Source organism: Juglans regia, chromosome 7 (genome assembly GCF_001411555.2).
Source record: "Juglans regia cultivar Chandler chromosome 7, Walnut 2.0, whole genome shotgun sequence".
Lineage (NCBI taxonomy): Eukaryota > Viridiplantae > Streptophyta > Magnoliopsida > Fagales > Juglandaceae > Juglans > Juglans regia.
In genome coordinates, this window is record NC_049907.1 from 50638772 (window position 1) to 50710837 (window position 72066).

The 72066-nt window shown below is 36.6% G+C and overlaps 7 protein-coding genes across 9 annotated transcripts; 1 reads left to right on the top strand and 6 right to left on the bottom strand.

Annotated features, from left to right (window-relative positions):
- Positions 1-644: 644 nt before the first annotated feature.
- On the bottom strand, positions 645-3238 carry LOC108986380 (L-type lectin-domain containing receptor kinase S.4-like). Its single transcript, XM_018958997.2, has one exon. The coding sequence runs from the start codon at positions 2878-2880 to the stop codon at positions 817-819; it is 2064 nt and encodes a 687-aa protein (XP_018814542.1). The 5' UTR covers positions 2881-3238; the 3' UTR covers positions 645-816.
- A 7250-nt stretch (positions 3239-10488) lies between these two features.
- Positions 10489-13075, bottom strand: LOC108986307 (L-type lectin-domain containing receptor kinase S.4-like). The gene has a single exon (XM_018958886.2). It carries the CDS (start codon positions 12940-12942, stop codon positions 10867-10869), a length of 2076 nt encoding a protein of 691 aa, XP_018814431.1. The 5' UTR covers positions 12943-13075; the 3' UTR covers positions 10489-10866.
- An 11746-nt stretch (positions 13076-24821) lies between these two features.
- LOC108986376 (L-type lectin-domain containing receptor kinase S.4-like) lies at positions 24822-27506 on the bottom strand. 2 transcript variants are annotated; one of them, XM_035692003.1, is made up of 2 exons: positions 25143-27506; positions 24822-25032 (listed from the first exon to the last, which is right to left on the bottom strand). In XM_035692003.1, the coding sequence occupies exons 1-2, from the start codon at positions 27227-27229 to the stop codon at positions 25020-25022; spliced, it is 2100 nt and encodes a 699-aa protein (XP_035547896.1). In that variant the 5' UTR covers positions 27230-27506; the 3' UTR covers positions 24822-25019. The 2 variants fall into 2 exon arrangements, with proteins under 2 accessions (XP_035547896.1, XP_018814538.2); XM_018958993.2 differs by having other exon boundaries at positions 24822-25035; positions 25146-27505.
- A 7005-nt stretch (positions 27507-34511) lies between these two features.
- Positions 34512-38086, bottom strand: LOC108986327 (ribulose bisphosphate carboxylase/oxygenase activase, chloroplastic-like). Of its 2 annotated transcripts, none has more exons than XM_018958903.2 (7): positions 37515-38086; positions 36421-36734; positions 36207-36312; positions 36025-36110; positions 35457-35929; positions 35024-35339; positions 34512-34827 (listed from the first exon to the last, which is right to left on the bottom strand). In XM_018958903.2, exons 1-6 carry the CDS (start codon positions 37557-37559, stop codon positions 35053-35055), a joined length of 1311 nt encoding a protein of 436 aa, XP_018814448.1. In that variant the 5' UTR covers positions 37560-38086; the 3' UTR covers positions 34512-34827; positions 35024-35052. The 2 variants fall into 2 exon arrangements, with proteins under 2 accessions (XP_018814448.1, XP_018814447.1); XM_018958902.2 differs by having other exon boundaries at positions 35058-35339; positions 37515-37985.
- A 2387-nt stretch (positions 38087-40473) lies between these two features.
- On the top strand, positions 40474-42274 carry LOC108986322 (LOB domain-containing protein 33-like). Its single transcript, XM_018958895.2, has 2 exons — positions 40474-41055; positions 41162-42274. The coding sequence occupies exons 1-2, from the start codon at positions 40777-40779 to the stop codon at positions 41546-41548; spliced, it is 666 nt and encodes a 221-aa protein (XP_018814440.1). The 5' UTR covers positions 40474-40776; the 3' UTR covers positions 41549-42274.
- Positions 42275-42453: 179 nt separating this feature from the next.
- LOC108986326 (probable phosphoribosylformylglycinamidine synthase, chloroplastic/mitochondrial) lies at positions 42454-47593 on the bottom strand. Its single transcript, XM_018958900.2, has 4 exons — positions 47493-47593; positions 47221-47272; positions 42753-46950; positions 42454-42632 (listed from the first exon to the last, which is right to left on the bottom strand). Exons 2-3 carry the CDS (start codon positions 47260-47262, stop codon positions 42757-42759), a joined length of 4236 nt encoding a protein of 1411 aa, XP_018814445.1. The 5' UTR covers positions 47263-47272; positions 47493-47593; the 3' UTR covers positions 42454-42632; positions 42753-42756.
- Positions 47594-51875: 4282 nt separating this feature from the next.
- Positions 51876-54192, bottom strand: LOC108986305 (AT-hook motif nuclear-localized protein 20-like). Its single transcript, XM_018958883.2, has one exon. The coding sequence runs from the start codon at positions 53062-53064 to the stop codon at positions 52075-52077; it is 990 nt and encodes a 329-aa protein (XP_018814428.1). The 5' UTR covers positions 53065-54192; the 3' UTR covers positions 51876-52074.
- Positions 54193-72066: the final 17874 nt, after the last annotated feature.

Here is a 72066-nt window from a genome sequence, read left to right on the forward strand (position 1 = left end):
GCTCTCATGTTTCTCTTGGTCAATAGATATTGCACCATATATATGAAGTAGTGCAGGAATACCCAAAAAGGACATGAAATAAATAATCATTGACTTGAGGATTCAGGCGGAACATTCCCGAGGTTGAGATGCTGAATAGGTTCTTGAACTACTTCTCGTCTCTCTCTGATTCTCCTCCCCTTGAAGAGCCCCTCTGGCCTCCTCCCTAAGCGTTCCCTCACCATCCCTCTTTATTTCTCGGCATATTCTTTTATTCCCCCTCTTTTTTGGCTTCAAAGAGTATATCTGGTTCCACCTCTCCCGATCTTGCACCTCTGTTTTTATTCCCGCTTTCCACTTACACGGTTTGCCACTATCATCATCCTTCTGCCTAACATCTCCTAAGGACAGCGGCCTACTCCAACAATACTTGGATCCAAATACTAGGTATAGCATCACGTGGTTCTTGTTCTCTGCATCAAGATCGTCTCCTACAATCTCATCGCTTGTTCATACAAAAGCCTTAACCGAACAATTTAGACAGCTTTTATGTATTTTTTATTGTTGTTTTGTATGCGGGAATCTTTCCCATATTAATTATATTCACAATTTAATATACTTTTATGATATTATCGAGAAGATTAAAAAAGAAAAGATTCTTGAATTACAAAACAAATTCTACTAATCTATTTTCAACCAGAGGGAAAAAAAAAGGGCGACTACTATTTACATAAGAACAAAAATTTACTAACCGTATAATTGAAAGTCCCCCCACCCAAAAAAAAAAAAAAAAAAAAAAAGATAAAACGAAAAAGAAGACTTGAAGCTATGTCATGGCTATCTAGCATCACCTCTACTGGGTAATGAAAGAGGTGAGGTTGAACGACCAGCTTCAAGATCAGCGTCTTTATCATCGCCGACCGATGACTGCATGCTCACTTTCTCATAATTGGACGATGTTGGATAAGAATGCAAATAATCCTCTAACTCACTACCACCAGCACCAACCTTTTTTTCATCATACGCATCTGGTGCTTCCACAGCCTCAGGCAGGGGCACTTCCCCTTCCAAGTACCTCACAACCTGCCTCATGGTGGGGCGTGCTTTCGGTGAATTGTAGGAACACATCAAGCCTAGTTTGAGCACAACAACAGCCTCGTGCTCATTGAACTCACCCCCAAACCTTGGATCTACAACCTCGAGAATTGCTCCTGCTCTCCACTTCTCCCACACCCAGTCCACCAGGAACAGCTCTTCAGGCAACGCTTTAGGCTCAATGGGTCTTCTTCCACAGGCCACTTCAAGCAACAAAGCGCCAAACGCATACACGTCTGAGCTGGTTGTCGGTTTGCCTGTGCGTGTTAGCTCCGGGGCTAGATAACCCAACGTGCCCACCACCGTGGTAGTGCTTGGATTGGAGCCGTGCTCATATAGTTTAGCAAGACCAAAGTCTCCAAGTCGTCCATTTAACTCAGAATCTACCAAAACATTCCCTGCCTTGATGTCTCTGTGAATTACAGTTTGTTCCCACTCTTCATGTAAATATAAAAGCCCTGCAGCCGCACCTTTGATGATTTTGAACCTTTGCTCCCAGCTCAGAATTGTTTCAGGATCATCAAAGAGGCACTTGTCCAAGCTTCCGTTGGGCATAAAATCATAGACAAGCAACAGATCGCCTCGCCGCCGGCACCATCCTAACAATTGAACTAAATTCCTATGACGAAGACGACCAATACTGGCAATCTCCGACATGAATTCTCGCAAACCCTGCTTTGATTCATGCGAAATTCTCTTAACAGCGACTTGGGTGTTCGAATTTGACAGAGTTCCTTTATAAACTCGACCGAACCCACCAAACCCAAGTAGCTCTTTGTCTCTGAAACCCCTTGTTGCTTTCTTGAGCTCCTGGTACGAAAATCTGTGTGGACCAACATCAAGCTCCCAGACTTCAACTCCATCAGCGTTCTTGATTTTTCTAACGAGGTAAACAGACAAACCAATACCCAGAATCATCAACAAAGAACCTGAAACAGAAACACCAATGATCGGGCCCAAATGATTCTCTTTAGGCCCTGGGAGTGCAGGGAGCTTATCTAAATTGAGGCTTTTAGCCTCTCCATTCATTTGAAAGCTCCAGCCCATGATATAATGCGAGCTGGCGAGCAAACCAGTTGAAGAAGAAAATCCTACATACATGGACTCTTGAAGAATTGATGAGAGGTCCACTTCAAAGGACAGAAGTGTATACCTTGGTTTCACAGATGAAGGTGAAAGCTTTACATCTAATCGATTATTTTGCGCATCATATTTAATCCATGCCTGAATTACCTGACCGCTCTGCAAATTAAGATCTTGCTTTGAGTTATTACCATCAAAATAAGCCGCCGGAACAGACTTGTTTGATACTAAGCTGTCGATGTCGATGCCAACATGGTTATCTTTGATGTCTCCGAACTCGAAGTCCTGTACAGTGTCAAACTCCACCGCGAGTATGTGGTTAGAGAAGTTGCCAACGTCGCTGGCGTTGAGTAGGCCAAGATAATTGCTTGGAAGGGCCCCCGGAAACTCTTTCGTGGGAGAGATTGTGAAGGCGAGGCCATGGCCGCCAAGAGTCGCATACTGGGGGACTATGGCGAAAGCAAAGGCGGTGGAGAAGGAGAAAGCTTTACCATTCGTGGAGTTCTTGAATTGGATTCGACGTGGGTAAAACGCGTGGCCAAGCACTCGCTGCGATTCGTTTGTTAGCCGTAGTATGCCATTGTCTTGGATCTCTGAGGCGCCATTCAAGCTCATGTTGCTGTCTGCACCTTTGAACCCGTTAAAGAAGAATTCGTCGAGCTGAGACCTTGCGGGGGTTGAGAGAACAAAGAAAATCCAGAAAAGTAGGAGTCTTTCTGCCATGGCTGAAATCAGAAATGAGCTGCGTGAACTTGAGGATGTGCAGGTGTGTTATGTTATATGGTGGGCGAGTTCTTGTGAAAAATATTTGAACTGTTTTGTTCACATTTTCCTTCGATTGGTTGGAGAGTAAGGAAAGGGAAGAGGGAAAGATAGCCGTATGTAGGGGGGGCGTGAGAAGAAAATCTGATTTCACCAAAGGGTTTGAGATTGTGATGGAAGGCAGCCCACCCCACCACCCTTCAGTCCACCGAACACTTGAGTAATTGAAACTCGGAAAATGCTATAGCCACCGTTATTAAACACCAATTTTGAATCCCTGGCATTTTTTCACTTTTTTTATTTTTCACTTGCTTGTGCATCCGCGTTTGACTTTCTCCTTCACACTTTCATTTTTCACCTCTACTTTCACTTCTTTTTTTTTTTTCCTTTTAATCCTCTGGACCTCTACACTCTCACTTTCATCCATTTCATTTTCCCCAAACCAATGCTGCTGCACTCGAACCCCGACACACAAGAGACAAACCAGTGCCCCCGATTGACTGCACCCAAACTCCGACGCACAAGATACCCATCTCCAACCGGCACAAGAGACACATTTCTAACGCCATTTGCTTTTCATTCGACCTCAAATTCGGGAAACAAAACCTCTGCATTTTATCTCCTTCACAATAGATTTCTCAATTTCCATATTTCATTTGGATTTTTTAATTTGAATTTTTTCTGAATCTATTATTTCGGTGGACCACTCTTGTTTATCACTGGTCTAGGTTTATCACAGTAGATTTCTTGATTAATGATTGTAATATTGTTCCCAACGACCTTGCATGCTGATCTCTGCTTGCGGCTAATTTTCTCAACGCAAAAAGAGGAACGTCTGGCAATTACCTTTTCTGTAATTGTTCATCAAGTTTCTCGACTAATCTATAATTTATTTGAATATTCATACAAAAGTGATGAAACTGCATAGGATTAGAAAAAATAATAATAATAAAGAAGAAGAAAGTGGAAGTGAAGGGAGAAAGTCAAATGCGGGAAGCAAGTGAAAAATTAAAAAAGTTAAAGAAATGCCATAGTGGAGTGCGACGTGTAGCGGGACTCAAAATTGGTATCTAATAACGGTGGTATAACATTTTTCTTGAAACTCACCCACCGGGTTTGAACCTTTGATTGAACCCAGGAAAAAATTTATTTAGAAGTATTTATAAATAAAAAATTTTAGAGATAAACTTCATACTTTTATACATTATTTAAAAATATATAATTTTATTATTTTATTTTTATATTTTATGAAATATAATAAAAAAAAATTATATATTTTTAAAATAATGTGTAAAATATAAGACTTTTATGTAGCACAATTCTTTGTAAATTTATAATGATTTCCCGGTACTTTATTTTCTATTATTGATCGATATTAATTTCCATTCTTATTTTAATCTTTCTTGACATTTTAACTACTGTTGCTTCAGAAAAAAGCTGCTTAATATAATTTTGTAATATTTTAAAATTATTTTTATTATAAAATAGATATAATATATTATATAAAATTATATTAATTTATAAATTTTTTTTTATAATTGCAACACTTCTTCTAAAAATATAATATTAGTAAGTGGTAAGTTGATATATACACCCTGTTCTTAAACAAAACAAGACAAAAAAAAAAAATCTTAAGCGTCACAAGTTTACCCACGATTACAACATGTCATATGTCCCCTTCACCGTCCGACCTTAAATAAAAAAAGATCACGTGTTAGTAATTTTTATAGTATTTACTTGCATAGAATGAAACACGTTTTTTGTTCTTCCGAATTGATTTTTACTGGCCAAACTTCAAAGAACAGTCGTCCCCCTATTTTTTTTTTTTTTGTTCATAGATGGTATATATAATACTAAGAGGAGGGGGGAGGGGAGGCGGAATATGTTAATTATTTTTAGAGTAATGTTATATATAATTGTGGAGTACGCAAGTGTCGTACAATTATTTAAAAAAAAAGTTAAGTTCACTATTAAAAAATTATTATATGTGGGTTTCGTATTTATTTATTTTTTTCAAAGTGATTGTATAGTACTTGTGCACTTACGACTGCAACTATCATTGTGCGTTTGTGTACTCACTACTGTAACTATTATTTCTCTTATTTTTATTAGTAATTCTACCTACAATCGTAAAATACGTAATCATTTTAAAAAAGAGTAGGGTCTACTATTAAAAAATTAATTTTTTTCATATAGGTCCCATATTTTATTTATTTTTTTTAAAACGATTACGCAATAGTTGTACAATTCACAGTTATAAATATCTTGTTTTCTATTTTTATAAGCAGGAAATGTTAAAATCTGATACTTCTGGAATACCTATAATCTAATCTCCATCTATTAAGGTTAATGACTTATGATCATGCATTTTGGATTCTTTGCCATCTGCTTCAAGAACTGAAACAGGGGAAAATGGAGTACGTACCATACATACAACAAAAATATTGCAAATATAATAAGCCGAGAGATACATACGGTTCAAATTGGTTTTTGTAGAATAAAAAATAAACGATGAAATGGTTATAATTAAAAATAAATAAAAATTGATGAACTCGAATTAAAAGCGATGTATCCTTTCTCTCCTTTAATCCGAGTATTTGATTTGGAGCAATGGATATCCAGATTCCGACTGGAGGCAAATCTTGATGTCCCCGAACCCAAACCGCTTAGATGAGGATCAAATGGTCGAATTTTTCTCCTTTCGAGCGTTGCATTAATTGCCACTGTTTGTAGTTGCTTTATAATTAATTTCCATATTCACCATTTTGCTTCTTCTTTTCTTTTTTTCTGATAAGTTAACTGTTTCCTGAATGATGTGATGGGCCTAATTATAATAAAAAAAATAGTAATGGGACGGCTTCAAAACCTTAGCTTTGCAGGCCCAAACCCAATCAACAACTAGAATTAATTTCTTGTCGATCTCAAGCTGATCTCAGCATCATAGTCAAACTCGGTCTTATGAATTCTGCAAGTTCGTTCATAGATGCTGATTGATATATATCGACGGGCACTGCTATGGGTCCCGAATTCGGGACCCATTTTGTGTCCCGAATAGGCTTTTTATTTTTTTTATTTTTTTGTTTTTTTGTTTTTATGTATTTTTTTAATCATCATAAATATTTTAAAAAAAATAAAAAAAATTACAACATCATTAAAAAATATTTTTTTAATCATTCAGTAAATAAAAAATAAAAAAAAAACAAAAAAAACATTCGGGACACATTTTGGGTCCTGAATTCGGGACCCAAAGCATTTCCCTATATCGACATATCACTTCCACAAATTAAGCAATTTTGTCTTCCACATCACTTCCACAAATTCTTACACAAATTAGGCCACTTTGTCTTCCACAATAACCTATCACTTCCACAAATCCTTCACAATTCAAGCATCAACTAATTCTTTGTATCTATTTATTTCATCATTTGTGGAATGTAAATGAAGTGTAATAGAAATATCATTTTCTCAATTCTTAACATGGTATCAGAGCAAACTAGTCCTCTACCTCAGGTTCCCATGATCTTTTTCTCAAACCCTTCTTCCTCTATATACCTCCTCCATCCCTCCGACTCTCCTAGCCTCATCCTTGTTTCTGGTCTTCTCACTAGCGACAATTTCTCCAAATGAGAAAAAGTCATGACTCGTGCAATTAATGCCAAAAACAAACTCGTTTTTTATGGCATTCTTACTCCACTCGAATCCACCTCTACCGATTATACCCAATGGAACCAAACAAAAGATATAGTTCTTATCTGGCTCCTTAATTCCATTAGCCCTTCCATAGTCAACTCCCTTGAATTCCATACTGATCCTCGAGCAGTGTGGTTTGATCTTCAATCACGTTTTTGTCATGACAATAATGCTAGAATTTACCATCTCAAGTGTGAGTTATCCTCCCTGCAGTAACGCAATCACTATGTCCATGAATATAACAACCAAATCAAGCAACTTTGGGATGAACTCGATCACTTACAAATAACCAATGACCTCAAAAAATTGAAACAACAAGCTGAAGATGAGAGAGTTTACCAGTTTTACTTGGCCTCAATGACTCTTTTTCCCAACTTAGAACACAAATTCTACCTATGGAGTCCCTTCCACCTATTACCAAAATATTTTCCATTCTTTTTCAGAAAGAACATCAGCGCCTCCTCCATGTTAGGCCACCATCGTCGGAAACCCACATATTTGTCGTTCACTCCGGTGAACCCATGAAAGGTCCCACCGAATGCGGCAAAAATGGTCACTCCTGTGACCGTTGCTGGCGCATTATCAGATACCCAGTAAGACACGAACCTCGCGGCAGACAGCGGTCATCCCTTGTCAACAAACCACACACTAGTTTGTTGCCGATGGCTCACCAAGCCTCCACTTCCTCCCCAATCCCTAGTTTGGCGCTAGACCTCTATCAAAAGCTTCTTGATTTGCTCAAACCGACCAGTGCCAACTTCGTGGGTAATGTCTCATCTTCCTCTCTCTTTGATAGTTGCTGTGACTAGGTGGTGGATAGTGGTGCCACTAATCACCTATGCCATGACTGAAGTCTCTTCTTCTCATGACCAAATGGTCACTTTACCTAATGGCCACATGATTAAAATCGAGGGTATCGACACATGTACAATAGCCGAACACCTCACTTTACACAATGTTCTTTTTGTCCCTAAATTTCTTTTTAATCTCCTTTTTGTCCCTAAGCTCACCAATACTACTTCTTGCATTGTTCTTTTTCCTATTCTACTGTTTTTTTTTAGGACCCGCACTCGACAAGGCTGATTGAGGCAGGTGAACTTTGCAATGGACTTTATATGTACACCCACCATGGCTCTTTCTACACAGACCACTGCTAATAAGATTTTATGGCACCAACGCCTAGGTCATCTTCCCGCTTAGTTATTCCTAACCTTTTCAATAATCTCCATGTTATCTCTGATTGTGATATTTGTGATCGTTCTAAACACACTAGGCTACATTTTCCCTTTCATGCTAATAAAAGTGTTATGGCTTTAAATAGAATTTTTTGCGATATATAGGGTGGTTATCATATTTCTTCTATTTGTGGTGCACATTATTTTCTTACCTTTTTTTACGATTTGTCTCGCACCACTTGGATCTATCTCATACGCTATAAATTCGAAGCATACACTAACCTCATGCATGTTTTTGCTCTTATCCCAAATCAGTTCAACACCACGGTTAAAATTATTCGAACTGACAATGGCCAATAATTTCTTTCTCACAAATTTCAACATTATCTCCACAATAACGACATCATTCATGAACGTACCTGTATTGAAACTCCACAATGAAACGGTGTTGTGGAACGTAAACATCAGCATCTCTTAAATGTTGCTCGTAGTCTACAATTTCAAGCTCACTTACCTTTAAAATTTTGGGGTGAGTATGTCATCATCGCTACTTATCTCTTAATAAATCTCCTTTTAAACTTCTCTTTGATATCCCACCAAATTATGACCACCTACGAGTGTTTGGTTGTCTTTGTTATGCCCAAACTCTCCATGCTTCCCGTGACAAATTTTCTCCCCGTGCATCTATGTGTTTTTTTCTCGGTTATCCTAACACTTATAAAGCATACAAAGTCTACAATCTAGACACTCAAATCGTTTTTTATTCCCGTGATATCACATTTCATGAACATCAGTTTCCTTTCTAGGACATTCATCATCCTTCACCCACATCTCTACCTATCATTCCTCTCCCCATTCTTGAACTCGTCTTACCATCACCTCCTTCTACTACTATTTCCGAATATTTTCCCTCCCCTCCTCCTTTTCCTCATACTCGTCCTTGTCGCACCACTACTCGACCCTCATATCTTCAGGACTATATATGCTCGATCATACATATCGAGCCCACTGCATCTTCACTCATTACATCAACCTTAGGTACTGCTCACATTTTATCTACTTTTCTTTCTTATTCTCGTTTCTCATCCTTTCATCTTATTTTTTTAAATGCTCTCATTGTTTCTGTTAACCCTTCTTGTTATTTCGCTGCTATTCGTCAGGCCCATTGGTGAGACACTATGTCTATTGAACTTCATGCTCTTGAAAATAATTCCACTTGGACGCTTGAGCCTCTCCCTCCTGACAAGAAACCCATTGGTTGAAAATGGATGTTCAAAACTAAACTCAATACGAATGGCTCTATCGAAAGATACAAAACTCGGCTCGTCGCCAAAGGCTATTCTCAAGTTGAAGGCATTGACTATCATGAGACTTTTGCTTTCGTTGCCAAGATGACTATTGTTCGGTGTTTATTGGTTGTCATTGCTTCTCGACAATGGATCATCCACCAACTTGATGTTAATAACGCCTTCTTATATGGCGACCTTGATGAGGAAGTCTACATGACCCCCCTTCCTGGTTATTGTTTGAAAGAAGACACTCGTGTTTATCACCTACGCAAATCCCTCTACGGCCTTAAACAAGCTTTCAGCAACTAATTTTTTAAACTAACTATTGTGCTTCTTGATGCAGGTTTTTCTCAATCTCGGGCAGATTATTTTTTATTTACCTTGGTTACTTCTTCCAGTATCACTCTTGTTCTTATTTATGTTGACGATATTTTGGTCGCTGGCAATGATCACTCACAAATTGAGAACTTCAAAAGTGTTCTCTCCACACACTTTAAAACGAAAGATCTCTGTCCTTTCAAATATTTTCTTGGTCTAGAAGTTGATCGCTCACCCCAAGACATATTTCTCAACCAACGCAAATATGCGCTTGACATCTTATCTAATAGTGGTCAACTTGGTGCTCAAACTGCATCATTTCTCATGGAACAAAACCTGAAGCTCACCAATCACGACGACACTCTCCTTCCCGATCCTTGTACTTATCAACGACTTGTTGGCCGTCTCATATATCTTACTATCACCCGTCTTGATATTATCTTTGCTGTGAACATTCTCAGTCAATTCATGCACGCTCCTCGTGCCCCTCACATGTAGGCTGCCACTCGAGTTTTTCGCTACATCAAAGGCAATCCTGGGCAAGACATTTTTTCCCTTCCTCCAACACTCTCCATGTTACTGCCTACACTGATTCCGATTGGACCAGTTGCCCCACTACTCGTCAATCCACATCCAGCTACTTTGTTCAGATTGACACCTGTCCTATTTCTTGGCACACAAAAAAACAAACCACAGTAGCCCATTCATCCGTTAAAGCTGAATACCGCGCCATGACTGTTACCACTTGCGAACTTACTTGGTTGAAACAGCTCATCACTGATCTTGGTGTCTCTCACTTTGAACATATCAGCCTATATTATGATAATCAATCTGCTCTACACATCGCTCACAATCACGTGTTTCATGAGTAAACTAAACATATTGAAATTGATTGTCATATCGTTCGTGATAAAATTCGGTCTGGACTTCTTACCGCTATTCATACTTCCTTTCATGAGCTAGTTGCTAACATCTTGACCAAAGCATTAGGCCAGGATCTCTTTCACCATTTTCTCTGCAAGTTGGGCATTACGAATCTCGATGCGCCAACTTGAGGGGGAGTATCGACATATAACTTGCATAAATCCTTCCACAAATCAAGCCACTTTGTCTTCCACATCATCTCCACAAATCCTTCCACAAATTAATCAACTTTGTCTTCCACATCACTTCCACAAATCCTTGTACAAATTAAGCCACTTTGTCTTCCACAATACCATATCACTTTCACAAATTAAGCCACTTTGTCTTCTACAATACCATATCACTTCCACAAATCCTTCCACAATTCAAGCATCCACTAATTCTTTACATCTATTTATTTCATCATTTGTGAAATGTAAATGAAGTGTAATAAAAATATCATTCTCTCAATTCTTAACAGTATATTTACATTCGAACAAAGAAATACGAAACCAAAGAAAGGGAAGTATTGTCACTGCTTCCAACCCCCTCGTTTCTACATACCATCATCTCTACTGTGAACTCAAATTTGTGGGGGTTAAACCAGATTCAATATCAGCATCACCATCACTACCGTCCGAAGTCCACGTGCTGCCCTTTCGAGAATTCGAAAAAGACGTGGTCGGAAAAGATCGCACATAATCCTCAAACTCAACACCACGACCAGAAGTACTACCATTTCTCCCATAAGGAACTGCCACCTCCTCCTGCAGCGCCAACTCCCCCTCCAGGTACCTAACCAACAACCGCATCGTGGGGCGTGCCTCGGGCGTATCATTCGAACACATTAATCCCAGTTTGAGCACCAAAACTGCCTCAACCTCATCGAACTTACCCTCCAACCTTGAATCTACAACATCAAGTATTGCTCCTTCCCTCCACTTCTCCCACACCCATTCCACCAACACGAGCTCCTCTGGGGATGCTTTGGAATCTATGGGCCTTCTACCACATACCACTTCTAGCATCAAAGCACCGAAGGCAAACACATCCGAGCTGGTTGTAGGCTTGCCTATGCGCGTCAGCTCAGGTGCCAAATAACCCAGCGTGCCCACCACCCTTGTAGTGATTGGGTTGGAACCGTGCTCGTATAGTTTTGCAAGACCGAAATCACTCAGCTTTCCGTTAAAGTCAGAATCCAGTAAAACATTTCCCGCCTTGATGTCTCTGTGAACCACAGCCTGTTCCCACTCATCATGTAAGTATTGAAGCCCTGAAGCCACTCCTTTGATGATCTGGAACCTTTGATCCCAACTGAGGATTGTTTTAGGCACATCAAAGAGATGCTTATCCAAGCTTCCGTTAGGCATAAAATCATAAACAAGCAGTAGATCGCCTTCCCGACGACACCAACCCAATAATTGAACCAGGTTTCTATGGCGAAGACGACCAATACTACCAACTTCGGACACGAATTCTTGCAAGCCCTGTCTTGAATCGTGGGAAATACGCTTAACAGCAACTTGGGTGTTTGAGTTTGGCAGAGTTCCTTTATAAACTCGACCGAACCCACCGAACCCAAGTAGCTCTGTGTCGCTGAAACTCCTCGTTGCTTTCTTCAGCTCCTTGTAAGAAAATCTATGCGGACCAACATCATGCTCCCAGGCTTCTACCGCGTCAGACTTCTTGATTTTCTTGAATATGTAAAAGGCCAAAGCGGTCCCCAGAATCACAGCCAAGGCACCTGAAACTGAGACAGCAATTATTATTTTTGTGTGATTATTTTTGGTCCCAGGAAACGTGGGAAGCTTAGGGAGTTTATCCAAATAGAGACTTTTAGCCTCGTCATTCACGTTGAAGCTCCAACCCAAAATATAATGCTGGCTAGCGGATGAACCAGTTGAAGCAGAAAAACCGACATACATAGATTCTTGAAGAATTTCTGAGAGGTTCTTTTTAATGGATAGAAGTATTGACTTGGGTTTAGCAGACTCCAGCGAAACCTTTACATCTAGTTGATTTATTCGCGAGTTGTATTCGATCCATGCTTGAATTACCTGACCCCTCTTCAAGTTGATGGAAACATTGTTGGTATCACTACCCTTAAATTGCACGACGGGAACAGACGTGATCGATGCTACGCTATTGATGTCGATCCCAACATGATTGTCGTCGACGTCTCTGGACTCCAAGTCCTTGACAGTGTCAAATTCTACCGCAACCACGTGGTTTGCGAAGTTCCCATCATTGGTGGCGTTGAATAGGCCAAGATAAGGCCCTGGAAGAGTCCCAGGAAGATCTTTTGTTGGAGAGATTGTGAAAGCGAGGCCACTGCCGCCTTGTTTCCCACTCTGGTCGATTATAGCAAAAGCGAACGAGGTGGAGAAGGAATTTACTTGGCCGCTGGAGTTCTTGAATTGGATTGGATAAGAATAAAACGCATGGCCGACAGCATGGAGAGAGTCGTTTGTCAGCCTAAGCAAGCCGTTTCTCTCAATTGCAGCAACGCCGTGTAAGCTCACGTTGTTGCTTGCAGCATTGAACCCATCGCTAAACCCTCTCAACAAGGGTGCACCATTGTCTAAATCAGGCTTTACTGGGTAAAGAAGTAGATGGAAAACCAAGAGAGAGATTAGTTTTTCTGCCATGTGTGAGGGAAAAGAGAACTGAGTTTTGAGAAGCAGAGGAATTACAGGGTATTAAATTGATACTAAAACCGTGTGGGTAGGTGTGGGAGCGTTGGAAGAAGAGGAACTGAGTTTTGTTTTTGTTGTTGTTGGGCGAACATGAAGGGGTGGAAGAAAGTAAAGGATTTTCTGTACTCGGTGTTGTGTTGCTATTCAAGCAGTAATTTTTCCGAGGACTCGCACGGGAAATTCAGCTTATGGTTAAAATTTAAAAGCACTTTTATCGTAATTCTTACATCAATCACCATATTTATTTTTATTTTTTTTAAATATTTTATTAAATTAAAAGAATTTTCATCATTCATACAATATATATATATATATAATAAGTGAAAAAAAAATATATGTATGATATATGATATTAAAATATGAGAAATTTTATTTACAGTCTTCAAGTGGGGACTGCATGTGCAGGCATATTATTAAATAAGAAAAAATATTATTTTAGGAGGGATAATTTTATAATTTTAAAAAATTTTAAAATTAAAATAATTTAGACCTGTACATACAATCTCTAAGTAGAGACTGTACCTATCATTGCTCTTAAAATAATGAGTAAAAATTTTCAATTTAAACAGGAAGCCACAACTGCAAAACAAACAAGGAAAACTTGTGCTTTTTACGAAGCTGAGTAAATGCAGAGCAACTGCTCGCTGGAATGTACTCTTTAACACTTTTAACAGAAAGAAATCATATACATAAATCAGATTCAGATGGTGGACTACAGCTTGCAGTTACATTATGTCATTATGTTCTCCAACAACCTTAAGTCACCCACTCTTTTAATTTTTTCCTTAGCCAAACACGTTTTCCTTTACTAATTAAGTAGCAAGAACAGGACCCTTCATAAATAATTGTTTTTCGGAAAACACTTTTATGCCCATTTTGTTTGACACTTTTATTTAACTGTTGGTCAATTTTTTTTTTAATAATTAAAAAAATAATTTTAAATATATTAATATATATTTTTATTTTTTAAATATATTTAAATATATTTAAAAAATATAAAAAAAAAAATTTACTACCCAGCGGTCAGGGCGGTATAGTAGCCGCACCCTTTGTTTTCCTTTTCTATATATTTAGTAACAAAAAATCTACTCAACCTCTTACTATTCATACAACCTCCACACTCCACATTATTTTTAATTTTTATTTTTTTTCTTTTATTAAATATTTATTATATAAATAATGAATAAAAAATTTAAAATAATTTAAAAAGAATAAACTCAAAAAAAAATTTTAAAAAAAATATTAAAAATTTAAAAAATTTAAAAAAGTGTAGAGTGTGGTGGAGGTTGTGTAGCAAAGCTCATTTAGTAATTATAGTCTGTATACTATCGATTTGACAGAACACGTTTTTTTCTTTTGCCAAAAAAAAAAAAAAAAGGATAATGTTGGAGCTCCCGTTGGAGCTCTAGTGTATTTTTTTATGTGTATTTTTTAATTTTTTTTTATATAGATGTTTTTAATAATTTTAAATATTTTTAAAAAATAAAAAAATTTATCATATTATTAAATAATACTTGCTTAATCACGAAATAAAATATAAAATATTTTTTTATGATTTTTTATTTTACTTCGTGATTAAGGAAGTATTTTTAATAACTTTTTTTTTACTTCTTGATTAAGAAAATGTTTTTAATGATGTTCTAAATTTATTTTATTTTTTAAAAAATATTAAAAAATATTATATAAAAAATAACTTAAAAAAAACACATACAATATATGTCTACAGCCCCAGCGAGAGCCCCCAGCGGGGGCTGTAGCACGATCAAAAAAAAAAGAGAACACATTTTCCAACATAATTGAATAAAAGTTTCCATATATAGCAGACACGTTTTCACCTTGTGTCCATCACTTCTACCGCTGGGTACCACCTCTCTTATCTTATTTTTTAATTTTTTTATTTACATTTTTTAATATATTTTAATATTCAAAAAAAATTTTAATATACTTAAAATTATTTCTTTAATAATTAAGTAAAAGTAAAACTGCATGGCAGCCCTTTCTTTTTTATTTTTTTCAAATGAAAAACCTCTGATGACCGTAAGAAGAATGTCTCCTTCCCGAAATCGTGTAAACTCTCTATTTTATTTACTATTTTGCTCAATAAGGAAAATTCTTATTGCAGTCCCCGAATGGGGACTGCAATACAGTCCTTTAATAAAACGCAGCGTTTCATTAAAGAAAATGAAACACTGCGTTTCATTACAGGGAACAAATCAGGTCCGAACCTGATGAAATCAAAAGAATGAGGACATAGCCCTCTTGCGCCCAGTGAAGTCAATACCAGTCCCCCCTTGCGCCGAGATGAAATCGTATCCCATACCCAGATGAAATCGCCATCGCCATCGTCGTCGCCCAGTGAAGTCAAAATCGCAGTCAAGTTTTGATGGATGGACTAATCATTTTCACAAAAATAACAAAATAAATTTGGAGATGAAGGAAGCCAAGAAGGAAGAAAGACGATGATGAAATGTGACAGTGGACTAGGAAATGAAGTTGTTCAATAGAACAATGGAGCTGTGATTTACGTCAATGGCGACAGTGGACTAGGAAAGAGGCTTTGTAGATTGCTCATTTCGATCAATCCTCTTTCTTATTCTTATTATTTTCTCTATTCCTAATTTGATTCTCCGGAGTAATGATGTTCGGTTCCTTAAGGTATGGAATAGTTTGGTTCTGAAGGTGGTTTATTTTTCCATTGCCTTGTGTTCTTCTTCCTCTTGTTCCTCTTCTTCTTCTGCTGGCTCTTCCTTCACAAACCCATCTTCATTAGACAAGTCCAGGAGCTCATCCACAAAAAAATCGTCGCAACCCACGCCATTTTGCCCATTTCCAGGCGACAAATCCTGGAAAACCAACTGTGGGGTCGATTTCACCGTCATTTCCTTCCTAGAACTGGTCTTCAACGCAGCTTCCACGCATTCCATTTCCGTTTCTGCCTACAAACCACACACACACAGAAAATCCAAATCATTTATAAAAACCAAAAAAGAAACGACTTTACCAGAAAAAACCCAAAACTTTCTTCCAGTTTCCCATCCTAGAAACCGTACCTGAATACAAGGATACTTTGAGAAAGGAACAGAGGTGATGGTACTGGTTGCAGAGGTGGGAGGGATGGAGCAACTGAATGTATGGTGGAATTGCGAGAAAAGGGGGTGGGGAGAAGAAAGATGGGGTAATGTAGTCAATTCAAGATTAAAAATGGGGACAATTTAGTCCTTTCATATACTGGGTCTGCAATACAGTCCTCTAAAGAGGACTGTATATAGCACGGCTCTTTTATTAATAAAGATACAGCACAGGATTCTCTCCAAAACTAGGGCTGTCCTGGCTAGCATTTAATTTGAGTTTCTAAAGTTTTGCTGCATTATTATACAAATAAAAAGAAAATATTTTTAAAAAAAACTCGCTCCATATTAGCGTGACAAGCTGGCGATGCTGGTTCTAAATAAAACAAACTCAAGTAGTGTTAATATATAAAAAATAAATAATAAAATCTATACTTTTTTATCGGTTTAAATTTTTAACGATTTTACACAATATTAAAATAGAGGACTTGAGTTTAAATTTTAACTTTATACTCTATTTTATTTAATTAAATAATTTACGTATTGAGTCATCTATTAAAAGAGAGTCTAGCCTATATATAAAAATGAATGTTTAAAATATAAAAAATAAATAAGAAAATTTGTATTTTCTCATCAATTTAAGTTTTTAGATAACTGTCAAGATCTTTAGATCAATTAACAACACTTCTAATTTTTCATTAAGAGAATTAATGATCAAATTTCTCTCTTCTATATATAAAATAAAATAAAATGTTGAAAGAAGTGATAATTTAACAAATAGATTCATATTATGTATCGAAGCATTTAAAGGTGTAATGAATAGTGGGCAAGTTTGGCACGCTGCTCATAATGTTGAAAGATATGTTAATGGGCGGCTCATAAGTTTGCTAAGAAAGTTTTGAACTTAGTGGAGGATAAAATCATATAAAAGTACTTACTTTTTCATGTATTTCAATTTGAGAAATGCTACACCTTTAACAGTCTGAATATTAATCGATGTTTGTTGTGTTTGATCTCAAAACAAAATGAAAAAAAAAAACTCACTCCGATATCTTTAGTTTTGATCTTAAATTGAAATGAGTTAAATTGAGTTGAGATGATAAAATATTATTAGAATATTATTTTTTAATATTATTATTATTTTAAGATTTAAAAAAGTTAAATTATTTATTATATTTTATGTTAAAATTTGAAAAAATTTAAATGATAAATTTAAATAAATTAAGGTAAATTTGATAACTAAACGTATTTTATTTATAAAATAATATTTATAAATTTTTTTAAAAAAATGAGTAAATATAAAATTTTTATAAAAATATTAATTTTTATTTATAATAAATTCATTTTTTTTTAAATGCGTCATCGTTTGAACATTGTGCAACCTATGGGATCCTTATCCTTTTATAATAAAAAAAAGGCAAGAAACGATTAATGGGATCCTCATCCTTCGTTACAATGGCGACCAAATTCCATGAAACGAGTGCGATGCGTCCGATGACGTTTTACAGCTCACCTCATCTCCATCCTATTCTGAAGCAATTTCGGATCGGTTGTTAGAATTTCTATTCCAACGGATGAATAAAGATAAAAGAAAAAAAATAAAAGATTTTATTTACAGTCTGTATTTAAAGATTGTATGTGTAAATTTTTTATTAAATAAAAAAAAGTATTATTTTAATAAATATATTATTATAATTATAAAAAAAATTTAAAAATAAAATTAATTAAACTTGTAATGTAATCTCTAAATAAAGATTGTATATAAGATTGTTCGAATAATAAATAACTCGAGCGAGCATGCATAATATTGCATCCGTTACGGTGCTTTCCAAACCACTAAAGGCAAAGTGAATACAAGAAAATAGAAATGGACAGTCTGTCTCTCTCTATCATAAGGCCAAAATCCAAACTTATAAATGTTTTTATACTAACATGATCAGTTTATAAAACAGGCCGGAGACAACACCAAACATGTTGTCTCCACACCCTTCAAGATGTACGTACGTTTGATGATCAATTGAGAAATAAATAGGAAAAACATAAACCAAAACAAGAAAGTACAATGCATTTTGGGAAATATGTTTCCTTTTTAAGTACCACTTGGAATTACTTTTAGCCCTCCAAAATTGACTGAAATTCGAAACTTATAATAAAGTGTAGAAGGATAATTAAGACTTCAACTATTCATGATCTCCTTCCTTATAAAATGGTGCCGGTCACAACTACTATACGGTCGGTGGAATTATATATAAAAGTTTAATTATTACTTAATCTTTAAATATTTATAATTATGTAATTTTTCTTCCGATGTCATATTATTAAAGTTGGTTACATAATCATTAATTTGGGTTAGGTAGAAGCTGTGTCGTGTATCCGTCGATGATCGAAACAATATATATATATATATATATATATATATATATATAGCGGTTATATAACGTGCAAAGCACGTTTGTTCATTTATCTAATTAAAAATAATATGTTTAAAAAAAGAATATGATGTATAAAAATAATATTTTTTAAAAAAAATTAATTAGTTAATAATTTAATATATAAGAGCAGAAAAATAAATTTTAACAAATATTATAATGATAACAAAACGTTACAGTAATATGAACAATATGAAAATTAAAAGATTTTAAATATTTTAATAATAATTTTCTTAACAAAATATATAAATTGTGTAGAATTCAACCACAATACTCAATGATCCAAGGACAACTAAAAAAATATAAAAGCTTTTATTTTTATATTGCTCTCATATTTTTTCATTATTAAAGTAAGTTTTTTCTATTTTAGAAATTACAAAAATATTATAATGATAAAAAATTATTTTATCTAAATAATTTTAGTTAATTCAGAATATTATGAGATTTAAATTATATTAAAAACTCTAATTATTTATATAATTTTACTCTCTTAAAATTATTTAACAAAACTCTATCATTTATTTTACTGTTTAATACTGTTAATTACTGTTCATGATAACTATTCATCACTGTAGCACATTACTGTAATATTGTTCGGTACTGTTTATTACAGTAGCATATTTCATACTGTTAATACTGTTTAACACTGTTCATTACTTTATTACTATTAATCTTGTTTATAATCACTTTTTAAGTTAAAGTAGATATGTATTCAATTGCACTAAATATTTAATGGAGGTACTTTTTTGCTGTCTAGTCCTTTATTAGTATTTTTCTTTTTTCTTTTTATAACATTCTGAAGATTAGTTTTTCTTGCAAGGTTGGCCATAGACCTAACACACTATATATTTTCTTTTCATAAAAAATGAGACACATTCTTGTTAAAGTTGTCTTATTCAGTTCTCGTGTTACAGATGTCTTATTCATATAGAAACAATATGAAAGCTTGTGAGTTCTTGTTTTTAATATATGAAATATATCTTTTTCCTGGCTATTAACTGTCTTGACTATCGATTGAGCATCTCCTTCAAATATCACTCCTTCAAAGACGTTGTGAGGTTATAATTACTAAGATATTGGCATATTGCTTTCCTTGTCCCTAAGCAAATGGTCGTCCCTCCTATGAGAACATGAGAACATGTTCCATGGACCATAGGGTATGCTGGGCCATTAATGATGACCATGGTGTTAGAGTATTAGCTGGCATAACAATCACCGAAAGTTTAGGAGAGGATTTCAAAGATTCTAAAGCAACTACCAGCCTGCAGAATTGCTAGTCTAGCTAATTTGAATTTCAAATAACTTGTAATCTCCATTTTATTCTCCTTACTCAATTAGTTTTATGTAAATCTATGTAAAATCTCCTATATATACTAGTGAATATAAGTAAACAACATCAAGCCATTCTCTTCAAAAGAGTATCTAAAGAATTTTATTTACTCTGTTTTTATAGTCTAACATGGTATTAGCCACAAAATAGGCAAACGCTTGATCTTTTCCAATAGCTTCCGCACAAACATCTTCCTCATCCTCTCCATTTCTACTATGGCTTCCTCTGATTCCATAAATTTTTGCTTTCCATCTACTCAACGGATCCAATCCATTTCACAACTTATTAGTCAAAAACTTGAATGACACAATTACCTGACATTGAGTGTTCAGTTTCAAGCTTTTCATCAAAGTCTTGATTTGAATGGTATGATTGATGGTTCTGAAGAAGTACCATCCAAGCTTTTTTCAGATGACTCCCCAAATCCAGCTTATGCAATTTGGTTCAAGAAAGATAATTGTGTTTTAAGCTAGTTACAAGCCTCTATTTCTGAGAAGCTAGTACCTACTGTCTTTAATCTGAAAACTTCCAAACAAGCTTGGGATTCTCTTTAGACTAGATTTTCAGTTACCTCAAGGTCCCGTATTGCTCTTCTTAAGAGACAGCTTCAAACTATCGTTCAAGGCAATCTGTCATGCTCTACATTCCTTGAAGATGCTAAGCAATTGGCTGATCATTGGTTAAAGTGCTCTACATTTCTTGATGATTTTCAATATGAAATTTTAAGTTTTGAAACATTGGTTGAAGTGCCTACTTCGGTATTTGCTGCAAAGAATTCTAATTATCAAAAAAGGAAGCCTGCAGGTACTGCTCCAAAATTTCAACAAGTTGCTACATCAGCACAGCCTCGTGGCCCTCCAAGATTTCACTCCGACAACAATCGTGCAGCTCCACATGATAGACCACATTGTCAAATTTGTGAAAAGCATGGTCACATTGCTTTGGATTGTTTCCAGCACTTTAATTTTTCTTTCCAAGGCAGGAGGCCACCTTCTAAATTGGTAGCAATGGCTACTAAAGCTAACAACACCTTGACTTGGTATGCAGATAATGGGGCTAATGCTCACATTACTGCCAATGCAACAAATTTAACAACTCTTTAGCCCTATGATGGTCTTGAAACTATCCAAGTAGGCAATGGTTCATTTTTGGTAATCCAAAACACTGGCTTTTGATCTATAAATACAACTCATAATTCCTTTCAATTGAATAAAGTCTTTCACTGTCCTCAGGCTGCAACCAATCTTTTATCTATTAAACAATTTTGCCTCGGTAATGACTATTATTTCAGTCTTATTGGAATTGATTTTTGTGTTAAGGAGAACAAGACTGGTCGACTGCTCTCCACGGGCTAGTTAGTTGAGGATGGACTTTATCCAATCAATGGGAATAAGAGCTACACCAATAATTTCTAATGTTTAACTTCCAAGTTATAGACAAAGGCCACCAGGGATCAATGGCATGATCGCCTTGGTCATTTTTCCAAGCCCACTCTAGATTATTTATCTTCTTTCCTTCAAATAAAAGAGTAAGCCAACAAGTCTAGTGTCTGTTGTTCTTGCCAGTTAGGAAAAGCTAAAAGATTACCTTTTAAATACTCCCGTAGACAATCCACAAGACCTTTAGCTTTGATCGACACTGATGTCTGGGTATCTCTTATCAATTCGATTGGAGGTTGTCGCTATTATGTTTTATTTATGAGAAATGATACTTGCAATCGTGAGTATATAAGCGCCGTGCAGTTGCTTTGAAAAAATGAATAAATATGTGACTCACATGAAAATAAATTATTTTTTTAATAGTGGACCTCACTCTATTTCAAAGCGACTGCACGACGCTTGCGCACTCCACGACTGTACATAGCATTACTCTTTATTTATTGATGATTTTAGTCATTTTACATGGATGTATCCCATGCATTTCAAAAGTGATGTTCTTTCAATTTTACAAAAATATAAAGCTCTTGTTGAAAATTTATTTTATTGTTCAATTCAACAATTGCAACCTGATAATGGCAGAGAATATTTATCTAAAGATTTTCAAAGATTTTTAATAACAATGGCATTTTTCATCGATTAACATGCCCTTATACATCTCCACAAAATGGTATAGCTAAACGCAAACATAGACATATCCAAGAGATGAGATTAACTCTTTTAGCAAAAGCTGGTCTTCCTATTTGTTACTGGGTAGATGCTTTCTTGAGATCAATATACTTGATCAATCGCTTACCAACCAAGGTTCTTAAGAATCTACCACCATACTTTGTCCTCTATAAAACGATGCTTAGTTATTCTGAATTCCGAACCTTTGGCTGCACCTGGTACCCTTATCTCAGACCATATGAAGATCAAAAAATAGCTTTCAGAAGTAAACAATGTATTTTCATAGGATATTCAAATCAACAAAAGGGGTATCGTTGCTTAGATTATAACACAGACAAAGTTTTTATTTTGAGACATGTGGTTTTTGATGAAGACACGTTACCTCGCTTGGACATATGTCAATCATCTACCAACAACACGAGCAATCAGTTTTTCAGTATGTCATATATACTTCTTCAATTTCCTTTACTTTCAAATGCTCAAAACTTAAGGGGTTTGATCAACTTTCTCGTATTGATTACTATGACACTTTTTCTCCAGTAGTGAAGCCTACTACCATTCGATTAGTTTTGGCTCTTGTTGTCTGTTTAAAAGGGAATATTAAGTAGTTGGATGTTTCCAATGCCTTTCTCCATTGCATTTTGGATGAAGAGATGTATATGGAACAATCAAAGGGCTATGTACATATACAAGTGAATACAAAGTAAACGGCATCAAGCCATTTTCTTCAAACGAGTATATGTAGAATTCTATTTACTCTGCTTTTATAGTCTTACACAGGACATGTATTGGTCCTGAGATGGGCTTTGATTGATCATGTTTAATGAAAGTGTGCGTGTCTTAATTGCGGCCGAGGGCATTCATTCGACAAGTACCTGTTAATATCCTCTCAATTTGGGTTGTTTTAGTATTTTAAATGAAAAAATCTATTCAATATTTTAGTTTTTATTATCTTTCTTATTATTTCATGATGTGATATTAGATGATAGATTTATAAATAAAATATAATAAATAATTTCTAATGATATATTATAAAATAATAATAAAATAATAAAAATTCTTTCTCATTTTAAATTCGCATTTTGGTTCACTAATGTTGTTCCATCCGAGGTTTTTAAAGTAGGTAAAATTAATTACTTGGAAGGAGTAAGTGTGGTTGATGGTTTCAAGGTACGTAATGGGGATTTGTGTATAAACTTGCAGGTAGACGCGTATAAAAATCAGTTAATTGTAGGGTACCGTTTATTAACCGAGTAGCTCTTTGCTACACAACTTCCATCAGATTTTACGCTTCATATTTTTTTAATTTTTTTAAATTTTTAATATTTTTTTTTTGAGTTTATTATTTTTAAATTATTTCAAAATTTTTATTCATTATTCATATAATAAATATTTAATAAAATAAAAAAAATAAAAAATAAAAATAATATAGAATGTAGAGTGTTAGAAGATTGTGAAAATTTTTTGTTATTAACCCTCCTACGGCTTATTTATTATTATTTTTAATTATTTATTTATTTTTACTTCATAGTTAAAAAAATGAATATTAATAAATTTATATTTTTTTAATTTTTTCTTAATAATTAATGATGTTAAAAAATAGTTAAAAATATTTAAAAAATAAAAATTTTAAATACACCAAAAAATAATAAAAATGTGATAAGAAGGTAGCAAACCTATCATTATTCATTATAACCTTTATTGTTGCACATTATTTCTGGGTATTGAAAACCATAGCCAACCTTCTTAGGGTATTGGAGATTAATATACAATTAATTGCCAGTATTTTCCATCCCAAGTGATGGGTTCTCCAGGCCACTTGTCACATGAAATAAGAAAAATTTAAACTTCGGTTGGCTCTCATTCATGTGGCCCTGAGGAATAATAAAATAGCTCTATTAATTCGAAATCCTGGAAGAAAGTTGTGCGCGCAGGTTATATGTGGGTCAACTTGGGTCTAAAGATTTGTGTTCTGAGTGATACATTTGTCATATGGGTGAATGCCTAAATTGGGTTCGAACTGAGGATGCTCTCATTTTTACTGTAAATAACCGGAAAGCTGTGCAATGGATTCCAAAAGATGGGAAAGTTGTAATTAAAAAATAAAATTAATTAATCATCATCATTTCATTATCTTTTAACGGGATGACATTAAAAATAATGAAACGACCATGGTTTAAACCGGAAATCTTAAAAACAAAGATGGATGTAAAGCTCGACAAAGATGATGAGATTGGTGCACATACTTTCAAACGTTAAATAGCATAGTCCAGCCCAATTTGTTGAATCTCGATGTTGGATGCAATGTAAATAAACTAGATTCAAAAGTGTAGCATAAACCAGACCCTCGGATCTCATCTCGGTTCCATAACATCAGGAACTGTGTCCCTAAAGTCCACTTCTCCCAATCCACACCCACAACAGCAGCACAAGCTCCTTCGATCGCCTATGCGTTGGAATCCGTGGGTCTTCTCAAACAAATCATGAATAGAAGCAAATTAACATATCCGAGCTGGTTCTAGGCTCGCCTAACCATGTGACATGTGAGCTCAGGTCCCAAAACAACCCTGGGCGCCCTGGTGGTGCTAGGGTATGAGCTAAGCGTGCTCGTGTGGCGCCTTATAAGCAAGACCAAAATTGCTAAGCCTTTTATCAAACTCAGAACCCCCAACAAAACATTTCGTGGCTTTATGTCTCTGTGATGCATATATAAGATACTCTTAAATGTATAAGTACTGCATATTGATAATTTAAGATCTGAGTATATTGAATTAGATTAAAAATGGAAAATGATATTAGCCGTGTCAGATATCAAAGCTACTTTTACATTTTAAATGCCCATTTCCACTTACTTGGAGTCGTAATTGATTAGCACAAAAGACATTTACAAAAGACCATATGACATATATAATCGAAGTAAGTATTATTGATGATGTCATATCTCAGAGCAAGCGCTTGTACTTCCACCCATAATTACCTAGAATTAAAAGCCCATGGAACATATATAGGCCACTTCATCATAATTTCCAGCTAGCTGTTGGGTCTTTGGTTCCTTCTAAATCAGCAAAACCTTCGGAGACAGGATCGAAGATTCTTCTTATATGCTGCTTTGCCTGCACAAAATTGTTAATATTGTAAACATATATGAACAAAAAATAAACAGAGAAAGAAAGTGTGGACAAAAAAAAAAAAATTGGACTAGAAGAGCTTCGAAATCTCATGCCTAACTACCGGTCTCTCCCTGCTGAGAACTGAAAATGGCGGGGTCAAACCAGTTTCAGCATCACCACTCCCACCGTTACCGACGGAAGTCCACGTGCTGCCCATCTGAGAATACGACGACGTAGTCGGAAGGGATTGCAAGAAATTTTCAAACGAATCGGTAGCAGTAGCACCACGTACTTTTTTCCTATATGGCTCCGTCACCTCCTCCTGCAGCGCCAACTCGCCCTCCAGGTACCTCACCAACTGCCGCATCGTGGGGCGTGCCTCCGGTGCATCATTGGAACATATTAAGCCCAGTTTAAGCACCAAAACGGCCTCAGACTCGTCAAATTCGCCCCCCAACTTTGGGTCCATAACACCAAGAATTGCTCCTACTCTCCACTTCTGCCACACCCAGTCCACCAGCATGAACTCCTCAGACGATGCATCGGAATTAATGGGTCTTCTACCACATGCGACTTCGAGCAACAGAGCACCAAAGGCAAAAACATCCGAACTGGTTGTGGCCTTACCTGTGCGCGTGAGCTCAGGTGCCAAATAACCCAGCGTGCCCACCACCCTGGTAGTCCTTGGTTTGGACCCGTGCTCGTACAGCTTGGCAAGACCAAAATCACTCAGCCTTGGGTTAAACTCAGAATCCAATAGAACATTTCCTGCCTTGATGTCTCTGTGAACTACAGTTTGCTCCCACTCCTCATGTAAGTAGAGAAGCCCTGAAGCCACTCCTTTGATGATCTTGAACCTTTGCTCCCAGCTCAGGGTTGCTTTAGGCTGATCAAAGAGATACCTGTCCAAGCTTCCGTTAGGCATGAAATCATAAACAAGAAGTAGATCAGCTTCCCGACGACACCAACCCAGTAATTGAACCAAGCTTCTATGGCGAAGACGACCAATAATAGCAACCTCTGACACGAACTCTTGCAGACCCTGTTTTGAGTCATGGGAGATACGCTTAACAGCGACTTGGGTATCTGAATTTGGCAGGACTCCTTTATAAACTCGACCGAATCCACCAGACCCAATTACCTCTTTGTCTCTGAAACCCCTCGTCGCTTGGTTCAGCTCCCGGTAAGGAAATCTATGAGGACCAATATCATGCTCCCAGGCTTCAATCACATCAGCCGTCTTGATTCTCCAGATGATGTAAAAAGCCGAAGCAGTCACCAAAATCACAGCCAAAACACATGAAACTGAGACGCCAACAATTAGGCTTGTGTGATTCTTTTTGGTGTTAGTAGGAATCTTCGGGAGTTGACCTAGATTGATAGTTCTGGCATCTCCATTCCTGTTGAAGCTCCAACCGAGTATATAATGCGAGCTTGTGGATGCGCCAGTTGCAGCAGAAAACCCGACGTACATGGATTCTTGAAGATATTGTGAGAGGTTTACTTTATAGGACAAAATTGAAGACCTGGGTTTGGTAGAATCCGTCGCAATCCTCACGTCTAATTGATTTATTGGAGAATTATAGTCGATCCATGCCTGAATTACCAGATCACTATTCAAGTTAAGGTCAACCTTGTTCGTGTCACTACCACCCTGAAATTGCTGGACCGGAACAGATGTGTTCGATATTATGCTGTTGATGTCGATGCCAACATGGTTTCCATTTTCTTCATTGAACTCATTGTTCTTGAAAGTGTCGAATTCGACGGCGATTATGTAGTTCGAGAGACGCCCATCATTGGTGGCGTTGAATAGGCCAAGATAAGAGCCCGGCCCACCCCCAAGAAGCTCTTTTGAGGCAGAGATCGTGAACGCGAAGCCATCCCCGCCTTGTACCCCAGGCTTGGTGACTATAGCAAAAGCGAAGGAAGTAGAGAAGGACATGGCGTTGCCGCTGGAGTTCTTGAGTTGAATTGGGCGGAAATAAAACGCGTGGCCTTTTTCCATGAGCGTGTCGTTTGTAAGGCGAAGTAGGCCACTGTTCTCAATGGATGCAATGCCGTTTAAGCTCATGTTGTTGCTAGGAGCACCGAACCCTCGGCTGAACCCGTTCAACAAGGTATCGGCATCCACATCGGCCCTTACTGGGTACAGGAGCAGAAGGATAACCCAGAGAGAGACAAAGCTTGCTGCCATGTGAGAGATCAGAAAGTTGAAAGCTGATCAGCTCTGTGAAGTTGTCGAGTGTATTATACTATTATTGTATGAAATGGGAGGGCAAATGCGGAAAAATATTGGATTGTTCTTTGGATTTTTTTGTCGTTCACTCGTTTGGCTTTCTTTGGCGAATGAGAGAAGTTAGAACAGAAAGATTGACGGGAGTGGCGCCCTGTACAAACACAACCCGAGTTCCCATGTGTAATAAAGAACCACTCTTCCTAGTTGCAGGCTATTGCAGCTGTTTCGTTTGAAATAAATAAAAGGCCAACAAGGCTAAAGTAAACAATTCAGTCTCGCATAATCGCAACGACCATTCTTATAAGAGAAAATCGTCCAATTATGAATTATACATTCGTTTCTTAAGAAGGATAACGATAGATTTATTATCATTATTACTTCTTATTATTTATTATTTTTATTTTTATTTTTTTTAAAAGAAGTGATTATTAATAAAATTATATATATATTTTTAAAATTTTTTTAATAATTAAAAATGTGAAAAAAATACTTAAAAAATAAAAATTTTAAATACACTATAAAATAAAATAAAAATGACAGAATGATAGTAAATTTATCCTTATCCTTTCTAGAATAGCACGAAAAAAATCATGCACAAGAAAAATTCAGATCAACACGTGGAACCCACAACTGACTTGCATCAGCATGACCCGTATACATTGAAATTATATTTTTAAAAATTTAATTTTAAAACTTAGAAAACCTCCTGATATTTCAAAATGATAATCGACTTTAAATGGTTTGTATGTTCAAAATGCAAGAATCAAGAAATACTATTCAAATAGAGTACATTTCTTAATTATATAATTTACACAAATGAATGAAGATATTAATTTATTACCCTTTTTGCAATTTAAATTCCAAAAATTGTAATGTTTGGATAAATAATTACTAATTACTCAAATTATTTTATTATTATTTACAAAATTCTCACATCATTTTATTCTCAAGCATCCTCTAAATTCAAAATCCTACAACCCTACTATATATATATATATATATATATATATATATATCTAATCCTCAAAAATCATTTTTTCTGAGCAGTATTGTCCATTAATATTTCAATTTTTTCGGCTGTTCTACGGGATAAGATTTCACCTTGTCCTTGGATAGACTTTTGGATCCATTTCTCGGAAAAAAAAAAATGGAGGATGAATTAAAGGTAATTGGTCAACCACATTAAAGTTTAAAAATGAAGAGGGCAAATAAAGTTATGTGGCGTGGGACCTTATTTACTGGCAGTGACGTTGGCAAAAATAATTGTGCTTTGGGTCCCGAATGTCTCCCAATTGATTTTTTTTTTTTAGTGATTAAATAAATATTTTTTAATGATTTATAAATTTTTTATTTTTTTAAATATTTATAACGATTAAAAAAACATAAAAATAAAGAAAAAGAAAAAGAAAAAGAAAATATATATTTTTCAAGAGATATCATTGGCCACTTTTTCTGTAGCATAACTCTTGCAGCAAATGAAAATGATGTGACTGGTTATTGATATTATTCTTTAATCTGATCAAAATTATAGATATGTCTATGGTCAATTCTCGCAAGTAATACAAATGGGATTTGTGAAATTATTATTAATTTTTTAATCATTACTTCGGTAACAATGATACTGAAAATTAATTAATATAATATATATATATAGTTAGACTTAAATTAAATTAAAATTAAGTCATTTATCTAAATCATATATTACACTTTTAATTTATGAAGACGTCCGTGTGTTTATCTCGCCTGTCATTAATTTGAATAAAGATAAAGAAAAAGGTCACTCGATTTTAAAGGAATGTTACATAACTTACTTAGATTTTGAGCGGGTCCCAAAGAAATTAAAAGGTAACATATTTTTTGAGATTTGATAGATAGAATGGTGTTACGAGGTCATTAAATAGGCTATGGTTTTATTCATAATTTAATTACTTTAGTTTATGATTTCTGGTTTTACTTAATTTTATACTTGAGTTTTATTTATTTTATACCTCTCAAGCTTTTTTAATTGTTTTCATGGTATTTCTTTGCAATAATTGAACGTATCAATAAAATTATAATTCCGTCTCCTTAAAATTTGTGGTTGAAATTGGGATCCCGTTCTTTTATCAATGACTGCATTAGCTAATTTGTGGTTGAAATCTAGTTTTTAGCCCTTCAATTACAAAGCCATCCTTGACCATTATGGTTGCATAGAGCCACAAATATATTTGTTTTAAGTATTCCTCTAGAATCATCACCAAACATCCAACCTGAGCTTCTCATTTCTAAAGCTAGCAACGACAGCGATAGTTGCAATGTTCCATTTCCACACATGCACCCATCATACTTTCATTCCAGCCAACAAGTATTAGTCAGAAATATCTTCACAAGAATTGCATAAAGAATATTGTTAATTGTCTCATTCCTTTTCACTTTTCCTAATAAAAAGATAAGCATCCACCCGTGCCGGCAGACAACCATACATTTTCGGTCTAGACTAAAAAAATTGATCAGACCGAATACTTCGATTTTGATCGGACCAGACCGAAGTGGTCGGTTTTGATTCACAATTTTGTGGGACCGAAGGGGTATGGTCCGGTCCCGGGGCCTATAAGTTTTGAATTGGACCAGACTGAATCGAAACTGTCCGATTGAAATATATATTTTTAAGTAGCTTTTAATAATATAATATTTTATTTTTATATAGTAATTATATAAGTTAATTATATAATTTGCATGTAATATATTATTATTGATCATATAAAATGTTAAATAATATATATTATTAATTAATAATGTATCATGTGATAATATATGTAGATACATAATACATTTATACATACTATACTATTTACACTTAATTAAAATAATTAGGTAATTTGTTTTTAAATACCTAAGTTGCAAGCAAGCATGAATAATCTATGTACAATAAAATTATTTTATATTCATTCACTATATATAAAATATAAGACATTATTAATAATTATGAGTAAAGTCTAAAGTAGTAAATAGTAACTATCAATATCATAAATATAATTATAGTTAAATATTTTTTTAATGATTTAGTTACTTAATCCATATTAACAATTCACTTAATTTTAATTTTAATTTTAATTTTAATAATTTTTTTTATTAATTTATTTGAAAAAAATGTCCGATCCAGTCCACTAGGGGTGGTCGGTCCAGTCTGGAAAATGATGGACCAAAACTCATCCCCCGAACTAGACTTGATTGAAAGGGTTTTCGCCGATTGCTATATTAAAGAGGAGAATATAGAGTTTTGCTACTCATCATCTCCACACATCACACACTATATTTATTTTTAATTTTTTAGTTTTATTTTTCATAAAACTAATTAAATTATTTTACTCAGCATCCATATACTACACATTTAATAAGAAAAAAAAATTATATGTAGTGTGAGAATGATGAGTGTAATTTTTGAGGAATTTAATATCTTTACTACTATTATTTAATGCTCTGTCGTTGGGGGTGGTTGTGTTATCTAACATTCTTCCGGTTTTGGGGACAAAGGAAGGGCCGTCCTCCCCGAACCTCCCTTGCCTCCGCCACGTGAGTCAACGACAATTGAGGAATTGAAGGTGGGTAGGGGACAATTAATATTGGCAATTTATTAAATATTGGCGTTTTATTTTGTTTATTTTTTATAATTATAATAGTTCATAATAACATAAACACTCCCGTCCTCTTCTCCAAACTCATCAATATATAAATTTAATATCAAATCACTCAAACCCAAGTGTTTTTGGATCATAAAAATAAACATACGAAAGTTAATTTTAATAATACTATCTATTTTAGACGTGCTTCACCGTCACCACTTCATGGTCACCTGCAATCAAAGAGTAAACGGCTTGGGATTTGATAGAACACCTTCAATGCCTAAATTAGTAACTGAAAGTAATAATGTAATTCTCAAAAATCAGATTATTTTCATGTACCTAAGTTCTCCCATTATATAGAGCTTTTTGAACCATCCTGATTCTTTTGACGATAATAATTATCCATTATTTAAATTTAAATATAGATATGAAAGTTCACTTTTTAGTGAATTCAAATGATAACTGTTTTTATCTTCTAATGCTACTGGATGGTTATCTAGTGGGTATTGGCGGTGGGTTGAGCCCTCTCAATATTAATTGGACTTTTCAGTAATGGGGGCAAACTCAGCCATAAGCAAAGGCCCAGGCCCATGTGGCGCTGATCGGTTGGGATGTCTTCTCTATTATCAATTATAAAAAAATAAATAATAAAACAGGGGACAAAAAAAATATATATATATATATATATATATATATATATATATATAGATGTTTTCTTAGCTTGGGACCTTCTAGATGCGACTACTACTCAGAAACAAAGAGAAAAAAAAAAAAATCCTATAACTAGGAATCTTTTACGTTAAGCACCCACTTGGAGTTATTAATAATTATTATTTCTCAAAAATCGATTTTAGTTGGGACCTTAGGACGCAAACTTCGACTTTTATCTTCTCCCGGTAATGCAAAATGGTGGAGGGAGGATTCGGTCCGCCATTACATTACATAAGTCACAAAGTCCAATCACCATCAATTCCTAGACTTGCAAAAGTCGGTCCAAATGGGCCACCAAATTACCAATCGCCAAGTCTCTGATTATTATTTTAATATATGTATATGGTATAAGTCCTTGCCCTTGCTTGGTGATTTAAATTAGGGTAAGCCTTAGATTTGATATTTTAATTTAGGATAAGTCTTTGATTGTGATTCGACAAAAACCTTTACTAAAAATAATGAGACATGTTGTTGGGGGGAGGATCTAAGGGTAGGTTTGGAGGGTGAGATGAGAATTTTGTGTTTTATTTTGAAGTTTAAAATATTAAGTTTTAATATTATTATTGTTTTGGGATTTGAAAAATGTGTATTGAGATTTGAAAAAGTTGAATTGTTTATTATATTTTATATGGAGATTTAAAAAATGTATAATGATGAGATGAGATGAGATGAGAATTTTGTATTTTGGTTTTGACCCCAAACCTGCCCTAGTCAGAACCAAAAACGATCTGAATATGATTGATTGTTCATTTAGTTTATAATTAGGATTAATCTCGGAACACTACTTTATTGAACATATGGTCCCACGTACGTGAGAATATAAGAAACAGCTTTGAGAAGATTAGTTTTTTTTTTTTTTTTTTTTTAAATAATTGTTGATAATACTGTAATAGTACGGTGAGAGTATTTTAGATTAGTTTTTTTAATCGAGTGAGATTTCTTTTTTGTATCTTTTTAGCTTATAAAATTTATAAGTTAATTTATATTATAAACAAAAATTATATTCATTTTTATTTATTTAAGATAAATTATATTTATAGTCATAAACTGTACAAACATTGCACACTACTCATTTTGAAAAAAATAAGACTCACATAAAAAAAATTAATTTTTTAATAACGAAAAATTCTTTTGCATCAACACCAATCGTTACACATTAATTAGCAAAAGGGTAAGGAAATTGAGAACAAAAATCATAGAAGTGAAAACAACGATCCCATTTGACAAACAAATTTTAAAAAAAAATGAACTTCGTGTGCGTATAAGACTTTTGAGGTTGAAGTGCGCATCATAATAGAAGTTTCTTGTTCAATTTTGCATGATTTCTTAGATATTAAAATCAATGTTCAAGAAAGCTAACCTTGTATTTACGATCAAACCCACAACAGAAACCGAAATTTCAACAAATTCGTGAAACAAAATCCACGAAATTCGATGTTGAAAACTTTTATCCGCAAAAAAAAAAAAAAAAAATGGTGAAACAACAGTGGGTTTTTATTTTACATCCAATCTCAGCTCATATTTTTCTTTGGATCTACTTTTTTCGTAACAGTGGGTTTTGATTTTTCATGGAGTGGAAGAGGGAGGAGAAAACAAAATGGAGAGGGAGAGGGAGAGGGAGAGGAGGAAAAAATGAAATTTCGAGAGAGGGAGAGGGAGAACGAAATGGAGAGAGGGAGAGAAGAAATACATGAAATGGATGAAAAATTCTTAAATTACGTAGACAAGCCGGTTGCACGCCGATTATACCAGGCGGTTGTCTAAATCATCTTCGTTTCTAGAATCATCATTGACATGAATTAATGTTTGCAACTTTTGTGGGGGAATGCAATATTCCACAAAATCAATGATGCATATATACTAGTCCACAAAGTGTTCCAATATCTTCAGTACTCAAGTCTCCTCAAATTATTCTCCTCTCATCGATTACTGTAATTAGGTTTTTCCCAGATATATATCAACATCCGCCCATGCGAATTCACTACTCACATGGATCGGAATCAAGGCCACAGTACAAAAGGAATGGACGATGCTTTGCTATAAACTCATGGGGAAAAAAAAATAATCTTATAGTTAGATCAGAAGCTAGGTAGGTCTTGGATTAGGTGGCTCATGGCGGCTGGACAAAGACTCTTTAACTTCTGCCTGCTTCGACAATGATATCTTAATCAGATCAAATCGATATGAAAGCGTTTTTTAGTTTATGATTAGAATAAAGCTGCCTTAGCTAAGACCACTTGAGTTTCTCAATCATGCATACGGTCCTGCAGTGACAACACGAGGAAGTGTTCCTCGTTTCCTGCCTTCTCTACGAATGCATGGCCTTCCGTATGCTTCCCGTTAACAAAATTGAGTTCTCAAGTTAATTTATTGAAGAAGAAAACACCGACGGCCACTTGGGCTTGAACAGTACGTGTCTGTTTATTAACTGAGGCCCTTTTGGTGCTAGTCATACTTCTAAAACGAACTTCAGTCTAGCCCATTTATCCCAAAACTGAGTTGTCGGTTGTAAATAAGCATGGGCTCAGCCCCAAAACATTTGTGTAACATTTAACTTTTTCAAATCTCAAAATAATAATAATATTAAAAAATAATATTTTAAAAATATTTTCTTCAATTTTTAATTTTTATTTGAAATTATTTCAACTCTTCTCACTATTCAAACATAGGCTTAGTCTATAAATAATTTTTTCATTTTAAATTTTTTTTTTTTGAATCTTGATTTTAAAAAATGTGTATGGCAGCAACTTTTAAGGTTGTCCAAACAAAGGTAAAGTTGGTGAAAAAAAAGAAAAGATAAAGCTGTGAAACAATACTTAGGCATAAAACTAGAAGGTCGAGTGTGTTGATCGTTGATCGGTGCCGGATATGCAATTGAGATTTGTGAATGTGTGTATAAAAAAAAAAAAAAAAAATACTTGATCATGGAAAAACAAGGAACAAAGAACCTACTAAGATTGGAAAATGTAAACAGTATGACACAAAATTAGAGGATAACAATCCATTGATCTAAACAATAACACAAAATTAGAGGATAACAATCCATTCTAACCGGGAAACAACATTTATTGTTTATCGAACACCGTTCTAAATTGTTTCTCCTTTCCACGCAATACCTAAAAATGGCCTAGAATGTGTACAGGCAGCTCCCATCATCACTCCTGGCAGTTGGGTCAAAGTTCTCTGCAGTTGGATCGGTACAACCTTCAGGGACAGGAATATTTACTTGCTGTGCTGCTTTACCTGCGCCAGAAAAAATACAAAAGCTTAGGAGAAATGTTGTTCAAACATCATGTGTTTTTTTTTGTAGAACTTTTTGTTCTAGAAGTGAGAACTGGGCCTGTGGGAGAGTTAAGGAAAAGTGGAAGATTTTGAGCTAGAAACCACAGCCTCATGCGTAAATATGTCGTGTTAAGTTTACAAAAAGAAGGATTCAAACCTCCCATCAAGGCCTCTAGGATCAAGGAGCTAACCGTAGAAAGTTCCTCTATTAATAGAATCTTCATTGGCTTCTCCAAGAGCAGCCTCGCTCAAGTACTTGTCGGCAAGTTGGACCCTCTTCACATTCTCTTGCTCTTGGACAAGCATGTTCCCGTACTCGAGCAGCTTCTCGAGTGTCATCTGGGGCTGCTCGAAAGTTGGGGGTCCTTCCTTTGAGTTCACAAGTCTCTTCCCAATGCCGTCGACCCCAATACCAGAAATCCACTTTCTCACTTCATCATCATAAACTCTAGCCCTTAGGGCACCGAAGAAATCTGCAAAATCATGCATATATAGAACAAAATCATATATGAACAACCAATATTGTGCTATTTTCAATCGAATCAGGCTGAAGGGAAAGAATGAGATATGCTTTCTAGGTTGTAATTTACCGATTGATTGGCCTGGGAAGGTGTCAACAAGCTTAACTATGTCATCACTAGCAACTTTGTCCAAACGGAAGATCCCCTTGCAGACACCAACCCGGTCATCCCTGGTAGGAGCCCAGTAGAACTTCTCCATACGACCATCACGGATGAGAGGAGCATACAAAGTCGAGAAGTCATTACCGGTGACGATGATGGGGACACGGGGATTCTCCTCCTTGTTGTACATACCGGGAAGCTGCACATTTGTTGGGTTATCAGCTATGTTCATGAGGGTGGCATTCACCATTTGGTTGTTGACAGTGTATTGGGTGGTTCCACCCATCCGTCCAGCTCCTGCATCCAGATCGTTGATGAAGAGGCAGCACATTTTCCCCTTCCTTATTATATCAGCTGCCTCACGGTATCTTTGCCTGATCAATTTTGCCGGCTCTCCTGCATTCCCGCTTTCCAGTTCTCCAGCACTCATCATGATGGGGCTGGTCGGAATTTCATTGTTTGTAAATTAAGATCAAATGTGCAAGCAGCAGAAGCATTTCCTGTGAAAATTGATTTAAAAGAAATATGGACTAACCTGATTCCCATCTTTGCAAAGACAAGCTCACACTGGAAAGATTTCCCCTGACCTTTACCTCCCCAAATACCCAGGATGAGAGGAATCTGTAATAAAGTTTAAAAGTTGGTTGTTCCACTTTTGTGGTAATTTACAGCCTATAAATAACGTAACTTAGAAATCCAACAGTTTTGAATATACACCTTGATGTTAGGCAGGGACATGAAGTTCTTGGTGATGTGAACAACAAGCTTGTCCATGAAGGCAGGTGCAATGTAAAAACCATCCATGTTGTTGTCCAGGTTGTACCTAAGTTAAGCATCATCACAAGTTCATGATAAAATGTTACAGGCAAAATAGACTTATAACCAATCACTATCTGAATCAAGAGCTTGAATAATGATTAAGTTCTCTTACTGGCGAAGTCCAGTACTGATGTAGTCGTAAGAACTCATGACGGCATAGTGAGTTCCAGATCCCGTGGGAGCCTGGAAGAGCGAGTCAACCATACCCTTTCCTCTGGTGATGTCTTGCTGGTCATCGGAAGTATCGAAAGCAAGGCCTTTCCATTTGTCCTTGTCGGTCTGCTTATCCTCCTCGACGGCCTCTGCGACGACCTTGAAGCTCCCAGTGGAAACCTTGGTGAATCTTGGGGTCAACTTCTTCAAACTGCTGCCTAAGAAGGCTGAGCTTGGTACTGAAGCTCCAACACCAGAGCTATTTAAGCTCAGCTACATCAACATAAACCATGCACGCAGCACTTTAATCATGGAAGGTGAAAAACTCAACTCTTTTTATACGTAATCCTTACCCAAACTATATTTTTATCTTTGAAATACGAAATTAATCCTAAAAATTCTCAAAAATGACAAAAAAAATGGAGAGTGTTGTATTATAATTTTTTTGTAGTTTGAGAAGGTGATACTCAAAATATGATAGTTTGGGGTGATTGCAAATAGTTAGGTTGATGGTAAGATATAAAATAAATAATAAAAATCTACCTCTTCTTATCCGTTTAAGCTTTTGAAATAAGTGGTGTTTCAAAGAATTTGTGTAATTTCCATTTCAGCTAAATCGGCTTGAAGGCTTCCAGTTGTGTTTGATTGCCGTCTAAACATGCGCAAAGATCTTTGCCTCGTTCTTTATCAAATGAAAACTAGGAAGAAAAATAAAGAAAAACACCCTTCTTTTTCTCTTTTCTTTCCCAAAAGGCAGCATGCATTCATGTAAGTACGCATAAACTAATTTGGCCTTACGCATATACAGATGGCCGGCATGCTTATTAGTACATACTCGCACAAATAACAAGACTAGATGTCATGACAATGAAGCTAGATGTATGTGTGTATTTTTGAGAAACCATATACATGTATGTATAAATCTCGAAATAAATTCTAGCAATAACTGATCAGAAACCAAAACAAAAGTACCCTGTGCACGTTTTGATAGAATTATATATAAATGTGAGTGAAGCCTTCAAGGGCGGGAAAAAAAAAAAGACACCACCATACCGGTGCCCGGTTGACAGCTCCAATGGTGGAGACGGCTGCAGCCATCGATATCCGAGATCGTACGGCTGTGATCTGGTGAGGGGGAGTTGCAGAGCGTGAAGAGAGCCGGGGAGTAGGCTGCAAATTGATGCAGAGAGTTGGTGGTGGAGGAGATGATCAGTTGTGGGTAACGATGAGGACTTATAGCAGTTCCTTTTGAGTGTACAGAAATTGATATCTTCAGGATTGGTTTTTGAACTCTTTAACGGCCACACAATCAAGATTGCCCTGGAGTACACGTGGCAAGCGTTAGGGTACTTGGAACATGAGTCTACCCTTCAAGCTTCTTTCTTCTCCACTTAAAATCTGGCTTCCTTCATCCACAAGGATATAGAAACAAAGTGGTATTTTCGAAAGAAAAAAATAAATAAAAGATATAGATTGGGTGAAGAATATGTTTGTGATTTTCACGATTCTGGTTTCAATTGTGTAGCAAAATGTGAGGTGAGTTTCATGGTGAGAGGGCTATTTTGGGTCCCATTTAGACGACGACCCCCCGGCTTGGAAGCTACATAGCTTGGAAAATGAAAAGTAAATCCTAGTTCTTCAGGGGTGGTGGTATAGATCCTGAATAAAACCATCTCCTATGTTTTTACAGATAAGATAAAATAAAATAAATTAAAATTAAAATTAAAAGTTGAATTAAATATTATTAAAATATATTTTTTTAATATTATTTTTATTTTAGAATTTTAAAAAATTGAATTGTTTATTTTATTTTATTTAAAAATTTAAAAAAATTGTAATGATTAAATGAAATAAATTGAGATGAATTATGAAAACAAATAAGACAATTTCCATTATCTGTTTTATAAAAAATACATGCTTTGCTAGTAAGAAAATGAAAATAAATTTAGTTTTGAATTTGAAATTCTAGTCAATAACTCCCGAAAAAAAAAGGGTAGATAGTATACTATTAAGAAATAATAGGTTAATATATATAAATATGAAGGTATTCTCGTTAGACATAAATTCGATTAATTATTTGTATACATGTTATCCCTAATTACATGTAGATACAAATTTAGTAAAGCTCCTTGTGGCCCATAACTCAGAATTTGCATAGCTTCTCTATCTGAAAGTGAGGCCCTGAATCTCCGGCGGGGGGGCCCAGCCCACGCTGAGTGCTTGGCTCTTAATCCTTATGGCTCTTGATGTTTTATCGGCAGACCAATCAACACCCACAAATTCGTCAGTGCATGTCTTGAAAACTAGTTCTTTCTTCTGGCTACGCAAACCTCCATATAATTTGGAACAAGTAAGAGGGAAACAACTATGACAGTGCAAGCAAGTCAAAATACTCCGAAGAAAATTCTTAAAAGTTAAAACAGTCTCTGCATCTAACAGGAAAATGCACTAATGAAGTGCCGAGAAGATGAAACAAAGCGAGGTTCACAATAGTACGTAGAAACTTCTGAAACTGCAACAGGGCAACACCACACAGCATGTTGGTTCAGTATAGCAGGTTTAAAAGGAAACTTCTATGCACTTTCATACACTACACTACACTACCATTACACTTTTATTTCACTACGTAAGATGTGACACGTTTATTACCATTAGATAATCTTTTATTGGATAATTTTTTATTATCCAACGGTAATGTACCACATCTTAGATAATGAGATGAAAGTGTGGTGTACCGTGTATAAGATTAACCGGTTTAAAATAGTAAAAAGAAACTCATGTCCTAAGAGGATAAGAATCCATCTTGTATGAAATTTTAGTTGATGACAGCAAATTTTGCAAGCACATAATAGCAAAGGGGTTGTAGTCCAAGCCATCACCTATTGGCCATCGAGTTTTTTCTGCTTAAACTATGGTATTTAGGTTCATGGGAATGCACAAACAAACAACATTAATGTTAGAGTCGGCAAACCTAAAATTGAAGATGGAACAAAGTGATAATTGATCCATGATAAAGAAAGGCACTTTCATCGTTAAACTCAAAAGCCGAAAAGCTCCCCTCCACCATCCCTCGAAAGTCTCTTGTTCATGCATATATTTCGGTCCAAAACAAAACACTTCACAGTTCCGAAATGACAGAAAGCGAAGCTCATATTACTGCAAATGGCATGTTGTCCCAACCATCTCTCTCTCTCTCTCTCTCTCAGACACACACAAACAGACACTAGCCCAACTCTGCTTTACATCTAGAGCCATGAAGCATGCAGAAAAATAGAAGTTCGTGCACTTAGAAACTGTTGTTGACAGGTACGTGAGCCTCTCTCTTGGACTTGAGAGCATTAGAAGTAATGCTGTTGGAGGCATTTAGTTCTATTGGGAAGACAAAGAGGGGGGTCCGTCCTTCATCACCGACCCAATGCATAAATTAAGTGGCCAACAGCCAAACCTGATCTAGTGTTACCATTAAAATATGCCAATAAAGAATAATTAAGGCCAGCGAGGATTTAAATAATGCATAATTATGGAGAATTAGTAAACATCAAGACAAATAGCCGCCATGCGTCAGTGCACACAATATCCAATCCCCATTCGCACATATAACATTTAGCTAATTGGAGTAGAGACCCTGTTTTGAGCCGTGATTTACCAAACCCCATCCTTCCTTTTGACTGAAAGCATGAAAATTATGCTACAATTTGTCCCCCCCTCTCTCATGATTTCTACATGCAATTACTGCCACGTGGATTTGTGGCTGCTGTGGAGGCAAAGTGGAAGGACCCAATAATCAGAAACCGAACAAACCTTTCATGGAGTTAACAAGGCTATTGACAACTAAATGTTAGCTTGCTCATTTAAAAGCTTCAATAAGATGCGTAAAATCACCTTCATCTTTTCCTAATCATCCCTTCTCTCAGGGATGACGAACTTTCATGATAGTTGCCAAAAGGGAGAAATATCCATTGTATTTGCCTACAAAGAATGATTTCAATCATAACACTCGTTTCAAAAACTATTTTTTTCTTTCATAGCCCAACTTATGGTCATAATGATTAGGTATTCCATCACATAGTCTAGCCTTTAAGGGCACGAATGGTAAAGGTTACCCAATTTAAGAATGACGATGTAGGCCATCAAGGAGACCCAAAAGAAACATACTTTTAACCAAAAGTAAGAATGTCCTTTGGAGGCAACAAAACAAACTTCCAGCTCTTGTAAATCATCGCTATAAAGAATAAATCTCGGCTACTCAAACAACCCAGTCCAATAGTTGGTACTACTGAAAATCCAACTGACGGGTAAGGAAAAGCTTAGGACAATGACAGGGATTGGCTCTTCATGTGGAGCGTGCAAGTTCCTCAGGAGAAAGTGCACCGGTGAATGTGTGTTTGCTCCTTACTTTTGTTATGACCAAGCTGCATCCCACTTTGCAGCAGTGCACAAGGTGTTTGGTGCAAGTAACGTTTCAAAGCTATTACTACACCTACCAGTACACAACCGAAGTGTCGCGGCAACCACCATTGCTTATGAGGCAATGGCTAGGGTGCGGGATCCCATATATGGTTGCGTTGCCGATATCTTTGCACTCCAACAACAGGTTTCCTGGCTGCTACATCAACTTCTCCCCTCAAACCTGCAAAATTCACACTGAAGCTTGAATAATTAACTAAACATAGCATACACTGTTTACCTGGCTTTTGCAGGTTGCCAACTTACAAGAGGAGATAGAGATCCTTGGGAACCAAATGGCTAATGTCGCAGTTGGTGTCAGCAGTTGTGGAAGCTCTCAAGCAAATACCAGCCCATATGATGGGTTACAATTCTCTTCGCAACATGATGACATGCACGCACAATATTATCAAAACCAACAAGGTGGTCTACTTTCCTATACTGGAAGTTCGACTGCCAACCATGCCTCCTTTGATAGCCAGATGGATATACAGCTCCCTCCTTTATATGGATGGGAAAACCAAAACTTATTTGATGACTCTGTTCCAACTATCTTAGAGAGCCTCATTGAGGAAATTAGCGAAGAGACTCCATGGTTGTACAAGAATATGAATGTCAAAACCTGCGCGGGTCCAATCTAAAAATACCACGAATAGCTTTCGTGTAAACAGAAGGCTTGTGTTATATAAGGACTCCTTTCGGCTTCCTATGGTAACAGATTTTGTACTAGGCCTGATTTTGCAATTTAAGTATGCGTATGACCTGGTTTTTGAGTTGTAGGCATAGTTTATTCTAGTTTAAGCCATACATAAACATCCTTCTCTTCTCTATGCTCGACCTCATACCCTCACTTCACAATCAATCGTAGTTGTCTGGAAATTATACTACAAATACCTTATGTGGGTCGTGAGAGACATGCAGATCACGGGTACAATAATTTTAGAAAAAGTGCTTGCATTCATCCCCGGCATGAGTAATAAGAAACATTTAAATGAATAGAAACTGATTCAAGGCAGTGATTTAATCCCAGAAACAAGCCAAAGATCACAATAAACTCAATAAAACCCTACGATGTTAACGGGAACCAAAGAGTACACGATTCGTAAGCAACAAAGACCAACAAACAATTAAAAACTGCATAACTAAATGAAACCAGCCACTTCAGGGGCTAAACAGAAAGATAAGAGAATGCCAGACTAATAGAGGAAATACGCGCACATACACCCATATTAAAGTTAGTACACATGCTTTAATGTATACATGTAAATCCAGAAAATCTTGCAACAAGTTAAATACACTGCCAATCATATTTTCATCCGTTGAAGGTCAGTAGTCTGGCTCTTGCCTATTCTGATTATCAATTAAAAAAATATATTTTTTAATCCCTTCCAGATTGTCCATATGAAATTAAAATAGGAAAAAGCTTGTCAATATATCAATAATTAAAATTGACGCCATTGAAATTTCTTCACAGGTCACCTCTATTGTATTTTGTTATAGAGAGAGAGAGAGAGAGAGAGAGGGAGAAAGAGAGAGCAAACTATAATTCAGAGAAACACCATGCAATGACGGTAACTTCAATGCCCATTTCTGCAAGACCTTGTGTAGTCCCAAACAAAAACTAAAAGAAATTTGACATCTCTGACATTTCTAGCAATCCCAATAAGACAAGAATCTGAATCATCCTGGTGACCTTTAAAACGCCATGCCTGCTGCCATTGAACGCTGTTGTTGATTAACAACAGAGAAGCACAGTATTAGTAAGCATTTAAAAAAGGAAGCTATCTTTAAAACTTCCTTTCTTCTGATAAGTGCTATCTTTGAAACTAACAGTAAAAAACTAACCATCTCAAGAGCACCACTCTCTAGCATTCTGGAACATCCGCAACCAAGGACTAGGGCCTTTCTTGTCCACATTCCATCTCTTTGGATACCAGGGAAACTGCCACATCAAGAAGCAACGTTCTGGATGAGGCATCATGGCAAGATGCCTTCCATCTGGAGAGCAAATGGCTGCAACCCCTAAAGGAGAGCCATTCAAATTGAAAGGGTAAGATTCTGTCACATTCCCATCATCATCACAATATCTAAGTGGAGCCAAGTCTGAGTGAAGCACATCATTCAATACGCCCTCATCAGGGAAAAATGCTCTTCCCTCACCATGAGCAGCCCATACGCCCAAAGTACTACCTTCCATTCCTTTGAACATCATAGCAGGTGAGTCCTTTATTGACACACTTGTAAAGCGACATTCAAACCTTCCTGATTCGTTGTGAATAAACCTCGGCTGAAATGGATCCCCACCAGCACCAAGCACCCCGCCAACTTGGGGACCTGGGACCCACCCCAACAAAGCCATGAGCTGACACCCATTGCAAACACCGAGACTGAAAGTATCTGGCCGCTTGTAGAACTCCTGGAATTGATTTAAAAGGGGCTGATTGAATCGTATTGAAGCAGACCAACCTTTCGCAGAATCAAGCACATCAGCATAGCTAAAACCTCCAACAAACACAATCCCACGGAACTCATGCAGTGAAATGGTTCCTTTAAGCAAGTCAGACATTGTAACATCCCACGGTTCAAAACCAGCAGCATAGAATGCTGCAGACATTTCTCTGTCTCCATTGCTGCCTTCTTCTCGGATCACAGCTACTCTTGGTTTTGAAGTTGCATTCATATATTTCTCGCTTGTGAAGGTAGGAGTAAAGAGCAATTCCCATGAAGGTTCATGCCTAAATTTCAAACCTTCTTTCTCTAAATCTACACAAGTAGGCAATCTTTGGAGCTTTTCCAGATGAAAACTGGTATCCTCCCACATGTCCCTAAGCAGTGAAGTTTTCTCATTCAAATGAGTTACCCCATCAAACTTTAACTCTATCGAGGGATTTGCAGTAACTTGTCCAATGATCTCAGAAGAAACACCCAAACTGCTAAGCTTTCCTATTATAGTGTCCAAGCTGTACTTGCTTACCTCAAGAATTAGACCGAGTTCTTCTGCAAAAAGTGTCTGCAAGAGGCTCTTCCCATTTGAAGTCAAGTCCAAAACAATGCCACAATTTCCAGCAAATGCCATCTCCAAGGCACAAACCAAAAGCCCCCCATCACTGATGTCATGACCGGCAGAGATTAATTCATCTCCGATAAGGTCCTGAATTCCTTCAAAAACCCTTTTGAAGTATTGAACATCCTCGAGATCGGGACATTCAATCCCAACTTGGTCAAAAACCTGAGCAAGAGCAGATCCACCTAAACGCCGCTTTCCCTTTGCCAAATCAATGTGTAGCAGAATGCCATCATCTCCAAGCTTCAAATCTGGGGTTACTGTCTTTGTTATGTCAGGACAAGTGGCATAGACACTGATTACAAGATTACCAGGAGCCTTCACAACTTCATCTGCAGCATGAGCGGCCATGGAAAGACTGTCCTTTCCTCCATCAATAGCAATACCAAGTTTAATCATAGCTTCTGAAAGGGCCATAGCAGCATCATACATGGCTGCTCCTTCCCCATCAAGCTTTGCAGCATACATCCAATTACCGCTCGCTTTAACATCAGAAAGAGAAGTGACCTTCGCCCAAACAAGATTTGTGAGTGCTTCCCCGACAGCCAACCTTGCCATAGCTTCTGGATCCAGCAGACCTTTAATTGGCTGCTCCCCAATGGCACATGCACCTCCAGTCAAATCAGTGTAAGTCTGAGCAATGACTGCAACATCAGAAAGAGTAATTTGCAAGGGACCAACAGTTTGCTGCTGCGCCACAAGACCAGTTACACATCTATCCACTTTTGTTGTCAAGAAACGTTTTGAACCAACTGATGGAAGTCTCAGTACCCTCTTCAAAGAATCCATTACCGTGACCCCAGGAGCAATATCAAGTGGCTCTCGCACATGAACCATCCGGAAAAACTCGAAGGACTTCTGAGGCATGTCACCAAGTACTTTCTCAAGCTCAAGATCCACAGCAGGAGGAGGGGGAGGGAGTCCACTCGAATGACATTTCTCAATAGCCAAGCTATCAACTAAAACAACACATCCCTTGCCATTTATTGCTCCAATAACAGCCATAGAAACCCTTTCTCTATCACAGATTGATTGTAAAAGGTTGTGGCTTTCGGGCTTCACCAAGATCGCGTCTTGCTCCTGATATTCTGCACCCCAAATCTCTAATATAGACATCGTGTGGTCACCGACTACAACTTTTCTGATATCAATCTCAGCACCTTTGGGGTATATAATTTCCTTCACTACATTACAGTTCCCACCAGCCCCCTGATCATGAATGCTGATAATTGGGTTATGCTCCCCCATTTCAATGCAGGCACGAACAACGCGATACAACTTCTGTGCCATCTCAGCATCTCCACGCTGCACAGCATTAAAATCAAGCTCTGCATCATTTTGGCCACTAACCATGCTTGATGCTGCTCCTCCACCCATTCCAATACGATACGCAGGCCCCCCAATCTTTACGACCAACATCCCAATGTCAGGCTCTCCTTTAACTATATGGGTGTGATCAATCTGCCCTATACCTCCACTAAACATTATTGGCTTCAACCATTCCCGTCTCTCCCCACTAGGGAGTCTCATTCCAAAAGTTCTAGTGTAGCCCTGAATTAAGGGTTCTCCAAATTTGTTCCCATAGTCTGATGCACCGTTACTAGCATCTATAAGGATTTGCAAAGGTGAAGCCAAGTTTGATGGGTATGTGAAGGATGGATCTTCCCATGGAGCATAAGACCCCTCCATGTTGAGATTCCCAACACAATAACCAGCTGTAGATGCAACCACAAAAGACCCCTTTCCTGTCGCATGAGTATCCCTGATGCGACCTCCTGCACCTGTCTCTGCACCAGGGTATGGTGCCACTGCACATGGGAAATTATGGGTCTCAGCTGTGAATAGAATATCAAGTTCACGTGCAGCTGTCTCTAATGGGCATGTTGAACCAGGATGAATGGGTCGCAATTGCTTCACATGGAACCCTTTGATAGCACTCGAGTTATCCTTAAACCCAATGACAGAATTATTTGGGTTAGCCAGCAAGGTGCTCTTCACGATCTGCATGAGAGTTCTACTCATGACCTGTCCATCAATAATCATCCTACCAGTAAAAAACCAGTGCCTGCTGTGCTCACTATTTGATTGTGCTATGTCAAACAGTTCCACATTTGTTGGATTCCGCTTGATTTCCTCCCGAAAGAGCCGGGTGTAATACTTTAAATCTTGCTCATCAAACGCCAAGCCCATTTCCTGATTAATTTCTTCCAATGCTTTCCGGCCCTTCTCCATGATGGGTATATAGCGGACATCCTCTGGAAACACATTGGTCTCAAATGATGCAAGCTTCTGGGTATAAACACACTCAGTCATCCGATCATGAACCATTGCAGCAAACTCATTAATCTGATGGTCTTGCAGGGCACCCTGGCTATGCAACAAGTATCTCCTTGACCGTTCCATGCGGGCCACTTCTGTCAATCCACATGCTCGACAAATCGAGACAGCATTTGAAGACCAAGCTGTTGTAAAAGACAGCCGAGGCCCAACCTCAACTATAACTGTATTCAACCCCTCCCGCCTCTTCTTCTCAAGAAAGCTCTCTGTCCCCAAATTCTCCGGCTCATAAGTTTCCTGAAGAAGCCACTTGAGAACAGAAAGCTTTTCACTTGAAAGCCCAGAATCCAGCCCTATATTGAAGCACTGTTCAGTTCTCAAACCAACAATCTGATTTGAGACTTTGGATTGAACAGACTTCAAAAGTTCAGCGGTTGCACCTTCCTGAAGCAGCGGGATCCGATAAAAATGGATAACTTCCTTGGTATGCTTCTCGACCAAGCTTGATTGCTCATCTATGTTACTGCTTACAACCCCAGAAACAATAGCCTCGGGCTTTGCTTGAGCACGACACCTCAATGAAACAATTCCACTGTTAGATATACCCAGTCTTCGACCTTGTCTATGCAGTGTACCCCATAACAAATGGCTTTTCTGGCTACGGAAATTTCTATGTAGAAAAACATTTAGCCTACTGGTACCCTGTAATAAAAACAAAAGAAAACGCCAAAAAATCAGATTTGCTAGTTTAGGCCAGAACCCAGGGAAAGAATCGATATTTAAAATTATTAGAAGATACGGGTTTGCTTGATTGACTATAAGCCATGTCAGAAATGCACAAATATGGTATGACAAAATTCAACTTTTAGTACCCCCAACAAACTAGAATTCATTTTCCACTAAGAAATTCCCAATCTTCATTCATCATCCTAGATTCCTCGGCAACTGAACAGAGGAATAATGACAACATACCCGCAAAAACTCGGCTGCTGTAATTTCCCGAGCACTGGCCATTACCTCGGACCTGAGAGGAAAACATTACAGGTAGAGGACTGTAAGCAAAATCATTGTGTTACTTTCCAAAGAAGAAATTCCCCGGAAAAAAACAACCGATAACCCGTTGAACCCAAAAAAATTTATAAATCAACCATTGCAGCATTTGATTATCGAGAAGAAGCTAAACTAAATTATCAGAAACGAATAACAATTGATACAGAGAGAGACAGAGAGAGAGAGAGAACTACCGGCAAGAGAGACGGTCGAACTAGGGTTTTAGTCTGAAATAAACCTTAGTACCTTGCTGCAGGGCGTGGCAGTAAGTCGGCTCTTCTTTTTTTCTTGACCCAGACCAAAAGCCTCGATGATACGAACTATATAAGGCTTTATTTTTTCCCTTTTTAGCCGTTTGCGTACTACACGTGGACTTAAGAATCTTCTGTCAAGAGTCTATGCCATACGATTCCATTTTTTAAATGAAAATTTTGGGTTTCAAACCTTCACTCCTTTTATTTAAAAAATAAATAAAAAATATTACTTCGGACTAAAAAAACTAAAAAAATAAAAGATTTTGATACTCAAACCATACACTACATTTATTTTATTTTTTTTATTGTTTTATTCTTCTTAAACTAATTGAATTTTTATAATCATTATTCATACACCACACATTTAATAAAAAAAATTAAAAATTAAAAAATTATTTATGATATGTGAACTGAATGATAAGTAGAATTTTTCAAAAATAAAAACACACATTTGAAGTTTAGATTCATTGATTACGATTTTTTATAATTTTTTAATTTAAAACAGGTCATTAATGCAGAAAATACCAAGAAATCTTTATCAGGAAAGTATAGAGATTCTAGAGTAATTACCAACCATATCCGACCAAAATTTTGCTTAAGTCGTACTTTAAAATGACAAATGTTATTGGATTGTGTTAATTATAAGATTTGTATTCTTTGTAATAATTTAATGACTTCGGACAACATCAAGCATATAATATATATCTTGCATACAAAGCCATAAATGGATGTAGAATCGTGCAAATAAGGTGAGTTGCTCACGTTTTTGGAACTGAATTGAACGGTTCTCTGGCACATGATGTTTGTTTCCTTTCTTCTTTGATCTACCCATATTTCTTTATTTATTATCCCGTGTTTTGCAAAATTAATCCACACACAGTCTTTGTTTAAAGGCAGCTACCACTCGAGATTACAGCGCCTGATTGAAAACTTTGCTTAATCCAATCTAATCTATCTCCGTGCGATTCACTGTATGCACATTTGAGCCATATTGCCCGCAAATAATTTACAAATTGAGAGAGAGAGAGAGAGCATGAACAGAGATCAAATCATATTTACAATCGTAAAATGCACAAATATAAAAAAAATAAGTAAATATAAGATTCACATGATAAAAAAAAAACTTAACATTTTAATAATAAAAATCACTATTTCTTAAAAAAATTGAGCGCCTAGCTATGTTTCGAAACTATATGCATGAATATGACAGCTTCATGAGAGTCCATTATGTCCATAGAGATTTGTTACAAATTACTGTTCACATCACATACTCACGCACGTGATGTATTTTTTTTTTTTTTTATAAAGTGTGAGAATGTTTTTTATAGGATGTAAAGGTGTTTTCATAGAGTATAGGGTGGTAAATAGTGGCTGATCACGAGAAGAAATTTTCATGTCAAAATAATTATCCTTCCCAAAATACTATTTTGCTCACCAAAAAGAAAAAGGAGTTGAATAAAAAGTAATGCTGATCTCCAAAGTAAACAAAGCCAAGTAACCTTTTTCTTCGCTCCAAAAAAAGAAAAAGTTATTCGGTTTCTTGTTAATTGTGGCTAGAGGGGATGTCCTGACATCTAACATGCCGACCTTCAAAACCCAGCAAATAATGACACCCATGAGATCGATCTCCTTTTGACCCCACAACCTAAAAGGATATATATAGAAGATCATTACTCGAGAAGGCGTATTTCACAGCCTTCGATTCATGATCTATTTCAAAGTACTGATCCATACGGCCTACGTACGTACCTGCCCCTGGAATCACAAGGAATAACACTATCTCGACAAACTAATTAGCCAGCATTAATGCAAACCTCCAATACTTGACATGGATCGTATTTCAGCATGATCACCTGAAATGATCAGGAGGCTCGATCTAGAAGCTTATTGAGAATGCACTTAACTTTTTCTTTCTAGCTAATTAAGCTGAACATATATATATCTTCAATGTAATCGATCGCGCGCCCTTCCAAAAAAACCAATCTAATTAACTAGTTTATCAAGCATCAAAGAAAAAAATAAACATGAATTGGTAGTGAGATGTGAGTGCATGCATGCATGCCTGCATACAGAAAAATCATGATTTACGATTATGATCAAGAGAGTCACAATAATTCTGGAGAAGGAAAATAAGGAGAACTCAGAGAATTAGGAAAGCACGCATACACACACACACACACACATATATATATATACACACACCACATTTCATCCGATCCAGTTCAATTTAATTGGCTATACAGGAAGGCAGTTCATGCCAATTCCGGCCCATACTCTCAACATATTCATATATCACGTGCACACGCAAATCCGTGTGTTGGATTTGTTAGATATAGGACTTTTCCATCCAAACAATACCATGCAGCACACAAGTATTTACTATTAATTATCTAAAAACTATAGATAATAACTACTTTTTGACAGCCGTGTATGATATTTTTTCAACAACTTCCACCACCTTGATCTTGGAAAATCTTGGAAACTTGCCATTGATCACTAACTTCATCAACCACCTTTTACCAAATTAAAGAGGAGGTAGATGGGGATTTGTGGGGTTTGAAGAAATTATTACAATAGTTAGCAATTTATACATACATTGAATAATGGATAATGTAATGATATTGAATTTTAGAGAGTTCTTGAGCACGACTCAGAATCATTGAAAACGGTGGGATGCCATAATCATGTTCTGCATGGGAGGTGAGTCTGAAATATTAATTCACATAAATTTCTTTTCTTTTCACAAAGTTCTTTTATTTTTTTCCTGATACTTGCTTTGCCATCTAATTTTTATATCTGGTTAGATAGAGAAATGAAAATACTACTTAAAATTAAAATAAATAGCTGTCGTAGAAGGATAAATTTTTGTATTAATGGCCTACATATATATATATATATATATTGCCATGCATGTTATCTAGCAGTACTACTAGCTCTTCACCTCTAATTAATCATCATATATAACAATGTATAAGATGCATGTTAGCACACGGCCATGTATACCTTACCAGACCTCTGAGAATCACTGATTTTAATTGCTCCACTTCAAATTTCTATAATTTTTGGGCGTCCCGTATTGAAAGCTACCAAGAGTTTGTGAAAGCAAGAGTTGCCGGAAAAATTCCCCAAACTGCACCATAAACTACTTGATCTGAGAACTTACAATGAACCAAATCAAATATACTGCAATAATGTCAAATTTTGTTTAAGAAACGATCTGATGTTCAATGAAAAGGAAAGTTTCCAGAGAAGTGAAATCATATCACCGTTGGGCCAAATCCCTCCTAACATGATCAACCACAAGAATGCTGTATGCATCTGTAATAAATACTTATATATTCAAAACAGAAACAACTTAATAGCCACACTCACAACCACACACTTAACAAATTGGCATATGAATGTTGTCTAGAATCCTAGATCAATACTATTTATAATGTAGTTAAACATCAAAAGAAACCTTAGGTCAATTCCCTCATAACATGATCAACTAGAATATTGCCATATACATCTGCAAAAATGGCTTAATATTTTAACAGAAACGACTTGATATGAGCCATACCCAATCACACATTTAACAAATTGGCATATGAATGTTGTTTGGCATCCTAGATCAATACCATAATTATAAGGTTAAACATGGAAAGAAACCCAACTTTCAAGACCTTATTCCACCGTATATAGATTTTCCTTATCCACCAGGTTCTTCTATATATTCGCTGCACAAGTCCTTAATTACCTACAACATCAAGCACTAACTTAAGGTAATTGTGACTTCTAGCGTAAGCATACCGGCCGATTGAATCAAAGAAAGACTCCGTCATTGATAAATCTGCACAAAGACAGCTAGCTCTCTATCAAAGAGCCACTTGCTCTTTGCTTTATGTATACATGCATGACCCTAGCACCCCTAGCAATAAGCCCTAAAAGGATGGCAAGTGTAAAGCGTCCAAAACAACTTGCACTCGGTCATACCGTGCGTGAAATCTCTAGAAAGCTCTCGGCCATATACTTTGCAACCCAATGTGATAATTTGATCTCTTTTCTATCTTGATCAGATAGTACTAGGCGCCTTTCGGCAGCATCACTATTCCATGAAATTAGATAATCGTGTACCGAAAAACGTTAATAACTTGGTTGCATTTCAAATTAAAAATCGAAGACATAAATTTCATTTACCGACCTGCTTACCAGAAGAAATTTCATTTGTGAGATCTGCAACTTCGACTTCATTTCTTCATTACCACTTTTACCTGCATCATAAAAAGTGAATTCTTCCAAAGCAACTTGGTTAGAGAACTAACCAATAAACACAAGTTTTAACGTACAGAAAAAATCTAGCCAGAGATAGATATTCATTTTCCTTGTCCGGGCCTAAAGAGTGTCAGATTAGTACAAGCAGAACATATAAACAAGAAGTCCTACCTTCATTGCTATGCTTACAATATAATCAACATATTGCACAAAAACAAGTCAGCAAAACCAAACTAACAAGAACCCTCTCTCTCTCTCTCTCTCACTCTCAGTAGGGAGGTGGACGAAGAGGACCCCAGAAAACATCCTGGGGCATCTGACCATTTGGCACTAAATTTGGAGGCAGATTGTACACGGGCAATGAAGCTGCTACAGCTGCTTCACCTAAGCCTGGACATACTGAATTTCCAGTAGTACCTGGATTCATCCCTGATTGTTGCTGCACTTGCATTCCCTCCCCAGCAGCCGGATCATCTTCTAGTGGCAACCTCTCGTACGTTGCATTCGTAAACGTCGCCGCAATCACCATAACGGGTCCCGACGCTACCAGCGCCCCCACTACAGACCCGCCAACAACCTGACCCTGCCCGCCAGCTAAATACACAGTTAGCCCCATAGCCCCCGGGGGCGATGGGGCAGGCAAGAAGGCACCCGACAGAGACAATATCTCAAATCTTCCATTAAGCGAGATCATTCCGCCCGGTGCAGCGGCTTGCCTGAGAGTAACGTTGGTGACAATGCCACTACCACTGAGAACTGAGACCCCTCGATGCCGCCTATTCGCAAACGTCGCAATGCACTCGGCAATATCGCTGCCACTGCTAATTTCCAACACATGGCTTCGGAGGGCATTTGGACTTTCTTTGGTAATCACTATTGGAGGCCTCGGCTTGTTCTTCGACCCTGGAGGTCGGCCTCGGGGTCGGCGGCCACTACCACCGGCCTCGATGTTTTCTTGGGCTCCAGTGTTGGGATCTTCGCCATCGTTCTCATTGTCTCGGCTATCTTCGTCTTCAGGATTTAGCTTCTGTGGAGTTGTGTTGCTGGTGCTGCTATTGGTAGGAGTGGTATTTGTATTACTCGTGTTATTGTTGTGGGTGGTGATGTTTCTGTTCATGAATTCTTGCTCTCTTCTGGGTCCGAGCCGGTTCGATCCACCATTATCATCGTCTGGGTTGCTCAGGTCAAGCGACAAGGCGGAGGACATGGGGTCCACCCCTCTCATCGTTACATTCCCATCCCACCATCGATTCGCCATGTTCTATTCTTGGAAAAAGAACGGGTTCGCCTTCAACTCAGAAGGATGGCAAATCGATGAACCAAATAAACCCTCTTTGTTACCCTTCTTCCTCTTCCTCTTCCTCTCTCTCTCTCTCTCTCTCTGATCTCGTGTCACTTTCTATATTTGCCTCGTTGAATTGAATTATGATAAAGTACGCCCGCCTAGCTTGCTTGGATACCCAGCAAACAGAGAGTATGGATAAATAATACACCGTCTTCTTGCTCCTTTGCTCTTTGTTTGTTGTCTTTTTGTAGCCTTAGATCTTAGTAAAGGGCATCAAATCCAATAGATACAATCCAAAACCTTATCCCCGTTAATTTCCTCACCAAACCCATCCGACATCTTGCAGGAATCAGACACTACACGCATGGGTTTCTCTTTTTTTGCATGAAAACCCTAACCAGTATAACTCCAATTGCAAAAAATCAGATCCAGCTAAAAACAGTGAAGATGAATCTATACTGATAACCCGCTTCACCCAAAGCCATGAACATCAAAAGATCTAAACAGTACCAATGATTCACACAAAATGGGAAAAACCTTTTCTGGTACTCCCTACCACCAGAAAGATCGAGGACGACATTTTCATGAAACCTAGATACGTGGGCCTTTTCTTTTCTGAAACATAAAAAGGAGGGGGACTACGGTACTACCTGTGAGCTAGCAGATTAGTACGGAGTAGCAATGCTTTCAGGTGTGTTCTGGGGGCCTCCAGGTACTTCCAACTGCAGCAGGGCTTTAAGCTGCGTTCTGGTGTACGTAGTAGGTGTACGTACGTTAAAGAACTTAGCTCTTCCTGGCTTACGATAAGGATTCGTCTACTATTGCATCTCTCTGTAGCGGTTTTGCAGAGTGCTGAGTTTTCCCGTCTCTAAACGGTGTTGTTATGTTCAAAGTTTCGGCCTCGTAGTTGAGTGAGATATTATATTTCTGGCAATGCCCGCTTGCACTGGTTGATTTTTTACGACAACTTTAGAGTGTCTAGGTTTGATTACTGTGGGGAACGGTGCAGGGGATGAGATAAAAGAACAAAAGCAGCTTGAGGATTTCCTCAGAGGTGGACTTCGCTGCACTGTGCAGCAAAGAGGAAGGGAGCCAGGGGTGCGGTGGTTTGGGTGTGGGGGTAACGTGCGCGTGGGCCATGCAGTAGTGGGAACAAGTCACTGTCTGGGAGTCCCGACAAGGTATCTATTGCGGCCTACGACCAGGTCTGCAACATCTATCACCGCCAAAAACCGAGCCACCTGCCAGCCCAAGCCTCCCTACAGTAACTCAGAGTCTTCGGCTTCACACTTCACACAGAATTGAGCCATCTGCTTCACGCACGCTCAGTCTACCTCGTTCTTCTGAATGACCTTTTCGGAGTTTTTGGTGTTACCAATGCCACTGGCACTGGGTGATCAGCTTGATGTGTCGAGGTCTCGACTTGGAAATAACTTCTCCCTCCTATCCTAATTTCTTTCTTTCTTTCTTTCTTAAAGAAAATCAAAACTTTAAATTCATTCAATCACTAATTATTTCGGTGCATTAGCAACAACACGCTACATCTCAAAACAAATAAACCAGCTGCCACCGTCAAATAACTCAACATCTCAAAACAAACAAACACTCCCTTACCATGGAGTGTCCCTTGATCCTTCATATGGCCAAAAACTAATACAAAACAATCAAACAAATAAATGACACTGCGTTTGACAGCCAATTAACAACTACCATGCATAGAAAATCTCAACAGTAGCAACAAAGGAAAATTTGACACCTCCAAGAAACACGGCTTCAAACCCCAAGGAAATCAACCAAAAATCCACCATTAAGCTTGAAAAGGAAATAAACCTACCGAAAACCTGCCTAGCTCCCCCCCTCCCCCCGTGGTTAAAAACTACTCCTATCTATGTCAAGTTTATTCCAGCTTGCTTTAGGCCTAAAAGAAGTCGACAGCTACAGCCTAGCTAGGAGGAGGCTCAATAAAAACTGATAGAAATAACAAGTTGATACTTGGATGGTGCATATCTACTTATATATAAATGAGAAAAGCTTGAATGCGCTCATAGTTGACCGTGTACCGCTCTGATTTTTGTTTATTTATAGTAATTAAGAAAATAATTTTAAGTGTATTAATATATTTTTTATTTTTTAAAAATAATTAAATATATTAAAATTTTAAAATATAAAATATAAAAAATAACTAACGGTATAAATAGTCGGTACTACTTAAACAGCAGAGTAGTACTGCTCATATATATATATATATAAAATACTTGGAGGAAATGGTCTGTCCATGACCTCCACTTTTAAGGTATGTTTGGATGTTGAAGTGAGTTGAGTTAAGTTGAATTGAGATGATAAAATATTGTTAGAATATTATTTTTTAATATTATTATTATTTTGAGATTTAAAAAAATTAAATTATTTATTATATTTTATATTGAGATTTAAAAAAGTTGTAATGATGAGTTGAGATGAATTTGAGATTCAAACTCACCCTCTTAGTTATATAGATACGTTAGAATAACTTGATTACTTTACATGTAGGAAAAAGGGAGATGAAGTGAACGATAAGTCCGTTTATTTGAGCAGTGTTGCTTAAACCTTCAATAATATTCCAAGAAAATTTGGATCATATAATTAATATATACTTTTTGTCTCTCTCACCCATTTAACACTTTCTTAGGGTGAGTTTGGTTACCAAACTCATCTCAACTCATCTCAACTCATCATTACAACTTTTTCAAATCCCAATACAATATATAATAAACAATTCAACTTTTTCAAATTCTAAAATAATAATAATATTAAAAAATAATATTCTAACAATATTTTATCATCTCAACTCAACTCAATTCAACTCAACTCACTTTAACATCCAAACACAACCTTAGGCTTCGTTTGGATGCTGAAATCAGCTCAGATTAGTTCCTTTTTAGACTTCGTCTGCCATCCAAACGTCCTAATTAGCCGAGTTTCAAACCGCAACTTATTTCTACACTGTAGATGAAATCGACATCTCCCTACTTTGCAGAGATTCCTGACTCGGTCTGCCCATTTGAATTTTTTTTTTTTTTTCCGTTACAACTCCTCTATCTCTCCCTCTCTCTTTCCCGTCCATCTTCCCCAATATTCCCAAAACTACTGTTCCATTCAAAATCCAACGGATTCCTCCATGGTCTAGCCGTAATCGCGCGCCTTAGGAATGTTAGCTGGAATCGCAAGAAGGCAGCTTGAAAACTAGGTCCGATCGATGAATCGTGCCATCGTCCCCCATAGTCGACGAGTTGGTTGTTAGATGTGTGCAGCCACTGTTTCAACGGAAGAGCTTCCCATCAACGGAGTCACAGCCGTCTGCAACCCGCGTGCTCCAACAGTAGAGGAGCACCTTTGGGCTTGTCCTTCCCGTCTGAACCTATATGTACCCCCTGACGAACATCCCTTCAGCGTGGTAAATAAACAGAACACATCTCAGTACAATTTGATTCTTTACCTCTGCTCTCAACTCAATTCTTTCCAATCACTTGCAGGTGCTAGTACAAACCCGCGTGATCATCTCCTCTGTTGTATTCCTATATAATGGCCATGCCGAACTCAACTAAAACCACCACGATTTTTTTACTACGGAAGCAAAGGGCCTCCACGGTCAAGCTTCGCAACCGAAGGCGAACCATCAAGAGCTCAGTAATCACGGCTCCAAGGACGCGATCTTACCGGGTAAGCGACTATCTGAACTTTATTTTACACATTTGCCGTATATGCATTTCATCAGAATTTAGTCAAACATGTGGAGTGCAATGTATGATTTACTTATGAAAGATTGGTATGGTAGCTTAACCTTTATTTACAACCTTTATTTACATCTTGCAACCGACCCACTATATGAATACAAATAAATCACACTTTTGGCTAAGAGGAATCTTGTCCCCAGTTCTCCTTGATTTCTTCCGTGATGTTATACACAAGGACAGCACCAAAAGGATAACTATGATAAAGAACCCGACTGCAATCCCAATTACTTCCCAGACCTTAAGACCAAAAATGGCAGTTTTCTTCGACAATTCTGCATTAAGATCCGAGGCCATCTTTTCGGATATCCAGCTGCTACATTGTTAAACAAAGATACATGAAAAATTAAAATCCATCAATGCATACAAAGATTTGAAATTTTTCACCTTTTATTTACTTATTTAAAATCTTCGAGTACTTTTCTGTACATTGGCAACCATCAAGACGGTGATAAATGCCAGTAATGTTCATTAGCAGGCGCTTTAGACATCTTCATTATTCACACAAAACTAGCAACAAACAGATAGGAACATGCTATATAACCATTTAAGCCAAATAAGAAAGAGGATGAAGCAAATACATCAAAATAAGAACCTGGAAAAAGACATTTCAATGAACAAAATTTAGATCACAGAGCACATCGCGAACAGAAGATGTACCAAAGTTTATACAAATTATGAGATCACACAATTTTTCACCAACATAAAAACAGAAACTTTTCAAGCTACACATCTCAAATAGAAAAAATAAAATGAGCTTAAAAAAATAAATAACATTAAGAGAATGAGAAGCAGAACAAAGTGTTTTATGCTTCTCAAAACATTTCAACCTCTTACCTTCGTATGATTAGATTCCCAAAGGCAACCCTCAAAGTCCAGATCTTAGAAACCCTTTCACCATTCCTTGTTCCCAGAGAAAAAAACCGAAACCCACAATCTCAGATCTCTGGCCTAAGAAAATCCAAGAAATATATAATCAAGTTGACCCCATGTAGTAAACACAGATCAACCCAATTCTCAGAAAAACTAGTTTTATAGCCCAAATGAGTTATTTTCTATCTGCTTTTCCTGTGTGGAGTAAAATGTGACTGTGAATCTAAGCTGGGAAGGAGCTTTCTTACACCAGCCCAGAGGGTTGCTAAAAACCCAAACCCAAGAATGAGAAGAAATGCCTTCTGCGGCTTGTTGTAGAGAGTATAGGGACATGGAATTCTTAGTGGTGGGGGATAATAAGAAGGGATGGAGTTGTCAGTGGTAGGTGATGGTTTAGATGCCTTCCATACAGGAAAGCATGGAATTCTGTAAGTTCTTATTGGGATTTTCTGATTTTTTATGAACATGACTGATTATCACTAATTCAATTGACTCTTTATTTTTCTAGTAATCTTATTTTATTTTTCTTCCTTTTTTATTTTCTGGGTGGTGTGTGATCTTTATTAACATTTTTCTCACCTCTGTTATTGGTTTTTTTAAGTTTCTTGTTTATTTTCTTACTCTATTTCTAAATTATAAAATGTACTAGAAGTCTTGAACACTAGTTCGCGTTTTTTTTCCTTTTCTTTTCTGTTTTTAGGTGTAATGCACTCTGGTTTAACAATTTCTTGCATTGTTGTTGTTTTGTTGCTTATTATATGCTTATAAATTTATTTTCTTATAAATTGTTGGGTATGGATGCAACTTTTCTAATCCATTGTTTGTTTACTACTTTCTATTTTTGTTTGGGAAAAGTGTACTCCCGTGAAAAATACGAAAATAAATTTATAAGCATATAATAAGCAACAAACTCCACTAGAGTTTTTGTACTTCACTTTCAATTTGTTTTTGTACTTTAGTTTCATTAAAGCTGAAACTACTCTTTTCAGTTTCACTTTCAATTTGTCATCTTCTCACTGTATATTGCTATCCTTAGTACATTTGATTATTGGGAGCTCTGGATTGTTATATATCTATTATGGTTTTTTCAAACATAAATTACTGAAAATATCAAATATACTGAAACAGCCATTACTTGGTAATATATATATATATATATATATATATATATATTTCTGCGTAATATATATTCCTTTCCCACATTAGTATATATAAAGTTATCAAAACTTTATATATGTAATATATATAAAGTTTTAAAGCTTTTTTTATCTTTGCTTTCTTTTGGGGTCCTTTCTGTATGTAGAAACTGTTCAAATTATTGTGTATGTGGTGTTAAGATATTTGGTCTTTTCAGACTGCAGTTATACGATCTGGTTGAGGTTATAGTTCTAGGGGATGGTAACTGTCAGTTTTTGGGCAGATTTCATTCTAATTGCTATGTATGAATTGCAGCCCTATTTTCTACGCTCATCCAGCAGGTCCTCGTACAAGGTATTAGAACATTGACACTACAAATACATTCTAAATTGTTCTTACTCGTAAGTGCATTGTCTATTGTTTGCATTGTTTGCATTGTCTATTGTTTGCATTGTCATTGTTCGCCATTAGCAGCATACCATGGATGACGACGTAGAGGTTATACGTGATCGTGAACTGTGGTCTGGTGGGTTGGAGGGATGTTGGTTGATATTTTGTACCAGAAAACATTGGACGGTAAATTGGTGGGGTCTAGAGTTACAAGTCGTGACATTGACCGACTTGTCACACGCCTCAATCAACTTGGAATTAGACCAGTTAATGCATTACAAGTGAAGGGGAAAATTGCCCGTCTTAAGAAGACGCAACGCGAGTTTACAGATTTAATGGGCCAAATGGGGATGGGTTGGAACCCCATCACAAAAACTGTTGTTGCTACGGAAGAACATTGGGCAAACGCGATCCGGGTAAACACCGTCTTCATTTGGCTTAACCTTCATGTATTTGAGATTTCTTGCATTTTCTTTATATAATTTATGGTTAAATATATGATTAAATGCTTTTATAAATTTATAATTTATGGCCAATTAAATGATTAAATGATTTTATCAATTTGTTTCAACTTGTGTAATTATTTTTACTATTTCTTAGGTCCGATCCCAGTGGAAAAAGTACAAGACCAACGGTTGTGCCAACTACGACATCCTTTGCACGATTTTTGGTCAGGCCGTTGCAACAGGGGTCTTGCATTATGCTTCAACGCAGGAACCCCCTTCTAGAGAGGAGGAGCAGCACCTGGAGGAGGAATTGAGGGCCCGAGGTCCCGTGTTGGGTAGTGGGGTTGGATTAGACACGACGGTTGATTTGGATGACATTACCATGACTCCATCGACTCAAGGAGGGGTCTCACAGCGAAGGGCTCCTCGTAGGCGACGTAGGGACGCAGCCGGACCATCATTCTCACCAGTGCTTAGTGATGCCATACAGAAACTTGCCGCCACTTCTGAACAACGGCTAGAATTGGATGCAAAGATGTTTGAACTTTGCAGCACCAAGCGAAGTAGAGGCGATGAGAATAGTGGGTCGGATGCAGGCTTTAACAGTGTAGCACAGTGTATGAAGTTTTTGCAGGATATCACCCCTCCCCTACCACCGGACGTTCATCTTCGTGCAGTAAAAGCGTTTATGGATCCTCATGTCCTAAATGTCTTCCAGCACATGACCCCAGCGATGAGAATAGATTGGGTTTGGTCACTATCCTGACCATACCCACTCCGGACTTGCTATGTTTTTCTAAACTAAATGAGACATTATTTTTATGTTTAACTTTATTAGATGGTGTGTGATTTCTAACAATCTTATTTCGTGTTGTCTAATTTAAGTTCAAACTTGGTATTTAGTTTTAAATCATTTTGCATTGTTAAGTTCCTGCTCTATATGAATTCCTTTTATTATTTGGATGAAAAATTCATATGCAATATGTAATGTTTAATGTTTAATATTTCTGTGAACATCTTTTTTTCAAAGGAAAGCATGGACAATGATAGCAATGCGTGGAATGATAACGACAATATTGAGGAGAATGACACGAGTGAGGAGGGCTCTAGTAGTAACGCGTCAAGTACAATTGATTTTGATACGTGGGCGGAATGGTACGCATGGTCTAGCCGTAACGATGGTACGGAAGAAGCGGTTCTTCTTTTGGGCATGTTGATGGAGGAGCAGCAATTCCATGCCCAACGTCGTATGCCCAGGCCACAACATAACATTGGCTTGCGTGGTTATCAGTACATCATCGCAGTACTTAATGGACATCCTGACACCTGTTACGAGATGTTCCGAATGGAGGTATATGCATTCCGGTGCTTATGTGATCGTTTACGTAGCGATGCTATGTTGCGTGATTCGTCACGAGAGGTCACGGTTGAGGAAGCCTTAGGAATGTTTTGTTACACTGTCGGACATGGTGTCGTTCAACGGAATGCAGCTAATTTGTTTCAACATTCGGTTGAAACTATAAATCGACATGTGTACAACGTAATGCGTGCATTATGTCGCCTATCGCGCCGTGTGATTAAACGGAGCCAGACAACTGGGGTGATGCCTTATATTGAAGGAAATCCAAGACTTTATCCATGGTTCGAGGTAAATATTGCCCATTACATGATCGGTCCTTTCGTAGCTTAAAATTTTACAAATGTCAAAAACTGTTTGCAATACGATATTTTGAAATTAATGAGAATTTAAAATGAAATTTGCAGAAATGTCATGGTGCAATGGATGGGTCATGATCCATGCAGCTGCGCCGGGTTCCGTAGCAAATGCATACTTAAATCGGAATCACAGGATTTCCCAGAATGTCTTGTGTGTATGTGATTTCGATATGAAATTCACATTCGTATATTCCGGGTGGGAGGGTACAGCCCATGATGCTCGTGTTTTAATTGATGCGTTGAGTCGTCCGGAGAACCATTTTCCATGGCCTGAAGAGGGTACTTTTTACATATTATTTTATTTGTACCTTGAAAGTTTGCGAGAATTTGGATTATTCAAACATTATAAATGAATAATATTCTATTCTAAATTTTCAGGTTATTATTATCTAGTAGATTCAGCATTTCCCTGTACCGAAGGATTTATGCCATCATATCCGAGGGTAAGGTACCATAGATCTGAACGAAGAGGCTCTCGTACCTTCCAAGGATATAAAGATTTGTTTAATTATCGGCATTCATCCCTTCGGAATGTCATTGAACGAACTTTCGGTGTGTTAAAGAAGCGTTTTCAAATTTTAAATTTAATGCCCCCATACCTTCTAACTCGACAACGATATCTTATTGTTGCATGTTGTACGATCCATAACTTCATCCGCATGGTTACACCTAATGATCAGGATTTTCTAGCATATAGCAATCCCGATGATTATCCAGGAATGGATGCAGATCACAACACTAGTGAAGAAGCTCATGTTCCTGACATGTCGACTGCATCAGCACAAGCGATGGCCGCAACTAGAGATGCTATTGCATTACCTATGTGGGAGCATACTTATGGTCAACAAGGAAACACCTAATTGCTAGTATGGTATTGCAATCTTTTTTGTTACGTCAGTATGAAACAATAGATTGTCAATTCGGGACCCTTTTATTTATATATATCGATGTTTAATATGTAAATAAATTATTAAATAAAATGTGGCCATGCTCTTAGCAGTATTTTTTCCCACTAATTCAATAATTTTTTATTTCTATTTTTTATTTTTTACATTTCAAGAAGGAATTTACATACAAAATGTAGTGGAAATTCCGTTTTTACATGCATTGACTAATTTAAATAATAAAATGATATTCTTTATTAATTTTGTTATTTGTAAAAAATTAAAAATAACAAAATAAATAAATATTTTATACAATCAAATAAAAACTTTAAGAAAGATATATAATGATACTTGGCACTACTAATTTTACTCAAATCATAAATAACAAATAATACAAATAATGAAATAAAAGTGATGAAAAATGAAAATAATGAAATGGTAATATGAAAATGATACCTAAGGAAACGGATAAAAAAAAATTAAAGAAAAAGTAATATAAAAAATAATAATAATCAAATAATACGGACACTATTCACAATCCAAAAAAAAAAAAAGCATGGTCAAGGCTGGCGGCATTGGTTACAGTGCCAATGGAGCCAAATTGAAAACCGGATGTTCTTGGCGCCTTCGGCGTGCAGTGTTCCGTTTTGACTGTAGCATAAATAGTATAAAATATTGGTGGGTCCCATTTATTTTACAACTTTTCATAAAAATATATCTAAAATCATTTTAACATCCAAACATATTTTAAACTCACTTTAAGTGGACCCCACTAAACTCATTCAACAATCTCAACTCATTACTATTCATAAAAAACTCAACTCATTTCAACTCCTCTCAACATCCAAACGCAACCTTAGTAATGCCTTCCGAGGGACGTCTACCGTAATTGGAAACAACGCTATTATCATTCCCATATATCCCCATCGCTCGCTTTCAGTAAATATATATACACACACACACACACACACACACACACACATATATATATATATATATATATTTTATAGTCTCAATGTTAGAATCACAAGATGTGATAATCTCTCTTCATAATCAAAGCATATGTTCAATAAAAAAAATGAGAGTTCATACTTCCAATAATTTGTGATGGATTTTTCATAAAACTTTAGGGTTCTTGCAAAAGGGAAAAGATTTCCAACTATGGAGAGAACTACTCTCTATTCCTATTTTTCTAATTTTTGTTCTTGCCCTAAGAGAGAGAAGAGGAAGAGCAAAAGGCTTATATAAAATTCAATGGACTAGTTCTATTTTTAAAGTGGGGTGAGAGTAGGGGCCTCCATATCTGTCTATTAAAATGACTCATCCCATTATGGGCCTAATGACTAAATGTTAATGTTAGTCCACTATTTACAAAAATAAATACAATAATCTCTCACTTGGACAACATTACATTTAATCATAATATAAACACAAACAAGCATCCTAAAACCAAAGGCCTTGTTCAAACCTACAAGTACAAGCTAGTGAACAATACACTGATAGAGCATATGACACATGACCAATTCTTACAATCACGTAATTCAGGCCGATGATATACAAGTGCAATACGAAAATAATCAAAAGAATGACAAACACACGTTTCCATAAGAAACTTTAGAGACAAATTTGAATGTCTTTAAAGTAATAGGCATTGTCCAAAATGCAGTTGCAACACCTAGTCTAGTGACTATACCGACAGGATATATGACACCAAACTTATACTCACAACCACCTAGCTCAAGCATAGACTAAAATAAATTGTCTCTTGTAAGTAATACGCATTGTTCATAATGCGTGTAACTCAGGCACAATACTAATCAATACATCTCAATACATAAAGTACACCATGTCCAAAATGCGCGTGACTCAGGCATGAGACTAAACATAATGTCTCATTACATAAACAATCGTCATGTCCAAAATGTGTGTGACCCAGGCACGAGACTAGTCAATATGTCTCAATACATAAAATACGCACTATCCAAAATGCGCGTGACTCAGGCATGAGACCAGAATAATGTCTCATTACATAAACAATCGTCTTGTCCAAAATGTGTGACCCAGGCACGAGACTAGTCAATATGTCTCAATACATAAAGTATGCCATGTCCATAATACGCGTGACTCAAGCATTCATTGACATTGTTATATTTAAAACAGAATATGAGCATAAACAATATAGTCAAACAGTTAATGATCACAAAACTCTCACTAACTAAATACAACATAAGATTTTAACAATCTCATATGAGTCACATTCTCTTAAAACAGTTTTGAAGCTAAACATTTAGTTAATGGGTCCGCTAACATATGCTCTGTGGAAATATGCTTAACATAAGTATAAGACTCGATTATTTTCTCTCTAACAAACAAATACTTAATATCAATATGCTTGGAGCGAGAAGAGCTCCTAGTGTTTCGAGAGAAAGTAACTGCTGCAGAATTGTAATAAAATATCTTCAGCAGTCTCGAAATGGTGTTCACAACACATAGCGCTAAGATAAAATTTTACAACCATATATCCTGGCATGTATCGTCATAACAAGTTACATACTTTGCCTCCATTGTAAGTGTATCCTGGCATGTATCCTGGCATGTATCCTGGCATGTATCCTGGCATGTATCGTCATAACAAGTATCAAACAAACAAGTTGTAAGTGTTTGTTTGATACTTTTCTAAGAAACAGCTTCTCCTGCCATCATAAAAACATAACTAGAAGTGGATCTCCTGTCAACTGAACAACCCGCAAAATCGACATCAGAATATCCAACTACATCAAGAATGTCAAATCGTCGATATGTAAGTACTAGATCTTTAATGCCTTGCAAATACCTAAATACTTTCTTCCCAGTTTTCCAGTGAGCCAAACCAGGATCACTCAAGTATCTCACAAATACACCAACATCATAAGCAATATCAGGTCATGTACATACTTGAGCATACATAAAAATACCCACAACCGACGAATAGGGAACCGTTTGCATTTGAGTCCTCTCACTATCATCCTGAGGGCATTGAGATTTAGAAATTTTATCACCTTTTACAATAGGTGCTTTCCCAGAAGAATAATAATGCATATTAAACCTACTTAAAACTCGATCGATGTAGGTTTTCTAAGATAATCCAAGAACGCCTCTAGATCTCTTACGAAAAATCTGGATGCCCAAAACATAAGAGGCATCACCAAGATCCTTTATATCAAAATGAGATGATAGCATGCGTTTTGTCTCAAACATAAGCTCAAGGTCATTTGCAATGAGTAATATATCATCAACATAAAGATCAAGAAAGATATACTTACTCTCACTGACCCTCAAATACATGTATTGATCAACAAGATTCTCATTGAAACTGCAAGAAGTAACAATCTCATCAAACTTTAGGTATCATTGTCTCGATGTCTGCCTAAGCTCATAAATGGACTTGTTAAGTTTACACACTATGTGTTCCTTTCTTTCCACTTGGAAACCATCTGGTTGCATCATGTACACATCCTCAAATAAATGTCCATTAAGGAAAGTTATATTGACATCCATTTGATGTAGCTCGAGATCAAAATGAGTCACCAATGCCATAATAATTCGAAAAAAAAATCCTTGGTAAAAACAGGCGAGAAAGTGTCCTTATAATCAATGCCTTATTTTTTGTTAAAGCTCTTAGCAACAAGCTTAGTTTTAAACCTTTCTATCTGACCTTTAGAATTATACTTGGTCTTAAAAACTCATTTGCACAATGTTTTGAATACCGTACCGGACGTCGTACCGGTCAAGGTACTGGAACGAAATATTTCGGTATCGGTACCGTTTTGGAATAGCGTTTCGAGATAACGTTTCGGGATAGTCGATATATAAATAAATTATATATATAAATTATATTTCAAAATAATAGTCTATATATAAATAAATTATATATAAATACATATATATAAAAATTATAAATAGTCTAGTCTAAATTAGGAGTTAAAAAATAAATTTGTAGTTTGAAAAAACGAAAAAAAAAAAAAAACATACAGGCCGAAATATCGGCCGGTACAGGCCGAAATTTAGTTCGAAATGGCCGGTGCGGCCGGTATTTTAACCGGTACGGAACATATATCATACCTGTACCGGCCGGACGGCCGAAACGAAAAATTTCGACCGTACCGGCCGGTACGGTACGAAATTTAAAACTTTGCATTTGCAACCAATTGGCTTATAGCCACATGGTAGTTCAACAAAGTCTCATACACCGTTATGACACATTAATGCCATCTCATCATGCATAGCATCCATCTAATATGAAGATTGAGGACTATCAATGGTCTCCTTAAAAGAGACTGAATCAAGAAACATACTAGTATTAAACTCATGCTTCTGCAAATAGACAATATAATCATCTGAAATTGCTGGTCTACGAATTCTCTGTGATCTCCTCAAAAAAATATCATCAGTCCTCACATCAACATCAACTATAGTGTCAACAATAGGGTCTTGGACAACAGTACTAGTTCCCTCTGTCAATGGTGGTGCAACCACTGATGGAGGAGTAACTTGAACATGTGTAACAACACACTCCTCCCTAAATACAACTTCACGTGGTGCGGACTCCCACTATCACTAACATCCTTAAAGAAAATGGCTCGATCATATTCTTAGAAGGGCAATTGAATCTAGAGCCTCTTGATCCCACACAATAGCCAACAAAAAATCCAGTAATGGTCTTAGGATCAAGTTTCTTTTGTTAAGGATTAGAAGGCCTTATTTTTGGTTTACAGTCCCAAACACAAAAATAATGTAAACTAGGTCTCTTACATGACCATAACTCATAAGGAGTTTTAGGAATCGACTTACTTGGTACTTGATTCAAAATATATGCAGTAGTTTTTAAAGCCTCACCCCACAAAAATTCAGGCAAAATTGAATGATTAAGCATACACTGCACCATATCCATAAGAGTATGATTTCTTCTTTCTGTAACATCATTCTTTTAAAGAGTTCCAGGCATTGTGTATTGAGCCTTGATACCACATGCCTTGATAAATCTAGCAAAAGGTTCGGGATTTTTACGAGTTTCATCATATCTCCCTTAAAACTCATATCTTCTATCTGATCTTATCGTTTTTTTCTTATTTTTCTAGAGTTCCACAGCAGCCTTAAAAGCTTCCAATGAGTCTGATTTTTTTCGAATGAGCTCAATACAACTATAGCGAGAATAATTATTAATAAAGGTAATGAAAAATTTATAATTTCCCAAAACGGCAGGTGAAATGGGACCACAAATATCAGTATGGATTAAATCTAGAATATCCATACTTCTACTAATAATTTGCTTTTTAGTTTTTACTGGAAGCTTCCCTTTGATACAAGCAATACAAGTTTCAAAATCAGAAAAATCCAAGTCAACAAGAATGTCATATTTAATCAACCTCTCAATTCTTTCTCTAGAAATATGACCTAACCTTTTGTGCCACAACATTGAAGAGTTTTCATTGGATCTAGTACGTTTAAAACCAATTACAACATTCACAACAGAGACATAAGAAGAAGCATGATTTAAAGCAGGGAGCAAGTCAACTTTATACAAACCATCATATAAAGTAGTAGTACCAACCACAACAGAGTCGTAAAAGATTGTAGCTTTTCCATTTCCAAAATGAAAAACATAACTACATTTGTCCAAAATAGAAACAAATAAGAGATTTCTTCTGATGGAAGGTATAAAAGAAGTATCAAACAAGTTCAAAACATGCTTAAAAGCCAAAATAAGTTTGACTACACCAATATGTTCAACCTTAACCTTCACACAATTGCACATATTTACTACCAATTCTGTATTAATTGATCTTATGCAGTTCCTTAATTCTTGCAAAGAATTTGTAGTGTGAATGGTTGCACCAGTATCTAGTCACCAAGTATCAGAAGGCACATTAACTAGATTAGACTCGAAATACACTAGTCGCGAACGAGTACCTTTCTTGTCTAACCAATCATTAAATCTCCTACAATCAACCTTCTTATGCTCAAACAAATGACAGAAGTTACACATTCCCTTAAAACCTTTCTTCTTGGGCCCATTTGGAACACTCACACTAACTTGATGAGGAGGCCTCCCAGATTTCATCTTACAAGAGTTGCTACTATTACCCTTGAAAAACTTATTCTTCCCTTTATCAACAGTTACCATGAAAGCAGCATGAGATTTGGCTTTTTCATAATCTCATATTCTTGAGTTACAATAGCAACCATTTCACTCAAGCTTCATTCATCTTTTTGAGCATTATAAGTAATCTTAAGTGCATCAAATTGAGGTGGCAAAGATTCAAGCATTTGTCATACTAGAAAGTTATCTGCTAACTCAACTTTCATTCCTTTGAACTTGTTAAAGAATTGAGTAAGTTTCATGATGTGCTCTCGGACTCCACTAACCGCATCATAGGTTGTGGTAGTAAGAAGTTTCATTGAGTTCCCTTTTCTGCCTTATCAAACTTATTAAATTTATTCCTAACGGCATCAAGATATTCTTTAGCACTATCTGTATCAATTATGCTCTGCCCGATAGACTTGTCAATAGTATACTTCATAATCATGATATAAGTCCTATTAGAATGCACTGCTCATAACGAGTATTTTCAGTTACAGAACTTTCACTAGTGGGTTCAACAGGCACATCAACCCTCAAAACCAAATCAAAATTCATGATATCCAAATTAATAGTGAAATGCTCATTCCAATCCTCATAATTGGTTCATGTTAGACTCTTGATGACAGACTAAGAGAGAGACAGAGCCGCATTGCCATAATTTGAGGAGAATATAACAAAATTTATTATGCATGTGGAAGAAGAAACATGCACCCATAAATGTCTCCATTAGGCAATCTTATATCCATGCTACTAAAGTCTTATTCAAAATAGACTCTTATGCATAATAAAGCAAAATAATTAAATACAAGGACTTAAAATGACCCGCTACCGAGAGGATAGGACTAGGTCACTAAGTGCCAAGCACTTAACTATTATCTTTATCGTCTTAAGCATCCTTCTGAATTATGGTTTGCAGAAGGGGCAAATTCACTATCCGTATGGATTTTAGTATGATGTTATTAAGCGGAAGTATGATCAATATAACAATTCCAATAATTTATCATGACTAGTCTAAAAAATGACATAACCCTTCAAAAGAGTATCTCCACATAAGATTCTTTATTGCCACAATAAAATTATAAAATAGCACAACAGATATTTTTGAGGCACACATAAAAATGTAAGCACACAATTTTATAATTCAGTAATAAAATTATAAATATTTGTGAGGGTTGCTAGGCCTAGACCCTTGCTACATTTCTATTGTCACGACAATAAAATAGCACAACAGATGTATAACAAAAATATCCTCTCTCTCTCTCTCTCTCTCTCTCTCTCTCTCTCTCTCTCTCTCTCTCTCTCTCTCTCTCTCTCTCTCTCTCTCTCTCTCTCTCTCTGATATCAACAATTTGTGGAAATCAAAAATCTTGCTCTAATAGAAGAAGGAAAAAAAAAATTAATAGATTTGACTAGCGTCACATGAAGGTTTTTATCATACAGTTTTCGAAAACTAGAAGAGATAAAACCCACCGAAAATCTTACTACAATGAACAAAAAAATAAAATAACACAACCATGAAAAATAGGAATAATGCACTGATACCAACTGTTAGAATCACAAGATGTGATAATCACTTTCCATAATCAAAGCATGTGTTCAATAAAAAAATTGAGAGTTCGTACCTCCAATAGTTTGTGATGGATTTTTCATGAAGATTTAGGGTTTCTGCAAAAGGGGGAAGATTTCCAGCTATAGAGAGAACTATTCTTTATCCCTCTTTTTATGATTTTTGTTCTTGCCCTAAGAAAAAGAATAAAAAGAGCAAAAGGCCTATATAGAACTCAATGGGTTAGTTCTATTTTTAAAGCAGAGTGAGAGTAGGAGTCTCTATATATGTCTATTAAAATGACTCATCCTATTATAAACCCAATAACTAAATGTTATTGCTAGTCAGTTATTTAACCTCACCAGTCACTAACCAGTACCAGTGAAAAGCCTCTTCCAGACTGGGCCAACCCGACTGACCATGACCCATCTCGTGGGCTATAATCAAAGCCAACTTTTAAAAATCCCATAACACCGCCACGTCCCTCTGCAGCTTGCTATTCATATTCGTTTGGCAGTAGCTGCACGACACAAGAAGATACACAAGAACCGAAGAAACGGCTGGAAGCTCCTCAAAATGCGTATGTCTTTGGGTGAATTGGTTTCCAATGGCAAAGCTCGCTTCCACACTTGCAATTTCAATGCGAGTTGACAATTACTGTCTGTTAGGGACAAGATCTGATTGGGAAGGACGGTCTATTTTTTATTCTTTTAATTATTTTATTAATTTATATAATGCGCATTGCACAACTTATCCAATGTTTTTTTCTCTAGTATTTGTTGAGGCAAGCAAATTGTAAAGGATGAAAGTTATTTAGAGCATTAGTATTGGTGTAGTCAAATATAAAAAGTAAAATAAAATCGCTTTAGAACGGTGGTCTGTTGTTTAGGCTTTAGCAACCCCCAATAAAAATTCGTCATGACAACAATTTTACACAAATATCATAGACTCATCACATCCGATAATTCCAAGAGTTCTGAAGGGTCAAATGTTTCATCTCTTTTCCTCGTTCAGGCTTCAATCCTATTATTTGTGAAGTTTGGAGACCGTCGAAGACTAGCTCCATTGCCACCACAACCACACAAGGGCGTCGCCAAGGCCCACACCAAGGTCCATTGCCCCAGGTCCCCAAGAGTCTACAACAGTCATTTAGCCACTAAGTTCTGTCATTTTGGAGTTGATTATCCACAAAAAAATCTGAAATCCAATAAACCAGCCTGCAACTTCCTTATTTTTGCTTTTTCTCTAATTTTAATAAAACTCAAGGGGAAAACCCATCAATACTCTCACTCTCTCCTGCATTAATGAACTGAACTCAACACTTGAGATCAAAATGAAAAAAAAAAAAAGAAGTAGAAGAGATCCAGAGGTACGATAATCGGGAGCAATAAATGACACTAGTGAAAACGATCGAAGGAGCGTTAAAGATGGCATTGGTGATTTCAAACGTTCAAGATAACACCCTCTTCACCATTGGAATTTATTAATATTGTACAACAAATACAACTATTTTGCATCTGCTTCATCGATTTTATCTTGGTATATCTAATAATGAATAAATCTCACCCTATTTTCCTTTCCCATAGCATAACAAAACCCTTTTTTTTAAACTTGGCTGTCATCTTTTTACTTTCTATCCCCTCTCATATTCCCTATAAATCAAAACTCGTACGAGTGCACATTTGGTGATAATGGTGAAGGCTCTTTCAATTTTAGTGCATTTTTCTATGTCTTTTGCTGCTAGCGGGTGTTGTGGTTGCCAAGAACCATGATACTGTAATCACCCATTCTATTGTTTTGAATGGCCTTGAAAATTTTGATATCAAAGCTTGCTTCTGAAGTTATTATTTTGGCTTTTGTTCCCTTTTTGGCAAGTTTAATTAGGGCGCTTGACAATTTTGCCTAAAATGATGGTCATTTAATCAGAGATTTTTGGTTCTAAGTTTTGACTTTGAGAGATGGGATGGGAGACTAGAGAGGGGAGGCTTTTTTGATGTCGTGAGTAGTAGCCTGTTCTACGGTCATATTAGAGATGAAATAGGAGGCCTACACGGCACTCACTCATTAGAAGACTGTTATTTGGAGAAAATTA

Bases quoted from the DNA above. Each gene is read 5' to 3' on its own strand.
- LOC108986307 (XM_018958886.2), bottom strand. From the start codon at position 12,942: ATGGCAGAAAAACTAATCTCTCTCTTGGTTTTCCATCTACTTCTTTAC.
- LOC108986326 (XM_018958900.2), bottom strand. From the start codon at position 47,262: ATGGCCAGTGCTCGGGAAATTACAGCAGCCGAGTTTTTGCGG. The intron at 46,951-47,220 runs GTATGTTGTCAT...TTTTTATTACAG, and splicing joins CAGCAGCCGAGTTTTTGCGG to GGTACCAGTAGGCTAAATGT.
- LOC108986305 (XM_018958883.2), bottom strand. From the start codon at position 53,064: ATGGCGAATCGATGGTGGGATGGGAATGTAACGATGAGAGGGGTGGAC.
- LOC108986380 (XM_018958997.2), bottom strand. From the start codon at position 2,880: ATGGCAGAAAGACTCCTACTTTTCTGGATTTTCTTTGTTCTCTCAACC.
- LOC108986376 (XM_035692003.1), bottom strand. From the start codon at position 27,229: ATGGCAGCAAGCTTTGTCTCTCTCTGGGTTATCCTTCTGCTCCTGTAC.
- LOC108986322 (XM_018958895.2), top strand. From the start codon at position 40,777: ATGACAGGGATTGGCTCTTCATGTGGAGCGTGCAAGTTCCTCAGGAGA. The intron at 41,056-41,161 runs GTTTCCTGGCTG...TGGCTTTTGCAG, and splicing joins TCTTTGCACTCCAACAACAG to GTTGCCAACTTACAAGAGGA.
- LOC108986327 (XM_018958902.2), bottom strand. From the start codon at position 37,559: ATGGCTGCAGCCGTCTCCACCATTGGAGCTGTCAACCGGGCACCG. The intron at 36,735-37,514 runs GTATGGTGGTGT...ATGTTGATGTAG, and splicing joins GAGCTGTCAACCGGGCACCG to CTGAGCTTAAATAGCTCTGG. The intron at 36,313-36,420 runs GTAAGAGAACTT...TGCTTAACTTAG, and splicing joins ATCAGTACTGGACTTCGCCA to GTACAACCTGGACAACAACA.